General features: G+C 57.7%; 2 protein-coding genes and 1 non-coding gene across 3 annotated transcripts; 2 read left to right on the top strand and 1 right to left on the bottom strand.

The window, feature by feature from the left end:
• The first annotated feature begins 20,740 nt into the window (after window positions 1-20,740).
• Window positions 20,741-30,295, top strand: LOC147413126 (hydroperoxide isomerase ALOXE3-like). Its single transcript, XM_086480646.1, has 13 exons — window positions 20,741-20,878; window positions 21,160-21,358; window positions 21,434-21,515; window positions 21,609-21,731; window positions 21,910-22,013; window positions 22,120-22,442; window positions 22,530-22,733; window positions 22,862-22,948; window positions 27,803-27,972; window positions 28,058-28,179; window positions 28,303-28,403; window positions 29,735-29,905; window positions 30,116-30,295. The coding sequence occupies exons 1-13, from the start codon at window positions 20,741-20,743 to the stop codon at window positions 30,293-30,295; spliced, it is 2,004 nt and encodes a 667-aa protein (XP_086336772.1).
• A 13,831-nt stretch (window positions 30,296-44,126) lies between these two features.
• LOC147413125 (olfactory receptor 14C36-like) lies at window positions 44,127-45,095 on the bottom strand. The gene has a single exon (XM_086480683.1). It carries the CDS (start codon window positions 45,093-45,095, stop codon window positions 44,127-44,129), a length of 969 nt encoding a protein of 322 aa, XP_086336809.1.
• A 5,715-nt stretch (window positions 45,096-50,810) lies between these two features.
• Window positions 50,811-50,883, top strand: TRNAF-GAA (transfer RNA phenylalanine (anticodon GAA)). The gene has a single exon. It is a non-coding gene; the product is annotated as a tRNA-Phe (tRNA).
• Window positions 50,884-53,152: the final 2,269 nt, after the last annotated feature.

The following is a 53,152-nucleotide window of genomic DNA, read 5'->3' as shown; positions in this document are numbered from 1 at the left end:
TCCCCCCTCTCCCCCCAAACCAACCCTCCCCCCACAAACCCACCCTCTCACCCCAGACCCACCCTCCCCCCACAAACCCCCCCTCTCCCCCCAAACCCCCCTCTCACCCCAAACCCACCCTCCCCCCACAAACCCCACCTCTCCCCACAAACCCCCCTCTCACCCCAAACCCACCCTCCCCCCACAAACCCCACCTCTCCCCACAAACCCCCCTCTCACCCCAAACCCCGCCTCTCCCCACAAACCCCCCTCTCACCCCACCCCCCCTCCCCACAAGCCCCCCTCTCCCCCCAACCCCCCCCCACAAATCCCCCCTCTCCACACAAACCCCCCTCTCACCCCAAACCCCCCCTCTCCCCCCAAACCCCCCCTCCCCACAAACCCCCCCTCTCCCCCCAAACCCCCCCTCTCCCCACAAACCCCCCTCTCACCCCAAACCCCCCCTCTCCCCACGAACCCCCCTCTCACCCCAAACCCACCCTCTCCCCACGAACCCCCCTCTCCCCCCAAACCGACCCTCCCCCCACAAACCCACCCTCTCACCCCAACACCCCCCTCTCCCACAACCCTCCCTCTCCCCACAAACCTACCCTCTCCCCCCAACCCCCCCCTCCCCCCAAAACCCCCCTCTCCCCACAAACCCCCCCTCTCCCCACGAACCCCCCCTCTCACCCCAAACCCCTCCTCTCCCCCCAATCCCCCCCTCACCCCACGAACCCCCCTCTCACCCCACCCCCCCTCCCCACAAGCCCCCCTCTCCCCCCAACCCCCCCCACAAATCCCCCCTCTCCACACAAACCCCCCTCTCACCCCAAACCCCCCCTCTCCCCCAAACCCCCCCTCCCCACAAACCCCCCCTCTCCCCCCAAACCCCCCCCTCCCCACAAACCCCCCTCTCACCCCAAACCCCCCCTCTCCCCACGAACCCCCCTCTCACCCCAAACCCACCCTCTCCCCACGAACCCCCCTCTCCCCCCAAACCGACCCTCCCCCCACAAACCCACCCTCTCACCCCAACACCCCCCTCTCCCCAAAACCCCCCCTCTCCCCACAAACCTACCCTCTCCCCCCAACCCCCCCCTCCCCCCAAAACCCCCCTCTCCCCACAAACCCCCCCTCTCCCCACGAACCCCCCCTCTCACCCCAAACCCCTCCTCTCCCCCCAATCCCCCCCTCTCCCCACGAACCCCCCTCTCCCCACGAACCCCAAACCCACCCCCCTTTCCAAGATGTCAGCGAAAGGGAGAATCTCCCGTGGGGCCCGTACGGCGGGTGGGAGGCCGTTCCGCCCTCTCACAGCCGTCACCGCCCCGCCGGACCTCTCGCCGCCGCCGCCGCCGCCGCCGCCCTTCACCTCCTCCCCGCCCAACCCTCCGTCGGCCACCGCGGCACCACGTTCCTCCCACAGCTCCGAAACCCCGCGGGTCACCAGGGAGAGGCAGCCGGAGGTCCCCAGCTCAGGAGACCTCGGGGGCAGCCGGGTCGGGTGGTCCCAGGAGAGCCGTGGGGTTGGGGTGTGTTTCCAACCTCTCCTACGTCCCCTTTCTGGGGGCGGCGGACTCAGCTGAAGGCGGTGGCAGACGCCTGCTGTGCTCCTGTCTCTGGTCCTTGGCTTTTGAAGGAATGCCACGGCTGGAAACCGCTTCCGTGGTCATGAAATAGTGGCCTGAAAGGCAGCGTGAGGACCTACAGCCCCGTCCTTTGTGAAGGAGGAGCCAACCGGGCTTCTTTGAGAGCGAAGGAGAAGCTGGTAGAAGTTCAGACAACTCCAAGGGGCATCTCCACCAACCGGGCTTCTTTGAGAGCGAAGGAGAAGCTGGTAGAAGTTCAGACAACACCAAGGGGCGTCTCCACCAACCGGGCTTCTTTGAGAGCGAAGGAGAAGCTGGTGGAAGTTCAGACAACTCCAAGGGGCATCTCTGCCAACCGGGCTTCTTTGAGAGCAAAGGAGAAGCTGGTAGAAGTTCACAGAACTCCAAGGGGCGTCTCCGCCAACCGGGCTTCTTGGAGAGCGAAGGAGAAGCTGGTGGAAGTTCAGACAACTCCAAGGGGCGTCTCCACCAACCGGGCTTCTTTGAGAGCAAAGGAGAAGCTGGTAGAAGTTCACAGAACTCCAAGGGGCGTCTCCACCAACCGGGCTTCTTTGAGAGCAAAGGAGAAGCTGGTAGAAGTTCAGAGAACTCCAAGGGGCGTCTCCACCAACCGGGATTCTTTGAGAGCAAAGGAGAAGCTGGTAGAAGTTCAGACAACTCCAAGGGGCGTCTCCACCAACCGGGCTTCTTTGAGAGCAAAGGAGAAGCTGGTAGAAGTTCACAGAAATCCAAGGGGAGTCTCCACCAACGGGGCTTCTTTGAGAGCGAAGGAGAAGCTGGTAGAAGTTCAGAGAACTCCAAGGGGCGTCTCCACCAACCGGGCTTCTTTGAGAGCGAAGGAGAAGCTGGTAGAAGTTCAGAGAACTCCAAGGGGCGTCTCCACCAACCGGGCTTCTTTGAGAGCGAAGGAGAAGCTGGTAGAAGTTCAGAGAACTCCAAGGGGCGTCTCCGCCAACCGGGCTTCTTTGAGAGCGAAGGAGAAGCTGGTAGAAGTTCAGAGAACTCCAAGGGGCGTCTCCACCAACCGGGCTTCTTTGAGAGCGAAGGAGAAGCTGGTAGAAGTTCACAGAACTCCAAGGGGCGTCTCCGCCAACCGGGCTTCTTGGAGAGCGAAGGAGAAGCTGGTGGAAGTTCAGACAACTCCAAGGGGCGTCTCTGCCAACCGGGCTTCTTTGAGAGCAAAGGAGAAGCTGGTAGAAGTTCACAGAACTCCAAGGGGTGTCTCCACCAACCGGGCTGCTTTGAGAGCGAAGGAGAAGCTGGTGGAAGTTCAGACAACTCCAAGGGGCGTCTCCACCAACCGGGCTTCTCTGAGAGCGAAGGAGAAGCTGGTAGAAGTTCAGACAACTCCAAGGGGCGTGTCCACCAACCGGGCTTCTTTGAGAGCGAAGGAGAAGCTGGTAGAAGTTCACAGAACTCCAAGGGGCGTGTCCACCAACCGGGCTTCTTTGAGAGCGAAGGAGAAGCTGGTAGAAGTTCACAGAACTCCAAGGGGCGTCTCCACCAACCGGGCTTCTTTGAGAGCGAAGGAGAAGCTGGTAGAAGTTCAGACAACTCCAAGGGGCGTCTCCACCAACCGGGCTTCTTTGAGAGCGAAGGAGAAGCTGGTAGAAGTTCAGACAACACCAAGGGGCGTCTCCACCAACCGGGCTTCTTTGAGAGTGAAGGAGAAGCTGGTAGAAGTTCACAGAACTCCAAGGGGTGTCTCCACCAATCGGGCTTCTTTGAGAGCGAAGGAGAAGCTAGTGGAAGTTCAGACAACTCCAAGGGGCGTCTCTGCCAACCGGGCTTCTTGGAGAGCAAAGGAGAAGCTGGTAGAAGTTCAGACAACTCCAAGGGGCGTCTCCACCAACCGGGCTTCTTTGAGAGCAAAGGAGAAGCTGGTGGAAGTTCGGAGAACTCCAAGGGGCGTCTCCACCAACCGGGCTTCTTTGAGAGCAAAGGAGAAGCTGGTAGAAGTTCAGACAACTCCAAGGGGCGTCTCCGCCAACCGGGCTTCTTTGAGAGCAAAGGAGAAGCTGGTAGAAGTTCACAGAACTCCAAGGGGCGTCTCCACCAACCGGGCTTCTTTGAGAGCGAAGGAGAAGCTGGTAGAAGTTCACAGAACTCCAAGGGGTGTCTCCACCAGCCGGGATTCTTTGAGAGCGAAGGAGAAGCTGGTAGAGGTTCAGACAACTCCAAGGGGCGTCTCCACCAACCGGGCTTCTTGGAGAGCGAAGGAGAAGCTGGTAGAAGTTCACACAACTCCAAGGGGCGTCTCCACCAACCGGGCTTCTTTGAGAGCGAAGGAGAAGCTGGTAGAAGTTCAAAGAACTCCAGGGGCGTCTCCACCAACCGGGCTTCTTTGAGTGCGAAGGAGAAGGTGGTAGAATTTCAGACAACTCCAAGGGTTGTCTCCACCAACCGGGCTTCTTTGAGAGCGAAGGAGAAGCTGGTAGAAGTTCAGACAACTCCAAGGGGCGTCTCCACCAACCAGGCTTCTTTGAGAGCGAAGGAGAAGCTGGTAGAAGTTCACAGAACTCCAAGGGTCGTCTCCGCCAACCGGGCTTCTTTGAGAGCGAAGGAGAAGCTGGTGGAAGTTCACAGAACTCCAAGGGGCGTCTCCGCCAACCGGGCTTCTTTGAGAGCGAAGGAGAAGCTGGTAGAAGTTCAGAGAACTCCAAGGGGTGTCTCCACCAACCGGGCTTCTTGGAGAGCGAAGGAGAAGCTGGTAGAAGTTCACAGAACTCCAAGGGGCGTCTCCACCAACCGGGCTTCTTTGAGAGCAAAGGAGAAGCTGGTAGAAGTTCACAGAACTCCAAGGGGCGTCTCCGCCAACCGGGCTTCTTTGAGAGCAAAGGAGAAGCTGGTAGAAGTTCACAGAACTCCAAGGGGTGTCTCCACCAACCGGGCTTCTTGGAGAGCGAAGGAGAAGCTGGTAGAAGTTCAGAGAACTCCAAGGGGTGTCTCCACCAACCGGGCTTCTTGGAGAGCGAAGGAGAAGCTGGTAGAAGTTCACAGAACTCCAAGGGTCGTCTCCGCCAACCGGGCTTCTTTGAGAGCGAAGGAGAAGCTGGTGGAAGTTCACAGAACTCCAAGGGGCGTCTCCGCCAACCGGGCTGCTTTGAGAGCGAAGGAGAAGCTGGTGGAAGTTCAGACAACTCCAAGGGGCGTCTCCACCAACCGGGCTTCTCTGAGAGCGAAGGAGAAGCTGGTAGAAGTTCAGACAACTCCAAGGGGCGTGTCCACCAACCGGGCTTCTTTGAGAGCGAAGGAGAAGCTGGTAGAAGTTCACAGAACTCCAAGGGGCGTCTCCACCAACCGGGCTTCTTTGAGAGCGAAGGAGAAGCTGGTAGAAGTTCACAGAACTCCAAGGGGCGTCTCCGCCAACCGGGCTTCTTTGAGAGCGAAGGAGAAGCTGGTAGAAGTTCAGACAACTCCAAGGGGCGTCTCCACCAACCGGGCTTCTTTGAGAGCGAAGGAGAAGCTGGTAGAAGTTCAGACAACACCAAGGGGCGTCTCCACCAACCGGGCTTCTTTGAGAGTGAAGGAGAAGCTGGTAGAAGTTCACAGAACTCCAAGGGGTGTCTCCACCAACCAGGCTTCTTTGAGAGCGAAGGAGAAGCTGGTAGAAGTTCACAGAACTCCAAGGGGCGTCTCCGCCAACCGGGCTTCTTTGAGAGCGAAGGAGAAGCTGGTGGAAGTTCAGACAACTCCAAGGGGCGTCTCTGCCAACCGGGCTTCTTGGAGAGCAAAGGAGAAGCTGGTAGAAGTTCAGACAACTCCAAGGGGCGTCTCCACCAACCGGGCTTCTTTGAGAGCAAAGGAGAAGCTGGTAGAAGTTCAGACAACTCCAAGGGGCGTCTCCGCCAACCGGGCTTCTTTGAGAGCAAAGGAGAAGCTGGTAGAAGTTCACAGAACTCCAAGGGGCGTCTCCACCAACCGGGCTTCTTGGAGAGCGAAGGAGAAGCTGGTAGAAGTTCACAGAACTCCAAGGGGCGTCTCCACCAACCGGGCTTCTTTGAGAGCAAAGGAGAAGCTGGTAGAAGTTCACAGAACTCCAAGGGGCGTCTCCACCAACCGGGCTTCTTTGAGAGCGAAGGAGAAGCTGGTAGAAGTTCACAGAACTCCAAGGGTCGTCTCCGCCAACCGGGCTTCTTTGAGAGCGAAGGAGAAGCTGGTAGAAGTTCAGACAACTCCAAGGGGCGTCTCCACCAACCGGGCTTCTTTGAGAGCGAAGGAGAAGCTGGTAGAAGTTCACAGAACTCCAAGGGGTGTCTCCACCAACCGGGCTTCTTTGAGAGCGAAGGAGAAGCTGGTAGAAGTTCACAGAACTCCAAGGGGCGTCTCCGCCAACCGGGCTTCTTTGAGAGCGAAGGAGAAGCTGGTAGAAGTTCAGACAACTCCAAGGGGCGTCTCCACCAACCGGGCTTCTTTGAGAGCGAAGGAGAAGCTGGTAGAAGTTCAGACAACACCAAGGGGCGTCTCCACCAACCGGGCTTCTTTGAGAGTGAAGGAGAAGCTGGTAGAAGTTCACAGAACTCCAAGGGGTGTCTCCACCAACCAGGCTTCTTTGAGAGCGAAGGAGAAGCTGGTAGAAGTTCACAGAACTCCAAGGGGCGTCTCCGCCAACCGGGCTTCTTTGAGAGCGAAGGAGAAGCTGGTGGAAGTTCAGACAACTCCAAGGGGCGTCTCTGCCAACCGGGCTTCTTGGAGAGCAAAGGAGAAGCTGGTAGAAGTTCAGACAACTCCAAGGGGCGTCTCCACCAACCGGGCTTCTTTGAGAGCAAAGGAGAAGCTGGTGGAAGTTCGGAGAACTCCAAGGGGCGTCTCCACCAACCGGGCTTCTTTGAGAGCAAAGGAGAAGCTGGTAGAAGTTCAGACAACTCCAAGGGGCGTCTCCGCCAACCGGGCTTCTTTGAGAGCAAAGGAGAAGCTGGTAGAAGTTCACAGAACTCCAAGGGGCGTCTCCACCAACCGGGCTTCTTTGAGAGCGAAGGAGAAGCTGGTAGAAGTTCACAGAACTCCAAGGGGCGTCTCCACCAACCGGGCTTCTTGGAGAGCGAAGGAGAAGCTGGTAGAGGTTCAGACAACCCAAGGGGCGTCTCCACCAACCGGGCTTCTTTGAGAGCGAAGGAGAAGCTGGTAGAAGTTCACAGAACTCCAAGGGGCATCTCCACCAACCGGGCTTCTTTGAGAGCGAAGGAGAAGCTGGTAGAAGTTCACAGAACTCCAAGGGGCGTCTCCGCCAACCGGGCTTCTTTGAGAGCGAAGGAGAAGCTGGTAGAAGTTCAGACAACTCCAAGGGGCGTCTCCACCAACCAGGCTTCTTTGAGAGCGAAGGAGAAGCTGGTAGAAGTTCAGACAACTCCAAGGGGCGTCTCCGCCAACCGGGCTTCTTTTAGAGCGAAGGAGAAGCTGGTAGAGGTTCAGACAACTCCAAGGGGCGTCTCCACCAACCGGGCTTCTTGGAGAGCGAAGGAGAAGCTGGTAGAAGTTCACACAACTCCAAGGGGCGTCTCCACCAACCGGGCTTCTTTGAGAGCAAAGGAGAAGCTGGTAGAAGTTCACAGAACTCCAAGGGGCGTCTCCACCAACCGGGCTTCTTTGAGAGCGAAGGAGAAGCTGGTAGAAGTTCACAGAACTCCAAGGGGCGTCTCCACCAACCGGGCTTCTTGGAGAGCGAAGGAGAAGCTGGTAGAGGTTCAGACAACCCAAGGGGCGTCTCCACCAACCGGGCTTCTTTGAGAGCGAAGGAGAAGCTGGTAGAAGTTCACAGAACTCCAAGGGGCGTCTCCGCCAACCGGGCTTCTTTGAGAGCGAAGGAGAAGCTGGTAGAAGTTCACAGAACTCCAAGGGGCATCTCCACCAACCGGGCTTCTTTGAGAGCGAAGGAGAAGCTGGTAGAAGTTCACAGAACTCCAAGGGGCGTCTCCGCCAACCGGGCTTCTTTGAGAGCGAAGGAGAAGCTGGTAGAAGTTCAGACAACTCCAAGGGGCGTCTCCACCAACCAGGCTTCTTTGAGAGCGAAGGAGAAGCTGGTAGAAGTTCAGACAACTCCAAGGGGCGTCTCCGCCAACCGGGCTTCTTTTAGAGCGAAGGAGAAGCTGGTAGAGGTTCAGACAACTCCAAGGGGCGTCTCCACCAACCGGGCTTCTTGGAGAGCGAAGGAGAAGCTGGTAGAAGTTCACACAACTCCAAGGGGCGTCTCCACCAACCGGGCTTCTTTGAGAGCGAAGGAGAAGCTGGTAGAAGTTCAAAGAACTCCAGGGGCGTCTCCACCAACCGGGCTTCTTTGAGTGCGAAGGAGAAGGTGGTAGAATTTCAGACAACTCCAAGGGTTGTCTCCACCAACCGGGATTCTTTGAGAGCGAAGGAGAAGCTGGTAGAAGTTCAGACAACTCCAAGGGGCGTCTCCACCAACCAGGCTTCTTTGAGAGCGAAGGAGAAGCTGGTAGAAGTTCACAGAACTCCAAGGGTCGTCTCCGCCAACCGGGCTTCTTTGAGAGCGAAGGAGAAGCTGGTGGAAGTTCACAGAACTCCAAGGGGCGTCTCCGCCAACCGGGCTTCTTTGAGAGCGAAGGAGAAGCTGGTAGAAGTTCAGAGAACTCCAAGGGGTGTCTCCACCAACCGGGCTTCTTGGAGAGCGAAGGAGAAGCTGGTGGAAGTTCAGACAACTCCAAGGGGCGTCTCCACCAACCGGGCTTCTTTGAGAGCAAAGGAGAAGCTGGTAGAAGTTCACAGAACTCCAAGGGGTGTCTCCACCAACCGGGCTGCTTTGAGAGCGAAGGAGAAGCTGGTGGAAGTTCAGACAACTCCAAGGGGCGTCTCCACCAACCGGGCTTCTCTGAGAGCGAAGGAGAAGCTGGTAGAAGTTCAGACAACTCCAAGGGGCGTGTCCACCAACCGGGCTTCTTTGAGAGCGAAGGAGAAGCTGGTAGAAGTTCACAGAACTCCAAGGGGCGTCTCCACCAACCGGGCTTCTTTGAGAGCGAAGGAGAAGCTGGTAGAGGTTCAGACAACCCAAGGGGCGTCTCCACCAACCGGGCTTCTTTGAGAGCGAAGGAGAAGCTGGTAGAAGTTCACAGAACTCCAAGGGGTGTCTCCACCAACCGGGCTTCTTTGAGAGCGAAGGAGAAGCTGGTAGAAGTTCAGACAACTCCAAGGGGCGTCTCCACCAACCGGGCTTCTTTGAGAGCGAAGGAGAAGCTGGTAGAAGTTCACAGAACTCCAAGGGGCGTCTCCGCCAACCGGGCTTCTTTGAGAGCGAAGGAGAAGCTGGTAGAAGTTCAGACAACTCCAAGGGGCGTCTCCACAACCGGGCTTCTTTGAGAGCGAAGGAGAAGCTGGTAGAAGTTCAGACAACACCAAGGGGCGTCTCCACCAACCGGGCTTCTTTGAGAGTGAAGGAGAAGCTGGTAGAAGTTCACAGAACTCCAAGGGGTGTCTCCACCAACCAGGCTTCTTTGAGAGCGAAGGAGAAGCTGGTAGAAGTTCACAGAACTCCAAGGGGCGTCTCCGCCAACCGGGCTTCTTTGAGAGCGAAGGAGAAGCTGGTGGAAGTTCAGACAACTCCAAGGGGCGTCTCTGCCAACCGGGCTTCTTGGAGAGCAAAGGAGAAGCTGGTAGAAGTTCAGACAACTCCAAGGGGCGTCTCCACCAACCGGGCTTCTTTGAGAGCAAAGGAGAAGCTGGTAGAAGTTCAGACAACTCCAAGGGGCGTCTCCGCCAACCGGGCTTCTTTGAGAGCAAAGGAGAAGCTGGTAGAAGTTCACAGAACTCCAAGGGGCGTCTCCACCAACCGGGCTTCTTTGAGAGCGAAGGAGAAGCTGGTAGAAGTTCACAGAACTCCAAGGGGCGTCTCCACCAACCGGGCTTCTTGGAGAGCGAAGGAGAAGCTGGTAGAGGTTCAGACAACCCAAGGGGCGTCTCCACCAACCGGGCTTCTTTGAGAGCGAAGGAGAAGCTGGTAGAAGTTCACAGAACTCCAAGGGGCATCTCCACCAACCGGGCTTCTTTGAGAGCGAAGGAGAAGCTGGTAGAAGTTCACAGAACTCCAAGGGGCGTCTCCGCCAACCGGGCTTCTTTGAGAGCGAAGGAGAAGCTGGTAGAAGTTCAGACAACTCCAAGGGGCGTCTCCGCCAACCGGGCTTCTTTGAGAGCGAAGGAGAAGCTGGTAGAAGTTCAGACAACTCCAAGGGGCGTCTCCACCAACCGGGCTTCTTTGAGAGCGAAGGAGAAGCTGGTAGAAGTTCAGACAACACCAAGGGGCGTCTCCACCAACCGGGCTTCTTTGAGAGCGAAGGAGAAGCTGGTGGAAGTTCACAGAACTCCAAGGGGCGTCTCCGCCAACCGGGCTTCTTTGAGAGCGAAGGAGAAGCTGGTAGAAGTTCAGAGAACTCCAAGGGGCGTCTCCACCAACCGGGCTTCTTTGAGAGCAAAGGAGAAGCTGGTAGAAGTTCACAGAACTCGAAGGGGCGTCTCCACCAACCGGGCTTCTTTGAGAGCGAAGGAGAAGCTGGTAGAAGTTCACAGAACTCCAAGGGTCGTCTCCGCCAACCGGGCTTCTTTGAGAGCGAAGGAGAAGCTGGTAGAAGTTCAGACAACTCCAAGGGGCGTCTCCACCAACCGGGCTTCTTTGAGAGCGAAGGAGAAGCTGGTAGAAGTTCACAGAACTCCAAGGGGCATCTCCACCAACCGGGCTTCTTTGAGAGCAAAGGAGAAGCTGGTAGAAGTTCACAGAACTCCAAGGGGTGTCTCCACCAACCGGGCTGCTTTGAGAGCGAAGGAGAAGCTGGTGGAAGTTCAGACAACTCCAAGGGGCGTCTCCACCAACCGGGCTTCTCTGAGAGCGAAGGAGAAGCTGGTAGAAGTTCAGACAACTCCAAGGGGCGTGTCCACCAACCGGGCTTCTTTGAGAGCGAAGGAGAAGCTGGTAGAAGTTCACAGAACTCCAAGGGGCGTCTCCACCAACCGGGCTTCTTTGAGAGCGAAGGAGAAGCTGGTAGAGGTTCAGACAACCCAAGGGGCGTGTCCGCCAACCGGGCTTCTTTGAGAGCGAAGGAGAAGCTGGTAGAAGTTCAGACAACTCCAAGGGGCGTCTCCACCAACCGGGCTTCTTTGAGAGCGAAGGAGAAGCTGGTAGAAGTTCACAGAACTCCAAGGGGTGTCTCCACCAACCGGGCTTCTTTGAGAGCGAAGGAGAAGCTGGTAGAAGTTCACAGAACTCCAAGGGGCGTCTCCGCCAACCGGGCTTCTTTGAGAGCGAAGGAGAAGCTGGTAGAAGTTCAGAGAACTCCAAGGGGCGTCTCCACCAACCGGGCTTCTTTGAGAGCGAAGGAGAAGCTGGTGGAAGTTCGGAGAACTCCAAGGGGCGTCTCCACCAACCGGGCTTCTTTGAGAGCAAAGGAGAAGCTGGTAGAAGTTCACAGAACTCCAAGGGGCGTCTCCACCAACCGGGCTTCTTTGAGAGCGAAGGAGAAGCTGGTAGAAGTTCACAGAACTCCAAGGGGCGTCTCCACCAACCGGGCTTCTTGGAGAGCGAAGGAGAAGCTGGTAGAGGTTCAGACAACCCAAGGGGCGTCTCCACCAACCGGGCTTCTTTGAGAGCGAAGGAGAAGCTGGTAGAAGTTCACAGAACTCCAAGGGGCATCTCCACCAACCGGGCTTCTTTGAGAGCGAAGGAGAAGCTGGTAGAAGTTCACAGAACTCCAAGGGGCGTCTCCGCCAACCGGGCTTCTTTGAGAGCGAAGGAGAAGCTGGTAGAAGTTCAGACAACTCCAAGGGGCGTCTCCACCAACCAGGCTTCTTTGAGAGCGAAGGAGAAGCTGGTAGAAGTTCAGACAACTCCAAGGGGCGTCTCCGCCAACCGGGCTTCTTTGAGAGTGAAGGAGAAGCTGGTAGAAGTTCACAGAACTCCAAGGGGTGTCTCCACCAGCCGGGATTCTTTGAGAGCGAAGGAGAAGCTGGTAGAGGTTCAGACAACTCCAAGGGGCGTCTCCACCAACCGTGCTTCTTTTAGAGCGAAGGAGAAGCTGGTAGAGGTTCAGACAACTCCAAGGGGCGTCTCCACCAACCGGGCTTCTTGGAGAGCGAAGGAGAAGCTGGTAGAAGTTCACACAACTCCAAGGGGCGTCTCCACCAACCGGGCTTCTTTGAGAGCGAAGGAGAAGCTGGTAGAAGTTCAAAGAACTCCAGGGGCGTCTCCACCAACCGGGCTTCTTTGAGTGCGAAGGAGAAGGTGGTAGAATTTCAGACAACTCCAAGGGTTGTCTCCACCAACCGGGCTTCTTTGAGAGCGAAGGAGAAGCTGGTAGAAGTTCAGACAACTCCAAGGGGCGTCTCCACCAACCAGGCTTCTTTGAGAGCGAAGGAGAAGCTGGTAGAAGTTCACAGAACTCCAAGGGGCGTCTCCGCCAACCGGGCTTCTTTGAGAGCGAAGGAGAAGCTGGTAGAAGTTCAGAGAACTCCAAGGGGTGTCTCCACCAACCGGGCTTCTTGGAGAGCGAAGGAGAAGCTGGTAGAAGTTCACAGAACTCCAAGGGGCGTCTCCACCAACCGGGCTTCTTTGAGAGCAAAGGAGAAGCTGGTAGAAGTTCACAGAACTCCAAGGGGTGTCTCCACCAACCGGGCTGCTTTGAGAGCGAAGGAGAAGCTGGTGGAAGTTCAGACAACTCCAAGGGGCGTCTCCACCAACCGGGCTTCTCTGAGAGCGAAGGAGAAGCTGGTAGAAGTTCAGACAACTCCAAGGGGCGTGTCCACCAACCGGGCTTCTTTGAGAGCGAAGGAGAAGCTGGTAGAAGTTCACAGAACTCCAAGGGGCGTCTCCACCAACCGGGCTTCTTTGAGAGCGAAGGAGAAGCTGGTAGAAGTTCACAGAACTCCAAGGGGCGTCTCCACCAACCGGGCTTCTTGGAGAGCGAAGGAGAAGCTGGTAGAGGTTCAGACAACCCAAGGGGCGTCTCCACCAACCGGGCTTCTTTGAGAGCGAAGGAGAAGCTGGTAGAAGTTCACAGAACTCCAAGGGGCATCTCCACCAACCGGGCTTCTTTGAGAGCGAAGGAGAAGCTGGTAGAAGTTCACAGAACTCCAAGGGGCGTCTCCGCCAACCGGGCTTCTTTGAGAGCGAAGGAGAAGCTGGTAGAAGTTCAGACAACTCCAAGGGGCGTCTCCGCCAACCGGGCTTCTTTGAGAGCGAAGGAGAAGCTGGTAGAAGTTCAGACAACTCCAAGGGGCGTCTCCACCAACCGGGCTTCTTTGAGAGCGAAGGAGAAGCTGGTAGAAGTTCAGACAACACCAAGGGGCGTCTCCACCAACCGGGCTTCTTTGAGAGTGAAGGAGAAGCTGGTAGAAGTTCACAGAACTCCAAGGGGTGTCTCCACCAACCAGGCTTCTTTGAGAGCGAAGGAGAAGCTGGTAGAAGTTCACAGAACTCCAAGGGGCGTCTCCGCCAACCGGGCTTCTTTGAGAGCGAAGGAGAAGCTGGTGGAAGTTCAGACAACTCCAAGGGGCGTCTCTGCCAACCGGGCTTCTTGGAGAGCAAAGGAGAAGCTGGTAGAAGTTCAGACAACTCCAAGGGGCGTCTCCACCAACCGGGCTTCTTTGAGAGCAAAGGAGAAGCTGGTGGAAGTTCGGAGAACTCCAAGGGGCGTCTCCACCAACCGGGCTTCTTTGAGAGCAAAGGAGAAGCTGGTAGAAGTTCAGACAACTCCAAGGGGCGTCTCCGCCAACCGGGCTTCTTTGAGAGCAAAGGAGAAGCTGGTAGAAGTTCACAGAACTCCAAGGGGCGTCTCCACCAACCGGGCTTCTTTGAGAGCGAAGGAGAAGCTGGTAGAAGTTCACAGAACTCCAAGGGGCGTCTCCACCAACCGGGCTTCTTTGAGAGCGAAGGAGAAGCTGGTAGAGGTTCAGACAACCCAAGGGGCGTCTCCGCCAACCGGGCTTCTTTGAGAGCGAAGGAGAAGCTGGTAGAAGTTCACAGAACTCCAAGGGGCATCTCCACCAACCGGGCTTCTTTGAGAGCGAAGGAGAAGCTGGTAGAAGTTCACAGAACTCCAAGGGGCGTCTCCGCCAACCGGGCTTCTTTGAGAGCGAAGGAGAAGCTGGTAGAAGTTCACAGAAATCCAAGGGGCGTCTCCACCAACCGGGCTTCTTTGAGAGTGAAGGAGAAGCTGGTAGAAGTTCACAGAACTCCAAGGGGATTCTCCACCAATGGGGCTTCTTTGAGAGCGAAGGAGAAGCTGGTAGAGGTTCAGACAACTCCAAGGGGCGTCTCCACCAACCGGGCTTCTTTGAGAGCGAAGGAGAAGCTGGTGGAAGTTCAGACAACTCCAAGGGGCGTCTCCACCAACCGGGCTTCTTTGAGAGCGAAGGAGAAGCTGGTAGAAGTTCAAAGAACTCCAGGGGCGTCTCCACCAACCGGGCTTCTTTGAGTGCGAAGGAGAAGGTGGTAGAATTTCAGACAACTCCAAGGGTTGTCTCCACCAACCGGGCTTCTTTGAGAGCAAAGGAGAAGCTGGTGGAAGTTCAGAGAACTCCAAGGGGCGTCTCCGCCAACCGGGCTTCTTTGAGAGCGAAGGAGAAGCTGGTAGAAGTTCAGACAACTCCAAGGGGCGTCTCCACCAACCGGGCTTCTTTGAGAGCGAAAGAGAAGCTGGTAGAAGTTCACAGAACTCCAAGGGGCGTCTCCGCCAACCGGGCTTCTTTGAGAGCGAAGGAGAAGCTGGTAGAAGTTCACAGAACTCCAAGGGGAGTCTCCACCAATGGGGCTTCTTTGAGAGCGAAGGAGAAGCTGGTAGAAGTTCAAAGAACTCCAGGGGCGTCTCCACCAACCGGGCTTCTTTGAGAGCGAAGGAGAAGCTGGTAGAAGTTCAGACAACTCCAAGGGGCGTCTCCACCTACCGGGATTCTTTGAGTGCGAAGGAGAAGGTGGTAGAATTTCAGGCAACTCCAAGGGGTGTCTCCACCAACCGGGCTTCTTTGAGAGCAAAGGAGAAGCTGGTAGAAGTTCACACAACTCCAAGGGGCGTCTCCACCAACCGGGCTTCTTTGAGAGCGAAGGAGAAGCTGGTAGAAGTTCACAGAACTCCAAGGGGCGTCTCCGCCAACGGGGCTTCTTTGAGAGCGAAGGAGAAGCTGGTAGAAGTTCAGACAACTCCAAGGAGCGTCTCCACCAACCGGGCTTCTTTGAGAGCGAAGGAGAAGCTGGTAGAAGTTCACACAACTCCAAGGGGTGTCTCCACCAACCGGGCTTCTTTGAGAGCGAAGGAGAAGCTGGTAGAAGTTCAGAGAACTCCAAGGAGCGTCTCCACCAACCGGGCTTCTTTGAGAGCGAAGGAGAAGCTGGTAGAAGTTCAGACAACTCCAAGGGGCGTCTCCGCCAACCGGGCTTCTTTGAGAGCGAAGGAGAAGCTGGTAGAAGTTCACAGAACTCCAAGGGGCGTCTCCGCCAACCGGGCTTCTTTGAGAGCGAAGGAGAAGCTGGTAGAAGTTCAAAGAACTCCAGGGGCGTCTCCACCAACCGGGCTTCTTTGAGAGCGAAGGAGAAGCTGGTAGAAGTTCACAGAACTCCAAGGGGCGTCTCCACCAACCAGGCTTCTTTGAGAGCGAAGGAGAAGCTGGTAGAAGTTCAGACAACTCCAAGGGGCGTCTCCGCCAACCGGGCTTCTTTGAGAGCGAAGGAGAAGCTGGTAGAAGTTCAGAGAACTCCAAGGGGCGTTTCCACCAACCGGGCTTCTTTGAGAGCGAAGGAGAAGTTGGTAGAAGTTCACAGAACTCCAAGGGGCGTCTCCACCAACCGGGCTTCTTGGAGAGCGAAGGAGAAGCTGGTAGAAGTTCACAGAACTCCAAGGGGCATCTCCACCAACCGGGCTTCTTTGAGAGCGAAGGAGAAGCTGGTAGAAGTTCAAACATCTCCAAGGGGCATCTCCACCAACTGGGCTTCTTTGAGAGCGAAGGAGAAGCTGGTAGAAGTTCACAGAACTCCAAGGGGCGTCTCCGCCAACCGGGCTTCTTTGGGAGCGAAGGAGAAGCTGGTAGAAGTTCAAAGAACTCCAAGGGGCATCTCCCAGGGATATGAGGGGTTCAAAGTGGGGCTCTGAACCACCTTGGAGGAGTCAACGTCTCTGGCTGGGGCTGTTGGTCTCCGTTCTATGAATATGAAGCCGGGAACTGGTGGGAAAAGGGGACTTGGGGGCGCTGGAACGGGGCTGTCCTGTAGCATCTGGGGGGTGTGCGCTCTCCTGAGGGTGGTAGGTCCACGCTGGCTGTTCCCAGGACCCTTTTGGTCCGTGGCAATAGCTCCCAAGAGGCCTTTCTCCATCACCCTGCTGGGGACAGAGGTGAGGGTGATGCTCCTTCCCGGAGGTGCCTCCTTCCAGCCAGCAGGCACCTCCCCTGATCTCCACAACCTGCCAGTGGCCTCAGGAGGCTGTCGACCACCTCCTGCAGAACCCTCGGGGACGTCCCGTGGACTCCCATCAGCCCAGCCGAGCTTCTCCTCGGACTCCCTGCTCTTCTCCTCCATCCAACCCTGGGGTCTCCCTGACGCCATGGGGGCCACGGGGTCCCGGCAGACTGTGCGGGAAGACCCAAGGCCAACCCAAGCAAGGGGTGGGAGGCCTGGCAGGACCCACTTCTCCTGCGCCAGGGGGACGAGCGGGCTGGGAGGGCATCACGTGGTGGTGATCCCAGCCCCCACCGGGTCACTTTCTCACCACCAGGAGCCGCTCAGTGTCAACCGGCAGATGGACATCATGGAAGAGACCCGCTCGGTCAACGCCCTCTCCAAAGCTCTGGCCACCTTGAAGGTGGCTGCTGAGCTCCTGGCCGTGACGGGTGGTGACCCGGAGCGCCTCCTGCCCCAGTAGGTCCAGCAGGAGCTGAGGATGGACGCCGGCGCCAAGCAGTTCCAGGATGTGCTGGTGGGTGGGGAGCTTGGGCTGGGTGGGAAGGGGGACCTCCGTGCCTTCCCTCCTGCCCTTCTGGGCAGGGCTTTGCGTCTCCCATGGCTCCCACCCCCTTCACAAGGTCCCCAAGTCTTGTGTCCCTGGAGGGTTGGGGGTCTCCTGCTCCGAGCGAAGCGGTCCCGGGCACCTGGGTGGGTCTCAAAGCTTGGCTGGGTGGTGCCAGGTCTTCGTGCCGAGGCCACCAACACCTCGGGGACACCTTGAGCCCTTGTGGGCACCACCGTGGGGGGTCGCTGGTGACGGGGGAGCCAAACGTTGGATGGCTGAACCGGGCAGCGGAGGCGCAGCCGTCGGGCGGCGGCGGTGGCCCGACGTGTCCTCCTCCAGGACACGCCGGAGGGGAGCGCGGGCGGGACGTCTCCAAGGAGCTGAACGCCCGTGCCTCTCTGTCCCCCTTCTTCAGGTGGTGCCCAACACCCAGCTGAAGCACACCCTGTGGCTGTGGCGGGTCCTGGCTGCTGGTACAGATGAACCAGATGAGGGAGAAGAGGTCGGGGGATGAGAGAAGGTTTGTCCCCCACCCCGGGAGGAGAAAAGAAACACGTTGCCGCAGCCCGGCGGCAATTTTGACACCCCTGTCTCATCCCTTCCCGGGTAAAATCCAGGACTCCGGCCCATCCTGAAGATAATCCGCTCCCCTCAAGAGTACGCCCACGTCTTGGGAGCTCTCTGGTGGCCCTGATCTGAGGTTCTAGGCCACAAGAGGGTCGTGGTTCTCCTTCCTCCGTCAGGCATCTCCTCCGGACCCATCTGGGTGGGGTGTGCTGGGGTCTCCCTCTTGCTGAAGCTGGTGGTCTTTGCAGGATCCCTCCTGCCTCATCCCCGAGCAGTTCCAAGGGCAGCTGAACGCAAGGGAGGCCAAAGCCCTTGTCCAACACCAACCCCGACCTCTTCCTCACGGAGCTCCACGCGATGATCACGGTGGCGTTGTCCAGATCTCAGCCCGAACACCAGTAAGTGCAGGTCGTGACCCGGGACGGCCACGAGCGGTGGCAGGAGCTGCAGCTCCCCGGGGAGGTTTGGTTGGGGAGAGACCTCTGAAGGTCTCTGGTCCGTGCCCAGCCCCAGACAGGCCACTCAAGGCTTTGTCTGGTTGGGGGATCTTTGTCGTTGGAGATGCTTGTCTTGGGGGCTGTCCCAAGGTGGCATCACCCCTGATGGGAAGAGGTTGTCCTTATGCCCAGGCATCAGCCCCGTGGGCTCCTGGTGCCACTGGAGATAGCCCAGGGCAGCCTCTAGCATGAGCTGGTGGCCATCAATGACCAGCAACCTTGGCCATCATTGAGAGCCACCATCGACCAGCAACCTTGGCCATCATTGAGAGCCACCATCGACCAGCAACCTTGGCCACCATTGAGAGCCACCATCGACCAGCAACCTTGGCCATCATTGAGAGCCACCATCAACCAGCAACCTTGGCCATCATTGAGAGCCACCATCGACCAGCAACCTTGGCCACCATTGAGAGCCACCATCGACCAGCAACCTTGGCCATCATTGAGAGCCACCATCAACCAGCAACCTTGGCCATCATTGAGAGCCATCATCGACCAGCAACCTTGGCCACCACTGAGAGCCACCATCGACCAGCAACCTTGGCCATCATTGAGAGCCACCATCGACCAGCAGCTTTGACCAAGACAGTGCTTATTGTTGACAGCCAACACTGACCATGGCTTGCTGCTGGGGGTGGTGGGACCTCCATCCCACCTCCATCTGCTCACCCCCTCCTCTACTCTGCCTCACCCACAGGCTGAAGTACGCCTTTAAGTTCTTCCTGGAAGACAACCGAGTCCCTGCCGCCTTTGTGGCCACCCTCACGGAAGCCCTGGACCCAGACGTTCCCGTCAAGAACATCCTCTCTGTCTGGAGGACGGCTGCGAAGACCAGCCAGATCAAGGTCCCTGCCTACGGCCAGGAGAGGCCACCCCAAGGCAGCCATTACCCCCCCTTTCTTGCAATGACCCTGCTGGTGGCTTGTCCCCGTGGCCACAGAGGAAACGGCTACCCCGATCCCAGCTCTGGGGGCAAGACGTGAGCTGCGTGTGGGCTCCTGGAGCAGCTTGAGCTGCCAAATCCCTGAAATCCCGCTCCCCCGCTGCCTGAACCTGCTGAGAAGCTCCCACCCGGAGCCACCACTGCTCCCTCGGGGACCCCAAGGGTCCCCATCCCTCCAACCCTGCCGAGCCACAGCAAGAACCTGGGGAGCATCCCCATGGACACATCCCCAGCGCTGCTACCCTTGTCCTCGGGTGGCCACCTCTACCCCCCACCCCCCAGCAGCCCCCAAGGGGGGGTCTGAAGACCTGGAGCCCCTCTACCGCCCCGGTGTTGGCCAAGGGATGCTTCTGTGTGTCCCTGTACCTGTCCTCAGTGGCCTCTGTCCTGCCTTGTCCCTCCTCTCCCTTCCTGCACCATTAAACACTCAAGGACCCATCTTGGTTCCATGCTGCTCCCGAAACGGTGGGGGAGGGGACCCCACGGGTGGTCACGGGTTCAACCAGACCTTCTCGGGGGGCTACGGTGGGGCTCAAGGGGCCTCTGGAGGGATAGTGGTGGAGGAGCTTCCCTACACCGGCCTCCAGGGGTGGCCAGGGGCAGGAAGGACTACAGCCGCCCCGCACAGAGCTGCCCCCCAGGGTCTGACCCATGTGGTGAGCTCCTTCCCTCCATCTTCTGGGGGGGGGGAGGAGGTCCTCTGTGCTCTCCACACCCTGCAGGTATTTATAGACATGGATAAGACCCCCCCTAGTGCCTTCTCCAGGCTGGACCATCCCAGCTCCCTCAGCCTCTTCTCCTTGGGGAGATGCTCCACTCACTTCTTCATCTGGGGGGCCCTACCCCGAGTCTGGTTCCAGGCTCTCCATAGAAACCTGGCCAGCTTGTTGGTGAAGACCCACTCAGGCAGGTGACCAAGCTCCCACCAGACCCCGTTTCTCAAAGGTGGAACCATCACGATGGAAGCCCAAACCCTGAGGACGGCACCAGCCATGCAGCCAGATGCTGTGGTCGCTTTACTGTCTTCCCTGGACTCTCTCCAGTATGGCCTGGTCTCCCTTGTACTGGGAAGCTCAGCACTGGACCAGCCCTCCAGGCGCGGCCTCACCAGCACGGAGGTGGAGGACCACCTCTCTCCACTGTGACCTGCCTTTGTGGCAAAGGCTCCTGGTTCGTCGTCAACTTGGTGTCCACCAGGACTTTTTCTACCAAGCTGCTTTCCAGCCAGGTGTCCCCATCGTGTCCTGGTGCCGGGGGTTGTCCCTCCCCGGAGGCAGGACTTTGCACATCCCCTGGTAGCACCTCATGAGGTTCCTCTCAGCCCATCTCTCTAGCCAGCTGAGGGTCCTGTGGGTGGCAGCAGGACCCTTTGGCATCTCAGCTGCTCCTCCTAGGTTGGGGTAACCTGCAGCTTGCCGACCTTCAGCCTTCAGCTGACCCACCTGCCTGCTCATCCAGCCCATACATCAACAGCATCTCTAGGAGGATCTCATGGGAGACAGCGTTGAAAGTCTTCCTGAAGTCCAGGTGGACAATGTCCGATGTTCTCCCCTCATCTACCAGGCCAGTCATTGCATCGTAGATGCTTATCAAGTTGGTCAAGCATGACTTCTCCTTGGTCAAGCATGACTTCTCCTTGGTCAAGCATGACTTCTCCTTGGTGAAGCCACACTGACAACTCTAGATCCTTATCATCTCACCCTTCCTGTGCCTGGAAATGGTTTCCAGGATTAGCTGCTCCACCTCCTTCTTTTGGGAAGTCCCTGCTGGCCCCACAACTGCTGCTCCACAGCATCCCTTCGGCAGCCGGTAGACCGGGGGCAGCGGGGTGGGCAGGGGGGCAGCGGGAGACAGAGGAGACCCTGGGGAGGTGGGAGGAGCTTCTGGACCACAGCAAATGTCCCCTCCCCTGGGCCCACGGCCGCCCCGGGGGCCGTCGCTTGGGTAATGTCCCCATGGCCACATCTGTTGAGATTAGATGTGCCGGATGCCAGTTGGTAACAACCATCTGATAACATCTCCCCTCGAGGAGGAAGGACCTCCCACCCGGCTTGTGCAACGACCACGGGGCTTGCGACACGCAAACCACCCAAAACGGCAGGTTTCCACCCCAAAACCCCTCACTCCTACGAGGCGGGGGGTGGGGGCTGTTGCTTCTTGAAGGCATCTCTCGGACGTCGCTGCGTGCCCTCGGTACGGCTTGCCATGGCCGTCTACAAGGTGAAGGTGGCCACAGGGGACATCCTCAAAGCTGGGACCAACAACTCCATCTCCATCACCTTGGTGGGCAGCCGCGGCGAGAGCCAACAGGCGACCTTCAAGCACTGGTTCTTGCCGGGGACGGTGAGTGTGGGGACGGGGACACGAGCGGTGGCATGGGCTGTGCCAGGGGTCTTGGCAGAGGGGGGGAAAGGGGCTGGGTCACCTCCAAGGTTTGGGGGGGAAAAGGTGGGAAGGGGGCTTGAGGGGATGGAGGAAAGTGATCTGGGAGGGATGGAGGAAGAGTATCCTTGGGTGACACTCAGCCCCCACTCTGCCGGTGGGACACCTGTGTCCCCCGGTGGCACACTGGGGCGGCTGCCCTCCCCCCCTCCCCCGCTGCAAGCCGTTCTCCCCCTGCCCAGGAGAAGGATCTGACCGTGCGCTGCGAGCAGGACTTGGGTCCCATCGTCCTCATCCGCCTGCACAAGTGGCGGATCTTCTTGGAGGACGCCTGGTTCTGCAACGACGTCCGTGTGACGGCCCCTGATGGCACCCTCTACCGCTTCCCCTGCTACCAGTGGCTGGAGGGGGTGACCACGGTGGAGGTGCGGGAGGGCTCAGGTAGGACCCATCCCACCCCCATCCTCCTCTGCTGGCTGGGGGGTTTGACCTTGACCCCGCTCTCCTCCTTTCCAGCGAAGAAGTTGGTGGACGATGAGCTGGAGATCCTCAGGGATCATCGGCGGCAGGAGCTGAAGGCACGGCAGGAGGCTTTCCAGTGAGAGCCGGGACATAGGGATGGAGGCCCACCACGGCCAGGGCGGCCTGGCCAGCGGCGACGCTGACATCCATCCCCACGTCCCACCTGCAGGTGGAAGATCTTCGCCGAGGGCTGGCCCCGTTGCCTCCGTGTGGACTCCGTCCAAGAGCTGGACTCCAACGTCCAGTTCTCCGCCATGAGGGCCAGCAGCTTCAATGGTGTCGCCATCTTCCAGTAAGCCATGCCCCAAGGTCGGGGAGGACCTGGGTGGTGGAAATGAGGAGCATCGCCAGTGCCATCCTGTGTGTGTGTGTGCGGGGGGGGGGGGGGGGGGTCAGGGAAGGGATGGTGGGTGCTGAGGTCCACTTCTGGTCCACTTCTGGTCCACTCCTGGTCCACCTCTGTCCCATAGCGCGGCCTCCCAGCTTCTCTCAGGGTTCCTGTTGAGGCGCAGCTCCTGGAACAGCCTGGATGAGATGCGCAGCATCTTCTCCCGGACGCGGGGCAGGGACATCGGTGGGTGCCTTGTGTGTCCTCCCCCACCGCCCAGGGCTTCCCAAGAAGTCCTTGGCTTGACGTGGAGGATGGGCAGTTGGGTGCTGACGTCCGGCCGCCCCCTCAGTCCCCGAGTACGTGGCCAAGCACTGGCGAGAAGACGACTTCTTCGGTTACCAGTTCCTCAACGGCAACAACCCCATCGTCATCCGGCGGTGCACGACGCTGCCGGCCAAATTCCCGGTGACGCCGGAGATGGTGGCCAGCTCTTTGGGTGGCGGCACCAACCTGGGCAAGGAGATGCGGGAGGGTCGGATCTTCATCGTGGACTACGACGTGCTGGAGGACATCCCGGCGGGCACCATCCACGGGCGCCAGCAGTACGTGGCGGCCCCGCTCTGCCTGCTCCACCAGGGCGCCGACGAGCTCCTGCGCCCCATCGCCATCCAGGTAGGGACCTCTCACCCCCCAAACCAGTGGACAACCCCGCTACGGTGGTGGGGGAGATGGTCCCACCCGCGTGGTTGTGCCGCACAGCTCAGCCAAACGCCGGGACCCGCCAGCCCCATCTTCTTACCGAGCGACGCCGAGTGGGACTGGCTGTTGGCCAAGACCTGGGTGCGCAACGCCGACGTCTACAGCCACCAGCTCATCACCCACCTCTTGAGGACCCACCTCTTGGCGGAGGTCTTCGCCGTCGCCACCCTACGCCACCTGCCCTCCTGCCACCCCCTCTTCAAGGTAAGGTCCCACCCGCTGCCCCCCACCCCATCTGACCTCCGTGACCCGCCCGCCCCCTCCCCCCAACACCCCTCCCAGCTCCTTGGGAGGTCCCTGGTCATCTCCAAGGTCTTGGTTTCCACCACCAGCTCCTCTTCCCCCACTTCCGCTTCACGTTGCACATCAACACGTTGGCCCGGACCGACCTCATCAACCCCGGTGGCACCGTTGACAAGGTGAGCCCTGGGGACTGGGAGCACTGGGGCCTTACTGGGAGCAGTGGGGCGGGGCGCTGGGGCGTGATGGAAGCACTGGTGGGCGCCGTAGTATACTGAGGGCGTGGGGGGGGGGGGTGGGGGGGTGGGGTAATGGGAGTACTGGTGCCCTGGGAGCACGTGGGAGCGCTGGAGCGTACTGGGAGCACTGGGGCCTTACTGGGAGCAGTGGGGCAGGGCGCTGGGACGTAATGGAAGCACTGGTGGGCGCCGTAGTATACTGAGGGCGTGGGGGGGGGGGGTGGGGGGGGGGGGTAATGGGAGTACTGGTGCCCTGGGAGCACGTGGGAGCGCTGGAGCGTACTGGGAGCACTGGGGCCTTACTGGGAGCAGTGGGGCAGGGCGCTGGGGCGTAATGGAAGCACTGGTGGGCGCCGTAGTATACTGAGGGCACTGGGGGAGGGGGGTGGGTAATGGGAGTACTGGTGCCCTGGGAGCATGTGGGAGCGCTGGAGCGTACTGGGAGCACTGGGGCCTTACTGGGAGCAGTGGGGCGGGGCGCTGGGGCGTAATGGAAGCACTGGTGGGCGCTGTAGTATACTGAGGGCGCTGGGGGGGGGGGGTGGGGGGGTGGGGGGGTAATGGGAGTACTGGTGCCCTGGGAGCACGTGGGAGCGCTGGAGCGTACTGGGAGCACTGGGGTCTTACTGGGAGCAGTGGGGCAGGGCGCTGGGGCGTAATGGAAGCACTGGTGGGCGCTGTAGTATACTGAGGGCGCTGGGGGAGGGGGGTGGGTAATGGGAGTACTGGTGCCCTGGGAGCACGTGGGAGCGCTGGAGCGTACTGGGAGCACTGGGGTCTTACTGGGAGCAGTGGGGCAGGGCGCTGGGGCGTAATGGAAGCACTGGTGGGCGCTGTAGTATACTGAGGGCGCTGGGGGAGGGGGGTGGGTAATGGGAGTACTGGTGCCCTGGGAGCACGTAGGAGCGCTGGAGCGTACTGGGAGCACTGGGGGCTTACTGGGAGCAGTGGGGCAGGGCGCTGGGGCGTAATGGAAGCACTGGTGGGCGCTGTAGTATACTGAGGGCGCTGGGGGAGGGGGGTGGGTAATGGGAGTACTGGTGCCCTGGGAGCACGTGGGAGCGCTGGAGCGTACTGGGAGCACTGGGGGCTTACTGGGAGCAGTGGGGCAGGGCGCTGGAGCGTAATGGAAGCACTGGTGGGCGCCGTAGTATACTGAGGGCGCTGGGGGGGGGGGGTGGGTAATGGGAGTACTGGTGCCCTGGGAGCACGTGGGAGCGCTGGAGCGTACTGGGAGCACTGGGGGCTTACTGGGAGCAGTGGGGCAGGGCGCTGGAGTGTAATGGAAGCACTGGTGGGCGCTGTAGTATACTGAGGGCGCTGGGGGAGGGGGGTGGGTAATGGGAGTACTGGTGCCCTGGGAGCACGTGGGAGCGCTGGAGCGTACTGGGAGCACTGGGGGCTTACTGGGAGCAGTGGGGCAGGGCGCTGGGGCGTAATGGAAGCACTGGTGGGCGCCGTAGTATATTGAGGGCGCTGGGGGGGGGGTGGGGGGGTGGGGGGGTAATGGGAGTACTGGTGCCCTGGGAGCACGTGGGAGCGCTGGAGCGTACTGGGAGCACTGGGGGCTTACTGGGAGCAGTGGGGCAGGGCGCTGGGGCGTAATGGAAGCACTGGTGGGCGCCGTAGTATACTGAGGGCGCTGGGGGGGGGGGTGGGGGTGGGGGGGGTAATGGGAGTACTGGTGCCCTGGGAGCACGTGGGAGCGCTGGAGCGCACTGGGAGCACTGTGGGGCGCAGCGGCAGTACTTGGGGGCACTGGGGTATACTGGGCACACTGGGGGATACTGGGGGGATAGTAGGAGTAATTGTGATCTTGGAGCACATGAGGGCACTGGTGGTATACTGGGAACACTGGAGGAGGGGGGGGGGGGCGTAGGGAGCACAGAGGGCCCTGGGAGACACTAGAGAGCACGGGCAGGACCTGGAGAGCGCTGGGGTATACTGGGAGCACTGGGAGGCACTGAAGATCCTGAGGGACACTAGAGAGCCTGGAGGAGGGCACTGTGGGCACTGGGGTATACTGGGAGCTCTGGGAGGCACTGAAGACCCTGAGGGACACCAGAGAGCCTGGAGGAGGGCACTGCAGGCACTGGGGTATACTGGGAGCACTGGGAGGCACTGAAGACCCTGAGGGACACCAGAGAGCCTGGAGGGGGGCACTGCAGGCACTGGAGTATACTGGGAGCACTGGGAGGCACTGAAGACCCTGAGGGACACCAGAGAGCGTGGAGGGGGGCACTGCGGACACCGGGGTATACTGGGAGCACTGGGAGGCACTGAAGACCCTGATGGACACCAGAGAGCCTGGAGGTGGCACCGCCGTCACTGGGGTATACTGGGAGCACTGGGAGGCACTGAAGACCCTGAGGGACACCAGAGGGCCTGGAGGAGGGCACTGCGGGCACTGAGGTATACTGGGAGCACTGGGAGGCACTGAAGACCTGGAGGGACACCAGAGAGCCTGGAGGGGGGCACTGCAGGCACTGGGGTATACTGGGAGCACTGGGAGGCACTGAAGACCTGGAGGGACACCAGAGGACCTGGAGGGGGGCACTGCAGGCACTGGGGTATACTGGGAGCACTGGGAGGCACTGAAGACCCTGAGGGACACCAGAGAGCCTGGAGGGGGGCACTGCAGGCACTGGGGTATACTGGGAGCACTGGGAGGCACTGAAGACCCTGAGGGACACCAGAGAGCCTGGAGGGGAGCACTGCAGGTACTGGGGTATACTGGGAGCACTGGGAGGCACTGAAGACCCTGAGGGACACCAGAGAGCCTGGAGGGGAGCACTGCAGGTACTGGGGTATACTGGGAGCACTGGGAGGCACTGAAGACCCTGAGGGAGAGAGCCTGGAGGAGGGCACTGCAGGCACTGGGGTATACTGGGAGCTCTGGGAGGCACTGGGACCCTGAGGGACACCAGAGAGCCTGGAGGAGGGCACTGCGGGCACTGGGGTATACTGGGAGCACTGGGAGGCACTGAAGACCCTGAGGGACACCAGAGGGCCTGGAGGAGGGCACTGCGGGCACTGGGGTATACTGGGAGCTCTGGGAGGCACTGAAGACCCTGAGGGACACCAGAGGGCCTGGAGGAGGGCACTGCGGGCACTGGGGTATACTGGGAGCACTGGGAGGCACTGAAGACCCTGAGAGACATTAGAGAGCCTGGAGGAGGGCACTGCAGGCACTGGGGTATACTGGGAGCTCTGGGAGGCACTGAAGACCCTGAGAGACATTAGAGAGCCTGGAGGGGGGCACTGCAGGCGCTGGGGTATACTGGGAGCACTGGGAGGCACTGAAGACCCTGAGGGACACCAGAGGGCCTGGAGGAGGGCACTGCGGGCACTGGGGTATACTGGGAGCACTGGGAGGCACTGAAGACCCTGATGGACACCAGAGAGCCTGGAGGGGGGCACCGCAGGCACTGGGGTATACTGGGAGCTCTGGGAGGCACTGAAGACCCTGAGGGACACCAGAGAGCCTGGAGGGGGGCACTGCGGGCACTGGGGTATACTGGGAGCACTGGGAGGCACTGAAGACCCTGAGGGACACCAGAGGGCCTGGAGGGGGGCACCGCAGGCACTGGGGTATACTGGGAGCTCTGGGAGGCACTGAAGACCCTGAGGGACACCAGAGAGCCTGGAGGGGGGCACTGCGGGCACTGGGGTATACTGGGAGCACTGGGAGGCACTGAAGACCCTGAGGGACACCAGAGGGCCTGGAGGAGGGCACTGCGGGCACTGAGGTATACTGGGAGCACTGGGAAGCACTGAAGACCTGGAGGGACACCAGAGAGCCTGGAGGGGGGCACTGCAGGCACTGGGGTATACTGGGAGCACTGGGAGGCACTGAAGACCCGGAGGGACACCAGAGGACCTGGAGGGGGGCACTGCAGGCACTGGGGTATACTGGGAGCACTGGGAGGCACTGAAGACCCTGAGGGACACCAGAGAGCCTGGAGGGGGGCACTGCAGGCACTGGGGTATACTGGGAGCACTGGGAGGCACTGAAGACCCTGAGAGACATTAGAGAGCCTGGAGGGGGGCACTGCAGGCGCTGGGGTATACTGGGAGCACTGGGAGGCACTGAAGACCCTGAGGGACACCAGAGGGCCTGGAGGAGGGCACTGCGGGCACTGGGGTATACTGGGAGCACTGGGAGGCACTGAAGACCCTGATGGACACCAGAGAGCCTGGAGGGGGGCACCGCAGGCACTGGGGTATACTGGGAGCACTGGGAGGCACTGAAGACCCTGAGGGACACCAGAGAGCCTGGAGGAGGGCACTGCGGGCACTGGAGTATACTGGGAGCACTGGGAGGCACTGAAGATCCTGAGGGACACCAGAGGACCTGGAGGAGGGCACTGCGGGCACTGGGGTATACTGGGAGCACTGGGAGGCACTGAAGACCCTGAGGGACACCAGAGGGCCTGGAGGGGGGCACCGCGGGCACTGGGGTATACTGGGAGCTCTGGGAGGCACTGAAGACCCTGAGGGACACCAGAGAGCCTGGAGGAGGGCACTGCGGGCACTGGGGGATACTGGGAGCACTGGGAGGCACTGAAGACCCTGAGGGACACCAGAGGGCCTGGAGGAGGGCACTGCAGGCACTGGGGTATACTGGGAGCACTGGGAGGCACTGAAGACCCTGAGGGACACCAGAGAGCCTGGAGGAGGGCACCGCAGGCACTGGGGGATACTGGGAGCACTGGGGCAGCCGGGGGCTGGGGGCAGGGGGGATGGCATGGCGCCTCCTGCCCTGAGCACCCATGGGTGCCCCCTCCCCGCCAGGGCTCGGGAATGGCCTACGAGGGGCTGGTGATGGTCGGCCAGCGGGGCTTGGAGAAGGTCACCTACACGTCCCTCTGCCTCCCCGACGACATCGAGCACCGCGGCATGGCCCACCTCCCCAACTACCACTACCGGGACGATGGGATGAGCCTCTGGGAAGCCACCAAGAGGTGGGACCAGCAAGGGGTTGGGGTGACAGCTGGCGGTGGTCCCATGGGTGCTCCATGACCTCACGGTCCCCTCACCCCACGGTAGCTTCGTCTCCGGCATCGCGGCTTTCTACTACGGGGAGGACGCGGCGGTGAGCGGCGACGCCGAGCTGCAGGCGTGGGTGATGGACATCTTCACCAACGGCTTCTTGGGCAGGACCTCCTCCGGTACCGTGTCCCCGCACCCGTCGGGTGCCACGGGACATCCTCAGGGGCGTTGGGCGCCGAGGACGGGTCCCTGATGCTCTTCGGGGACCTTCTTGCATCTCCCCTCCCCCCCCCCCCCCCCAGGTATCCCCTCCTCGCTGCAGACGGTGGCGGAGCTCAGCAAGTTCCTCACCATGGTGGTGTTCACCTGCTCGACGCAGCACGCGGCCGTCAACAACGGGCAGGTGGGACAGGGGACCTCTGACCTCTCTGCACCCAAAAGATGTCCTTAACTGTCCCCGAACCCCCCCCCCCCCCCCCCCCCGGAGAGATTGTCCCCCTCTAACCCCTCTGTGCGGAGGAGGGATGTCCCCATCCTGAGCCGGGGTAGATGTCCGTGTCCCACCTCTCTTCACGCCGGAGGGATGTCCTCATCCATCCCTTCTCCGTGCTGGAGGGACACCCCCACCTCAGGAGAATGTCTCCATCCAACCTGTCCCCATGGCAGAGGGATGTCCCCATCCATCCCCTCTCCATGTTGGAAGGATGTCCAGGCTGTCCCCACCCCACCTCAGGAGAACGTCCCCATACATCCCATACCCACGCCAGAGGGACATCCCCACCCCACCTCAGGAGAACGTCCCCATCCAACCCATCCCCACGCCGGAGGGACATCCCCACCCCACCTCAGGAGAATGTCCCCATCCAACCCATCCCCATGCTGGAGGGACATCCCCACCCCACCTCAGGAGAACGTCCCCATCCAACCCATCCCCACACCAGAGGGACGTCCCCACCCCACCTCAGGAGAACTTCCCCATCCAACCCATCCCCACGCCGGAGGGACATCCCCACCCCACCTCAGGAGAACGTCCCCATCCAACCCATCCCCATTCTGGAGGGACATCCCCACCCCACCTCAGGAGAACATCCCCATCCAACCCATCCCCACACCAGAGGGACGTCCCCACCCCACCTCAGGAGAACATCCCCATCCAACCCATCCCCACGCCGGAGGGACATCCCCACCCCACCTCAGGAGAACGTCCCCATCCAACCCATCCCCATGCTGGAGGGACATCCCCACCCCACCTCAGGAGAACATCCCCATCCAACCCATCCCCACACCAGAGGGACGTCCCCACCCCACCTCAGGAGAACGTCCCCATCCAACCCATCCCCACGCCGGAGGGACGTCCCCACCCCACCTCAGGAGAATGTCCCCATCCAACCCATCCCCACGCCGGAGGGACATCCCCACCCCACCTCAGGAGAACGTCCCCATCCAACCCATCCCCACACCAGAGGGACGTCCCCACCCCACCTCAGGAGAACGTCCCCATCCAACCCATCCCCACGCTGGAGGGACATCCCCACCCCACCTCAGGAGAACGTCCCCATCCAACCCATCCCCACACCAGAGGGACGTCCCCACCCCACCTCAGGAGAACATCCCCATCCAACCCATCCCCACGCCGGAGGGACATCCCCACCCCACCTCAGGAGAACGTCCCCATCCAACCCATCCCCATGCCGGAGGAATGTCCTCTGCTGACGGTGACCTCTCCCCCCGCAGTATGACCTGGGAGCCTACCTGCCCAACGCTCCGTCCTCCATGCGCCACCCACCGCCGTCGGAGAAGGGCAAGGCCTTCCTCCAGCACTTCCTCGACACCGTCCCCGAGGTGGCCACCACCGCCCAAAACCTGGTGGCCCTCACACTCCTCAGCACCCGCCTCAGCGACGTGGTGAGTCTGGGCCCGCCGTCACCACGACCTCCCCAAAATGGGGAGCTCTGTGGGGCTGATGAACCCCCAAGAGGTGCCTCACAAGGGCGTGGGTGCACCTTGGGCGTCCCCAAGGCCAGGGTGGTGGCCCCCATCGCTTGACAGCTACCAGGGAGCTTAGACACCTCCGGGTGGTTGAACCTGATGGGTCCCCATCCCCGTGTCCCCCAGAGGTTCCTGGGACACTACCCGGAGGAGCGGTTCACGGAGGCGGAGCCCCAGCGGCTCATCAGGGCCTTCCAAGCGCAGCTGAAGGAGATCCAGGAGCGCATCGAGGAGAGGAACTACCGCGCCGAGCTGAGATACAGCTACATGAACCCCAAGGAGACGGAGAACAGCATCTCCATCTGACCCCCTCCCCCGCACCCCACCCGCACCCCCCCCCGGCTCCCCCAGCACCCAGACACCCCCGGCACCCGTCACCTGGACACCCCCAGCACCCAGCACCTCAGCATCCCCAGTACCCAGCACCCCCAGCACCCAGCACCTCAGCATCCCCAGCACCCCCAGCACCCCCCGCACCCATCACCTGGACACCCCCAGCACCCAGCACCCCCAACACCCCCAGCACCCACCACCCAGCACCCCCAGCACCCCCAGCTCCCATCGTCTCAGCACCCCCAGCACTCAGCATCCCCAGCACCCCCAGCATCCCCAGTACCCATCACCTGGACACCCCCAGCACCCAGACACCCCCAGCACCCAGCACCCAGACACCCCCAGCACCCCCAACACCCCCAGCACCCAGCACCCGGACCCCCCCAGCACCCAGCACCCCCAGCACGCATCACCTGGACCCCCCCAGCAACCATCACCTGGAGCTCCCCCACACCCATCACTTCAGCACCCCCAGCACCCCCAGCACCCCCAGCACCCCCAGCACCCCCAGCACCCCCAGCACCCATCACCTGGACACACCCAGCACCCAGCACCCCCAGCACCCCCAGCACCCCCAGTACCCATCACCTGGACACACCCAGCACCCAGCACCCAGCACCCCCAGCACCCCCAGCACCCAGCACCCCAGCACCCCCAGCACCCAGCACCCCCAGCACCCCCAGCACCCAGCACCCCCAACACCCCCAGCACCCACCACCCAGCACCCCCAGCACCCCCAGCTCCCATCGTCTCAGCACCCCCAGCACTCAGCATCCCCAGCACCCCCAGCATCCCCAGTACCCATCACCTGGACACCCCCAGCACCCAGACACCCCCAGCACCCAGCACCCAGACACCCCCAGCACCCCCAACACCCCCAGCACCCAGCACCCGGACCCCCCCAGCACCCAGCACCCCCAGCACGCATCACCTGGACCCCCCCAGCAACCATCACCTGGAGCTCCCCCACACCCATCACTTCAGCACCCCCAGCACCCCCAGCACCCCCAGCACCCATCACCTGGACACACCCAGCACCCAGCACCCCCAGCACCCCCAGCACCCCCAGTACCCATCACCTGGACACACCCAGCACCCAGCACCCAGCACCCCCAGCACCCCCAGCACCCAGCACCCCAGCACCCCCAGTACCCAGCCCCCCAGCACCCCAGCACCCCAGCACCCAGCACCCCCAGTACCCAGCACCCCCAGCACCCCCAGCACCCAGCACCCAGCACCCCCAGTACCCAGCCCCCCAGCACCCCAGCACCCCAGCACCCAGCACCCCCAGTACCCAGCCCCCCAGCACCCCCAGCACCCAGCACCCAGCACCCCCAGTACCCAGCCCCCCAGCACCCCAGCACCCCAGCACCCAGCACCCCCAGTACCCAGCCCCCCAGCACCCCCAGCACCCAGCACCCAGCACCCCCAGTACCCAGCCCCCCAGCACCCCAGCACCCAGCACCCAGCACCCCAGCACCCAGCACCGCAGCACCCCAGCACCCAGCACCCCAGCACGCAGCACCCCCAGCACCCCAGCACCTCCAGTACCCAGCACCCCAGCACCCAGCACCTCCAGTACCCCCAGCACCCAGCACCCAGCCCACCCCCTGCTTCTCACCCCCCTCCCCCTCAATAAATGCCGCCTGTCAATCAAGCCCTCTCTGCTGGGGGAGGGGGGCGCCCTAAAAACCCGGGGACACCCCAACACCTCCCCGGAGCTCCCACCCACAGAGGGCGCTGGGGGGCAACTGGGAGACATGGTGGGGTGCCCAGTAATCCCAGGGCCGTCTCCCAGTGTTCCCAGTGCCCCCCAGTGCTCCCCAGTCACCCCAGTGCCACCCCAGTGCTCCCTGTGCCCCCCAGTCTCCCCAGTGCTCCCCAGTGCTCCCCACTCTCCCCAGTGCTCCCAGTGCCCCTCAGTTCTTCCCTCCCCAGTGCTCCCAGTGCCCTCCAGTGCTCCCAGTGCCCCCCAGTGCTCCCCACCCTCCCCAGTGTTCCCAGTGCCCCCCAGTGCTCCCCACTCTCCCCAGTGCTCCCAGTGCCCCTCAGTTCTTCCCTCCCCAGTGCACCCAGTGCCCCCCAGTGCTCCCCATTCTCCCCAGTGCTCCCAGTGCCCCTCAGTTCTTCCCTCCCCAGTGCTCCCAGTGCCCTCCAGTGCTCCCCACTCTCCCCAGTGCTCCCAGTGCCCCTCAGTTCTTCCCTCCCCAGTGCTCCCAGTGCCCTCCAGTGCTCCCCACTCTCCCCAGTGCTCCCAGTGCCCCTCAGTTCTTCCCTCCCCAGTGCTCCCAGTGCCCCCAGTGCTCCCCACTCTCCCCAGTGCTCCCAGTGCCCCCCAGTGCTCCCCACTCTCCCCAGTGCTCCCCGTGCCCCTCAGTTCTTTTCTCCCCAGTGCACCCAGTGCCCCCCAGTGCTCTCCACTCTCCCCAGTGCTCCCAGTGCCCCTCAGTTCTTCCCTCCCCAGTGCTCCCCACTCTCCCCAGTGCTCCCAGTGCCCCTCAGTTCTTCCCTCCCCAGTGCTCCCAGTGCTCCCCACTCTCCTCAGTGCTCCCCGTGCCCCTCAGTTCTTCCCTCCCCAGTGCTCCCACTGCCCCCCAGTGCTCCCCACTCTCCCCAGTGCTCCCAGTGCCCCTCAGTTCTTCCCTCCCCAGTGCTCCCCACTCTCCCCAGTGCTCCCCATGCCCCTCAGTTCTTCCCTCCCCAGTGCTCCCAGTGCCCCCCAGTGCTCCCCACTCTCCCCAATGCTCCCAGTCCCCCCCAGTGCTCCCCACTCTCCCCAGTGCTTCCCATGCCCCTCAGTTCCTCCCTCCCCAGTGCTCCCAGTGCCCCCCAGTGCTCCCCACTCCCCATAAACTTTATGGCTATTTTTGGCGGTTTTGAGGGCAAATCCTCCAAATCCTTCCCCCAAAATTACCTTAATCATTATTTTTGGTGGTTTTGGTGGACAAGTCCTCCAAATTTTACTCAGAGAATAAAGTTTATGGAAGTTTTTGTCGGTTTTGAGGGCAAATCCTCGAAATTCTGCTCTGAGAAAGAACTTTATAATTATTTTCGGTGGTTTTGAGCATGAATCCTCCAAATTCTGCTCTGAGAATAAACTTTATGGATATTTTTGGTGGTTTTGGTGGACAAGTCCTCCAAATTCTGCTCTGAGAATAATCTTTATCATTATTTTTCATGGTTTTGAGGGCAAATCCTCCAAATCCTTCCCCCAAAATAACCTTAATCATTATTTTTGGTGGTTTTGGTGGACAAGTGCTCCAGATTTTACTCGGAGAACAAATTTTATGAAAATTTTTGTTAGTTTTGAGGGCAAATCCTCCAAATTCTGCTCTGAGAATAACCTTTATGGCTATTTTTGGTGGTTTTGAGGGTGAGTCCTCCAAATTCTCCTCTGACAATAAACTTCATGGATATTTTTGTCGGTTTTGGGGTCAAGTCCTCCAAATCCCTCCCCCAAAATAACCTTAATCATTATTTTTGATGGTTTTGGTGGACAAGTCCTCCAAATTTTTCTCAGAGAATAAACTTTATGGAAAATTTTGTTGGTTTTGAGGGCAAATACTCAACATTCTGCTCTGGGAATAACCTTTATGGCTATTTTTGGTGGTTTTGAGGGCGAGTCCTCCAAATTCTCCTCTGAGAATAAACTTTGTGGATATTTTTGGTGTTTTTGGTGGACAAGTCCTCCAAATTCTGCTCTGAGAATGAACTTTATCATTATTTTTGGTGGTTTTGAGGGCAAATCCTCCAAAGCCTTCCCCAAGAACAAACTTTATCATGAGTTGGACCCAGCCTAACGATTCCATGGCTCCACAGGAGTTCTCCAAAAACCCCCAGAATGCTCGTGTCGCCTCTTTGCGAGTCGGTGGAGACATGGCTGCCACCGCGTTGATCCCATCCATCGGGATCTGGCCACTTGATACCTAAAACTGGATCTCCTGCGCAGGTCCTTTGCCCTTCCTTTATTTTATGGCAAAAAAACAGCTTTCCATAGAATCTACGTTATTCCTCTCCCCTTCTCCAGCACTCCCTCTGCTCTCTTGCCCTGTCGCAAACCCGCCGGGGTAAGAAAAACTCCTCCACACGCAGTGAGATCAGCAGAGACGTCCTTTAATAGCGATGCGCCCCGGGGACACGGGATCCTTCCCAAAGAATTCCGCCTGCACATTGCAATCCACAGAGATTTATACAGTAAATTCATACATTGCTAATTTATAAAATACAGATTTAATTTCATCCTCTCGATGATTGGTTCTTCTTCTCTCGCTTCTGATGCAAATTAGTGTGCAGCCTCAGTCGTAGTGTTCTATTGTTCTCTTTTGAGTAGGTGGTGTAGTTTGGGTGGGTGGACCGTGAGTCGGAGGTCTCGACCACTCCTCGAATTGACCATGTTTGGTCAAGGAACATGTCCTTGGTCAAGGAACACGTCCTTGGCTCGCAGGCTCTTGGCTTGTACCTGCTTTGGTCATGATTCAAAGATTATACGCAGTGGGTACCATCACAAATCCTGTCTTGCAGACATCTGGGACTACAACAGCCTGTCCTTGTTTCTAACCACTAAGAGGTTATTGGTTAATGAATACCTTAGGTCTGGAATTTTACAGAGGCATGCTAGCAGCATAAGCAATACAGATTTTACTTTATATTTGATCATTTATTCTCTTTAAGATTAATCTACCTAAAATCTAGATCACCAGTCATCCTTATTAATATCTACTAATTAGAATTCTTGATATTTAAATTAGAATAAAAGGAATAAGAGTTTTTCTAGCAGCATCACTGGTCCATAACAGGTTTGAAGTTTCTCTAGTTTCTAAACCACAATCACCTGGTGAGGTTTCTCTCCTTACAGATTCCAAAACATGCACAGGTCTGACATTTTAAATCTGATGATTTCATGCAACACCACTGGGTGCACATGCTCTGTTATCCTTTGAACAGTTCCTTTGTGTCCCCTGGTCTCGTGCTTTCCCTGGGTGATATTCCAAGTTGCTCTGTATCTTCCAGACACCACAGATCACACAATCTTCTTCCTGGACACAGACACATGATCAAATTCCCTGTGTCTTAACTAGTAAAAATATTATTCTCCAACAAACAATGTAACTACAGAGAGAGTGTACAAGATCAAATGGCTCTAAAAGACTAAACTACATAGTTTAAAACAACCAGGCTTAACATGGTAAATACAGGAAAATCTTAGCCCTATCATCAGGGCAAGAGAAAGGAGAAATATTTCATGTCGAAACAGCTGACCCAAGACAGCTGCTTTAACGCAAAAAACCCAGCAAGATGCATGATTTTACCTAGGTTTCAATTTCAGCCCTATCAACGGGATAAAACAGGAAGGGCATAAGAATGGTCCCATTTTCCTCTGTGGGCCGTTGGGAGTTTGATCTCATTAGGGTTTCATGGGCTTGCCCAAGAGTCACACTGCTCTCTGTTCACACAGGGTTCCTGAAGAGCAATACCACGACTCCAGAAGTGGCTGATAGGTCTTGCCGCTCTCTCCTGCTTGCAACACAGTGTAGGCCTTGGCAGGTAACTCACTGTTCTCTCACGTGTCAGCTCTGGTCACGCAGAAAATGCCTGTAATCGGGGTGTTCGAAAAGATTGGGATCCAAAGTTCCTGGTGGTTGGATACTAAGGTTCTCATACCCCCAGCAGACTCAGAGATACCACAACAGATATTTAATGTGGATTTTTTGTGCCTCATTTGAGCTGTCGGTTCATCAAGTCTAAATTAAGGTCAAAGTCTTAGTTCTGAACTTCGTCTATGATAAGATCGAACCTCTAAATCTGGCATCTGCTCTGAGGCCCTTCTCTGTGGTCAGGGGAGACAGATCTGTTCAGGGGGGAGCATATAGTCACCCACTTTAGGGTGTGATGAATCACGTACGGGAAATGTTTCTCCTCCCATAAGTAGCAGGAGGAACCAAGAGGAAGGGCTCAGAGCAGGTGATTTGGGAGGGATTCCTCTCAGCTAGTTGTAACTGTCTCCACAGAAGCCACGTACAAAGAGTCAGTCTCAGAAATCCAAAGCAAGTTGGACTTTAAGGTGAAACTCATCTGAGCTGACTGAGATTGGACTGACTCTCCAGCAGCCGCATCAGCGAACAAGTGTGATGAGGAGCAGCTGAGGGACCTGGAGTTGTTTAGCCTGGAGAAAAGGAGGCTGAGGGCAGACCTTATCGCTCTCCACAACTACCGGAGAGGAGGTTGTATGAGGTGGGGGTCGGTCTCTTCTCCCAGGTAACAAGTGACAGGACAAGAGAAAACGACCTCAAGTTGCAGCAGGGGAGGTTTAGATTGGACACTGGGAGAAATTTCTTCACTGAGAGGGTTGTCAAGCACTGGAACAGGCTGTCCAGGGAAGTGGTGGAGTCCCCATCCCTGGGGGAATTTAAAAGTCCTGTAGATGTGGTGCCTAGATCCATGGCTCAGTGGTGGACTTGGCAGTGTTTCTCTTCAGGAACCCTGGTACCAAGTGCCCAAGTCCTGGAGTGCACAAAGGCTTTGCTTCAGAGCAGAGACATGCCGCAGTGTTGGGCAGATGGAAACATAAAGATGACCGGAGACACCAAGAGAGCAAGCGGACCCTGCTGTCCCCCCAGACAGAGAGAAGCAGGGCTGGCAAGTGCAGCCCTGGCCAAAACCCCTTTTCCTGTCAGTGCTGTCCCTGCTGCCCTCGAGGGCCTTTGGTGGAGGTGAAGCTGATCTGCAGGAAGGACAAGGTGCTGCTGACAGGCACACGGTGAAAACTGTTGGTCTGGTCCTTGACTGAGCCATCAAGGAGGTGATTAAAGGTTGGGGAAGAGAGAAAACCCAGCAGTTGGAGTGTGCAGACACACGAGTGGAAAGCACAGCGGGATGTGCCTTGTGTTCCTGGGCTGCCCCGCATGCACCGGAGAGAGAAGGGGCAGACCTTGTGGCACTGCAGGGGTGGCAATCGGTGGCTTGCCCAAAGGCAAGACCCCTGCCTGCAGGGCTGTCTGGGGTGTCTGTCACACGCTGGCTCGCAATGGGGACGGCTTTGCGCTCGAAGAGCAGGGCTGTCCCTGCCAGCCCCACGCAGCTGTGTGGGAGAGCCTCGGCATCTCACGCAGCCTTTCAGGCCTGTCTTTGGCCGTTCAGTCGAGTATCTGCCCTGGACTGAATCAGGCAGCGTGGGGATTCCCCCCTATGTCCTGCTCCATTAGAGCTTGCTCCTACTTTTGTGTCTGTAATGGGTCTGCGTGGCCAGGTTTCGGTAGCGGAGGATTTAATGGGGTGGCTTCGGTGAGAAGTTGCTAGAAGTTTCTCCTATGTCCAACATAGCCAATGCCAGCCAGCTCTAAGATGGACCTGCTGCTGGGCAAGGCTGAGCCCATCTGCAGTGGTGGTTGCACTTGTGTTCTAACATATTTAGGAGAGGTAAAAAAGTTACTGCACAGCGGTAATTGCAGTGAGAGAGAGTGTGTGAGAGGAACATTTGTGCAGCCAGCAAGGTCAGTGAAGAAGGAGGGGGAGGAGGTGCTCCAGGCACCGGAGCAGCAATTCCCCTGCTGCCCAGTGGCAGTGCAGCAGGTATTTGCCTACACCACATGGAAGACCCCACGCTGGAGCAGGTTTGCTGCTAGTGACCCCATGGGGGGCCCACGCTGGAGCAGTCGGTTCCTGAAGGACTGCACCCCATGGAGGAAACCCATGCTGGAGCAGTTCATGGAGAACTGCAGCCCCTGGGAAGGACTCGCAGTGGAGAAGCCATGGAGGACTGTCTGCCGTGAGAGGGACCCCACACTGGTGCAAGGGAAGCGTGTGAGGAGCCCTCCCCCTGAGGAGGAAGGAGTGGTAGGAGCAAGTGTGATGAACTGACCCTGTCCTAGGTTGTTATAAAATGTGCCCCCCCACCCCCCCACCCCAAAGTGTGTTCATGGACACACAACTGTACAACTGTACAACCCCAGGCACCAACAGATGCTGGGGAGGACAAGGAGACATTCGTAAAGCCTGGGAGATGGCAGGGTCAGAGTGAGGCGGGGAAGCAGGGGGTGGCCCAAGCCTGCCGGAGTATTGGTGCAGGCGTGGGATGGTGTGAGAGAGCCTGTGGTGGGGATGCCTGAGGGCCTTGGTGGGGCTTGGACTTGGTGGCACCAGTTACCTGCTCATTGCCTTTGTCACCTGGAACCAGTGCTCTCTTCTTTCCAGCTGAAGGAGCCACAAGGAAGGAGTACCTCCACCCATGCTTCCCTTCATGTCTGTAACTGGGTTGGTCCTCAGGGGGCCCACTGACACCCTCAGAATCTGGGACACTTTCCTCAGATTTTCAAGACTTCCCAGCAGCTTGTTCAAACTTCTTTCAGCACCTGCAGTTCAGGAACGTGGCACCAGAGGGCTCACTGAAATGCAAATCACCTCACAGGCCATGGCTCTGCAGTTTTCTGCCATTCCTCCCTTCCTGTGTGGCTCATTAGAGATATTTCAGCAGTATACTCTCAATGAGAAGATTTCAACAGGAAATCACGATTTTAAAAGATTTCTTCTTCTTCCAGTTTTCTTTAGTTTCCTCCTTACAGAACAAACAGCACCAACAATCTCCAATCCCTAGTGATAGAGCGTGTCTCATGATGAAGTCTGAACACAGAGGAAAAGCAAGACCCTCTCTGTCAGACGCTCTAGAGACATATAGAAATGCAGATGTCTCTCCAGACTTTCTGAGTGTGAATCCAAGTGCAGAAAACACAAACAGACTTTTTCTTTCTGACAATGAAGCTATCCATCTCCGTATCGTATATTCTTTTAGTCCTAATATCCCAGCTGCCCAGCACTTCAGCCAGGTAATTTTATTCTGCTTCCACAGCTTTATAGCCGACAGCAAAAATAAATCCTTCCAGGGAAAGGATCGCCAAGAAGATGATTTTGTTCACTCAAAGTGGCCATTTGTTTCAGGAATGTACAGAGGGATTAGTCTGAGTGAGAAATCTGATTTTTAAAGGCATCTTCCAGTGCTCATGTCCTGGAGAGGCCTTCCAGAGGCCTTCCAGTTTTTCAAGGGTCTTTATAAGAAAGATGGAGAGAGACTTTTTACCAAGGCCTACAGTGACAGGACACGGGACAACAGTTTTACACTGAAAGAGGCTACAACAGCCATAAGGAAGACATTTTTCACAATGAGGGTGGGGAGACACTGGCACAGGTTGCCCAGAGAAGTTGTGGATATACCATCCCTGGAAATGTTCCAGCTTTTGGTTGGACGGGGCTTTGAGTAACCTGACCCAGTAGAAGACATCCCTGCCCGTGGCAGAAATGTTGGAACTAGATGACCTTTTGAGGTAACTTTCAACCCAAACAGGTCTGTGTTTCTATGATCCTATGAATCAGCCCTCACCATATATTTTGCTTCACCTTTCATGTCCTTTTCCCCTCTCTTCCCTCTCTCAAGTTCTTCTCTTGCACCACCCTCATCCCCTCCCAACAGCCAACCCCTTTTCACCACTTCCTCATTCCCCATTCATTCCCTTCCTTTGTCCTTGCCTTGGTGCTTCTGGAATTGTTACAGCAGCATCTTCATCATGACTTCCATTAAACGAGTATTGCTTTGTCTTACCTGGACTGTCCTACATCTACTCAGCCTGTTGCCTTGTCAGAGGGTGCCTGACTCAGCCTGAGCCATCCGCACACATACCCTAAACGCTGACGTGCCGGAGCTTCAGCGCACAGCGACCTTGTGACACTTTGGGGCTTTGGCCAACAGAAACCTCCTCAAGTTTTACAAGGAGAAGGGGCAAAGTGGGTCAGGACCGGCTGGGGAGCGACCCTGAGGAGAAGGCCCTGGGCGTTTGGAGGGATGTCACAGGAGCCACTGGTAAAGGCTCGCATGAAGAGAGCCAGCTGCACACAGGACTGGGTTAGAAAGAGTGTGGCCACCCAGAGAAGAAGACATTACCCACCTCAACTCAGCAAAGGTATGGCCCCACCTGGAACAGTCTGTGGGGTTTCCCATCCTGAGGAGTGGGAAGGAACAAGAGAGCATCCAGAGGAAGGTTGTGAAGGTGGAGTCAGGGGGCCTGAAGTACATGACTTGTGTGGAGATGTTGAGGGGCCTGGGTTTCGTTGGTACGTGGAGGCTCGTGACAGTCAAGAGGAGCCTTAAATGAGAAGTTTCAGGTGTTTTCAGTATTGATGGAGCTTTTCTTTCTAGTGGGGAACCACAGGAGAAAGGAAAATCATCACAGAATGCAGCTTGGGAGGCTGAGACTGGACATGAGGAGAAAGAAATGTCCCTCAAAGGGTGGTGCTGTGGTGCCAGAGGTCACCCAGAGGGAGCCTGGATCAGCGCAATGCTTTGTGTTTCCAGGAACAGGCAGGGAGAAAGAAGAGATATCAGGTGCCACAGTGGCGGCAAGGTGAGGAAACAGGTTTGGTGTGCACAGCCTGCAGGTCATTGTCCCCTTGGTTATGGCAGTGGTCTCTGCTCCCGAGGCCTGAAAGGAGACACGTTAATCTCCTGGAACTGGGGCTTCATGGCTTCCCTGCCCCCGCCAGGGATGCTGGGAGGTGTGGGACTGTTGTCCTTCCCTCGGCATGGCATACCCCACATCCCACTGCCCCAGCAAGAGCCCTGAGCCAGGAGGAGGGACAGGCTCTCCTTTGTTGGGGCTGACTGCTTGGCGTGATGAAGTACATCAGGGCTTGACTCAGCACCCGAATCCCCTGCGCAGTGCCTTTGCCTGCCTGTAATCACAGCCTCCAATTTTCTGCTCAAACAAATCCATGGGGAGGCCTGGTCTGACATGGCCCTCAGAGGGGACAGTTAATGCTCCAAGACACTTTGTCATTTCTTTCTGACTTTAACTCCTTGGAAGTTGGGTTTAATCTCACCTCAGTGTCTGAGGTTCCCAGATGCAGCACCCAATACACCACGGGGCTCCTTAAAGTGCACAAAGGCCTAACGAGCCACATCTCTTCCAGAGTTTTCCCGAGGGCTTCCAGAGACGTACAGCTAATTGGAGAGGTCTCAGGAGTCTCGTTAAAATGGAAGATTTCAATGAGCACTTAAAAAAAAGTGGATTTTCATTTTCACTTTTTTTTTAATTTTTTGTGGTTGTTCATGTACAGAGAAGGAGCGATAGCAGCTTTCTGCAGCTGCATTAAACCAGAGGGTCTCCTAAGGACGTCTGGGAAGGCAGCAACAGCCGCTCTGGCACGTCATCCACTCCTCCCAGTTTAGTATCGTCAGCAAACTTGCTGAGGGTGCACTGTGTCCCTTCATCCAGGATAATGATGAATATGTGGCATAGGACCGGACCCGGTACTGACCCCTGGGGAACACCACTAGTCACAGGCCTCCAACTAGACTCAGCACCACTGATCACAACTCTCCAAGCTCTGTCCTTCAGCCAGTTGTCGATTCACTACACTGTCCACTCATCTAGCCCACACTTCCTAAGCGTACCTATGAGGCTGGGATGGGAGACAGTGTCAAAAGCCTTGCTGAAGTTGAGGGAGACAACATCCACTGCTTTCCTCTCATCCACCCAGCCGGTCATGCCTTCACAGAAGACCATCAGATTGGTCAGGCATGATTTCCCCTTGGTGAATCCACTCTGACTGCTCCTGATCATCTTCTTTTGCACCACCTGTTTAGAGACAACAGCCAGGATGAGCTGTTCCATCACCTTTCCAGGGAAGGAGGGGAGGCTGTCTGGCCTGTAGTTCCCCACGTTCTCCTTCCTGTCCTTTTTGAAGACTGGAGTGACACTGGTTTCCTCCAGTCCTCAGGCACCTCTCCTGTCCTCCACGACCTTTCAAAGATGGTGGAGAGCAGCTCAGCCATAACATCTCCCAGTTCCCCCAGCATTTGCAGGTGAATCCCATCAGGGCCCATGCATTTGTGAGTGTCCATTTTCCCAAAAAGATCCCTAATCCAATCCTTCTGGACCAAGGGGCAGTCTTCCTTTCTCCAGATTTTTCCCCCACCCCCAGGGTCTGGGATACCTGAGACCAGCCTTAGCAGCGATGACTGAGGCAAAGAAGGCATTCAGTAACTCTGCCTTCTCCGTGTCCTCCATCACCAGGGCACCTGCCTCGTTCAGCAGGGGGCCTGCATTTTCCCCAGTCATTCCATTGCCACACTGGGACCGCAAAGGGAACCTGATCTCATCACACTGAGCTCTTCGAGAAACGAGCGGAGCAACAGTCATCTTTAGAGTCTGTTCCTTGGGCCTGTTCTTGAGAGCAGCTCTGGAAAAAGACCTAAGCCTTCAGGCACGGTGCTGACGAGATCCCCTTTCAGGATGGGAACGCTGTCATGGAGGCCAGCTCTGTCACAGAAGCGCCCATTGCCTGTCTGTGCCTGCGGTCACGGGAGTGCCACCCTGCAGGACTGTGGCCAGGCTGCCAGAGCACTCGCACCTTGCACCAGTGTGAGGGCTCAGAGGGAGAGCGTGGATCTAGCGGAGTCCCTCAGGGGTCGGGACTGGTCGACCAGTACTAACTCTTCAATGTATTCCTCAGCGATCTGGACAAGGGAACAGAGTGCACTGTCAGCAAGTTTGCTGACGACACAGAACTGGGAGGAGTGGCTGATAGCCCAGCAGGCTGTGCTGCCATTCAGAGAGACCTGGAGAGGCTGGAGAGCTGGGCAGGGAGACATTTAGTGAACTACAACAAGGGCAAGTGTCGAGTCTTGCACTTGGGAAAGAATAACCCCATGTCCCAGTTTAGGCTGGGGACTGAGCTGCTGGAGAGCAGCATAGGGGAAAGGGACCTAGGGGTCCTGGTGGGCAGCAGGATGCCCATGAGCCAGCAACGTGCCCTCGTGGCCAAGAAGGCCAATGGTCTCCTGGGGTGTATTGGGAGGGGTGTGGTCTGTAGGTCAAGAAAGGTTCTCCTCCCCCTCTGCTCTGCCCTGGTGAGACCCCATCTGGAATAGTGTGTCCAGTTCTGGGCCCCTCAATTCAAGAAGGACGGGGAACTGCTGGAAAGAGTCCAGCGCAGAGCCACAAAGGTGGTTGAGGGGCTGGAACATCTCCCTCACGATGAAAGGCTGAGGGAGCTGGGTCCCTTGAGCTTGGAGAAGAAGAGACTGAGGGGTGACCTCATCAAGGTTTATGAATCCGTAAAGGATGAGTGTCAGGAGGATGGAGCCAGGCTCTTCTCAGTGATTGCCAATGACAGGACAAGGGGCAATGGGTGCAAGTGGGAGCACAGGAGCTTCCACGTTGACATAAGGGGCAAGTTCTTCACTGTGAGGGTGGCAGAGCCCTGGAACAGGCTGCCCAGAGAGGTGGTGGAGTCTACTTCTCTGGAGACCTTCAAAACCTGCCTGGACGCGTTCCTGTGTGACCTACTCCAGGTGGTCCTGCTCTGGCAGGGGGGTTGGACTACGTGATCTTTTGAGGTCCTTTCCAATCCCTGACATTCTGTGATTCTGAGCTGTGGAAAGAGCAGCTCAGGAAAGACCAAGTGCTGGTGCTCCCTGGCAGTGCTGCTGGGCCGGGACTCTTCTCCCATCCACCTCTGCACACAGGCACTGCCTCTGCCGCTGCAGAAGTGGAATCAGAGGAAGGATCTCAGACAAACAAGTCACTGCAGGGCCCTTTTCATTGTTCAATGCACAGGGGGTGCGGTGTCTCATTATACCACCTCTGGGTCACAAAAAAAAAGGGTAGATGCTGAATTAGAAATTACAGGAATAATGACATTTCTTTGTGGACAATATTAGCACAAGTCAAAACCCAAAAAACAACGGAAAAAACTCGAACAACATCAACAACTACAAAACCTACATAAAGACAGGTCGGGCCTGTGATGAGTTAAATTACAAGTGATGTGTAGAAGATGAGCAGTTTGTTGTTGTTGTGAAAGATCCTGTGACCCGTTTCCGCACTGTGTCCTTGAGCTGCTGGTTCCTCATGCTGTAGATGAGAGGGTTGACTGCTGGAGGCAGCACCGAGTACAGAACTGCCAGCACCAGGTCCAGGGATGGGGAGGAGATGGAGGGAGGATTCAGGTAGGCAAGAAATGAAGTGCTGAGGAACAGGGAGACCACAGCCAGGTGAGGGAGGCAGGTGGAAAAGGCTTTGTGCCATCCCTGCTCCGAGGGAATCCTCAGAACAGCCCTGAAGATCTGCACGTAGGACAGCAGGATGAAAACAAAATACCCCAAAACTAAGCATGCACTACCCACAAGGACCCCAACTTCCCTGAGATAGTCTGAGTGTGAGCAGGAGAGCTTGAGGATCTGGGGGATTTCACAGAAGAACTGGTCCACAGCATTGCCCTGGCAGAGGGGTATGGAAAATGTCCTGGCCGTGTGCAGGGCAGCAGTGAGAAAGCCACTGCCCCAGGCAGCTGCTGCCATGTGGACACAAGCTCTGCTGCCCAGGAGGGTCCCGTAGTGCAGGGGCTTGCAGATGGCCACGTAGCGGTCATAGGCCATGACTGTGAGGAGATAAAATTCTGCTCCAAGGAAGAAGACAAACAGAAAGACCTGAGCAGCACATCCTGCGTAGGAGATGGCCCTGGTGTCCCAGAGGGAATTGGCCATGGCTTTGGGCACAGTGGTGGAGATACAGCCCAGGTCGAGGAGGGAGAGGTTGAGAAGGAAGAAGTCCATGGGAGTGTGCAGGCGGTGGTCGCAGGCTATGGTGGTGATGATGAGGCCGTTGGCCAGGAGGGCAGCCAGGTAGATGCCCAGGAAGAGCCAGAAGTGCAAGAGCTGCAGCTCCCGCGTGTCGGCGAATGCCAGGAGGAGGAACTGGGTGATGGAGCTGCTGCTGTTGGGCATTTGCTCTTTCTGGCAAGGGGGCCTGTTCAAAAAAGGAAAGAACAGGGAAAAATTAGGACAGACTCCTCTGAGCAAAGCACTCCACTTTTCACAGCAATACCCCCCAACTGAAATGCATTTCCTTTCTCTGGTTTGTGCTGCCTGAGTGTGCTGTGAGGAGCTGAGCAGTCGGCTTTGCTCTGCTGCCGTGGGGCCATGGAGCTGGTTTGTGACACTGATGAGAGCAGGGGAGTCCTGTTTCAAAGGGCAGATCTGCAAACAGTTCTTCCCAGCCCAGAGGCGGATTTGTGATTGAGGACACAAGCCCTCACAGACAGAAGCAGAGGGCTCGGAGAGGAGAGTACTGAGCCCCAAGGGAAAGCTCAGCGCTCCCTGGGATCCTCCGGGAGATCTGTGCTGTTCTGGGGGCAGCTCGCAAGCCCAGCAGGACGGGCAAAGCAGACAGTGCAGTGTCCTGCAGATGGGAGGACCTAAGGGGAGAGTCAGGTCATTGCTCAGCAGACAACCCCCAGCAGGCACCTCCAGGGAGGGAGCAGAAGAGAGCTGCCTGCAGGCAGCCGACCCCAGGGTTGTTTGCAGCTTCCTCCCACTCCCTGCCCTTCTCTCTGCTCCCTGCAGCTGCCCCTGCTGCCAGCTGCTTCTCTGTCCCTCCATCTCCTCCCTGTCAGGCCTCACAGAGCCCATCCCACCCGCTGGGTGCTCAGCTCTGCCCCACACACACCTCCTGGCAGCAGGGCACTGCCCAGGGGCATCTCTCTCTTGGCAATGCCTAAAGAGAAGATCAGATAAACCCTGAAGACAAAAAAGGTGAAGTTACTTCCTCAGGAGCCTTCAAAAGCCTCTTCATCACTGCCTGATATGCTGGAGGAATCTCTGACTCTTGTGCAAACCTGACAGCCCCATGACCATTTCCACCTACCAACAGAGCTGGAAAGGGAAAGGACCAGCCCTGGAGAGCACCTTTCTTTCCATGTAGCCCCTGCCTTGATGTGCTGCTTGAGAAGTGCCCTGGGAAATGTCCTGGGGGTGGTCTGGAGCCATGAACAGCCCTGACCCTCCCAGAACCCTCTGGACAGCAGGAGGACCCTGCCCTGCCCTGCCCTCCCAGGGAGTCTCTCCTTCCATCCCAGCTTCTCCCCCCAGCGCCGTGGGGAGCTCCGCGGGCAGGTTGAGTGCTGCCCCTGCCCCGGCACACAGCCCCTGGGGGGCAGGGACCCTGCTCTGACCCACAGCCCTGGGCACCCCTGCCTGCGCCCCTGCAGTCCCAGCTGATCCAACTTGCCTTACAAGAGCCTCTGGGCAGGGAGTCCTCCTTCCAGATCCCGGGAGCTGTGGGCTGTGCCAGCTTCAGGAGATGCCTCCAGCAACGGCACCCGCATGGCCCTGCGCCCAGAGCCTCACCGTGTCCAGGGCTCGCAAGATTTCTCCTGCAGTGAGCTCCCAGCCCTCCTCCCACTGCCCACTGCCTTGGAGCTCTCTCTGCCTCCCTCCTCTGCCCTCGGGGCCTGCAGGCAGTGCCCTCAGCCCTGCTGCGCTTGGCAGAGGAGCTGCTCCTGGGCAGAGCTGTCTCTCGGCAGCGCTGCCCGCTTGCCAGCAGCTCCCTGCGGCCCAGCAGCTCAGCCCAGCTCAGCAGCAGAGGAGCAGCCCAAGGCATTTTCAGGAGCCCTCTGGGGACTTTGGGGCCAGCTCCAGGAACCTCAGGTGCTGAGGGGAAGCTGAAGAAACCTCTCCACAAGTCCAAGGCAGATGCAAACTCCAGTGTTTCTGGGAGCAGTCAGGGCTCCCAGGGAGGGACATGAATGACAAAGCCTCCCTGGGGGCTGCTGAGAGCACAAAGCTGGAGGCGCTGGTGACAGGGAGGCCGAGGGAAGGAAAAGATGGCTGCGCTGCTGAGGAAAGGGGGATGTGTTAGAGTCAGTCCAAGGGCCAAGGCCTGAGCCCCAGCCCCTGAGGGGGGACACCCTGTCCCTCCCACCTTGCTCAGGGCTCTTCCTGGAGCAGTGTGATGGGGGGATGTGCCATGCCCAGAGCAGGACTGCCACACAATCTTCCTCAGGCTCACAAGGTGGGACAAGGAGGCCATGCAATGGTGGTGCTGGGATGAGAAGGTGTCTCCTCATAGGCATCAGTAGCAGAGGAACAGCCACAGCCCAGGAGACAAAGGCCTTGGCTGTGCTGGGGGCTTTCAGCCTTGCCAGTGCCCCCAGCTCTCTCCACCACAGGCTGTCCTACACTCTCCCACACCTGCACCTCTTTCCCTGCAGGCACTTGACATCCCCCCTGCTTCCCAGCCTTGCTCTCACCTCAGCACCTCCCTGCCCTGACTGACATCTCTCCATCCTCACCGCTCTGTGTTGAAATACAAAGCTTTGGCTAATCCACACTCTTGCTGGGTGGCCCATTGTACCACAGCGCTGCACCTGAAGGGACATTTCCTTCTCCTCTTGTCCAATCTCAGCCTCCCAAACTGCACCTTTGGTGGGGGGGTTACTTCATCCTCATGTTTCCAAAATGTGTGAATATCTGCACCATCTCTGAAACCACCTTTCCTGCACTCTCAGGCTACTCCTACCCTGCCCTCAGCCTCTCCAGCCCTGGGCAACGGGGCCAAAGCAGCCCAGGTCTCTCAGCCCCTCCACACAGGGCACCTGCTTAAGGCCCCAAACTCCACCCTGACACATCTCCTCTGGCCACTCTCCAGCTCCTTCCAACTCCATCAAAACTGGAAGCCAATAACTGGCACAAACCTGTGGGGGGTTCCCTACCGGGGCTGTTTCAAGGGCAATAACAGCTCCCCCGTCTGGGTGGCCGTGCTCATCCTAATGCAGCCCCGCATGCAACTGGCCTTGTTCCCAGGGAGCAGAAGCCACTGGCTGCTCTGGTGTCCCTCTAGTGCCCAGGCCCTGCTCCTCAGTGTCGCCCCTCAGCACATCAGGTCCCTCCTGGCCTCGATGTGAGGGTTTGTTATTCTCCCGGAGGCCGCACTGGCCAAGTCTGCTTGGAACGTCCAGAGGTTTCTGTTGGCCAAATCCTTGAGCTGCTCAGGGTCCCTCTGGATGCATCCTCCATTTGGTCAGCAGGTCATGTTTGAGGGCAGGTGGCTCACCCTGATGGTGGGGTCGTCTCACAAGATAACAGCCTGAGGAGCTACAGATCTCTGCAGACCCAGCGAGGAACTGCCATGAACTCAACCTCCAAAGCCCCAAAGAGGGGACACAGCAACCAAACCAGGGTGAGCGGAGAAAGGCTAAATCAGAGTGTGGCTGTTTCCATGCAAGGTCAGCCCTTATTCTGCAGCTGGACTAGATGATAGTTGTAAGGCACATCCACATGGAACTATTCTATGCGGATTTGTCTAGTTAGAGGTATCCTCCCTGTTTCAAACCTTTAACTTTTTCATCATGTCCCTAGATTTTCTGTTACACTCCCTCTGTATGCACGCTCCCACTGCACAAAACAGGAATCAAAGTTAAAATTCTCACAGTTATCTCTACCTGTCGAGGAACTAACTGCTGCTGTCACACTGAATGAAACCGAGCTTGTTGTATCTTAGGAGCAGCAGAACTTACTTTTTGAATTGATGAAGGAAAACAATGACATTTTAGTGAAATTCGGAACTATGAATGACTTGCAGTTCCTGACAGATTGCTACTCCCCTTTTGCTGGTCTTACCGTTCTTGTCAACTTTGCCAACTTTCTGTCAGTTGTGGAGATCATTTGATGCTCCATACCACACACCCTGCTGTTAGGGGGAGGCCAAATCCAGCAGCCCAACAGAGGTGAGGCTGGTGCAGCTCCATGATCTCCCATCCCACACACACCTCTGCACACACCAATACAAGCATGCGTGTGTTCACGGGAACACCCCCCCAGAATCAGGTCCCTCAGTCAACTCCCAGGCTCGACGGCCTTTCCAGCAGCTGGCACGCAACTCCCCTGCTCCTTCAGAGCCAGCTCTTCCTCGGTCTCCCCCTCAGAGATGCTCACTCTGCCTTGGCTCCCAGCCCACTTCCCCATGTCCCAGCTGGTCCAGCTTGATCTTCCCCAGCCATCGCACACTGACGCGGGTCACCTCACTGGCTCCACAGCCGGCAGCACAGGCACACGGGCTGGTGTGACATCTGCTCTGACTCCTCTTGCTGGCGGGTAGACCTGCCCCTTGCACACGCACGCACACAGCACAGAGAGCCCAGGACAGGAGCCAGAAGGGGAGCTGAACGAGGAGACACACCAGGCGGCTGAGCTGAGGCGCACGGCATGTCCAGACAAGGACGTTGACCAGACACAGGCTGATATGTGACAGGCCCCTTGTAGCCCCTTTGCCCTCTCTTTCCTGACATCTCTTCCTCCCTAAATTACCTTGACCCACCTCATTCCCTGCCTTTGACTGCACCACTAGACTCTCCAGAATAAGTCTTGGACAATCCCCAAATGCTCTTCCCCTGCACCCCACAATGTGTCCCATAACCCTAGGGAGAAACCATGCGACCTGTGAGGAGAAGATGCATGATTCTGCTTGTTACACAAAGTACAATACACCAGGGCATGGGTTGGAGAATGAACCTCTTCGTTGGCAGGATCTCCATGGCAAGTCCTGGGGAAATCCTCTTAGAATCGTTTTGATTCTGCACGAAGGCGGGGCTCCCAGTGTCTGAAGAGTTGTGAGATGTACTTGTTATTCATATTCCACTTTTTCAGCCTGTCTCATTAAAACAGCTCTTTTATTCAGCCATTTTTTGGTCAGGTCTTTCTTTCTGAGAGCCAAGAGAGCCCTGCAGTTTCTCTCTCTTTCACACACACCCAGCGCAGGGAGCCATCCTGCTTTTCCTGAACCATCAGGCTTTTAGAAAACTAGCTTTTAGAAAACAATTGCTGACCTGCCTGTACATATAGGGAGGGAGAGTGATTTGTACTAGCTGTTATGCATATATCCGTTGCCGACTAACTAACACTTTAAAGATAAGAATGAAGCAGAAGCCACCGAGCGAAGGACAGCAGGTAAAATCCTTCAATCAGACTGTGGAGCTCAAGGAACACAAAAGATTAAGCAGGAGAGACAGGGAGGGCTGCGAGCAAGAGCTGGTTCTGCAAATTGGGAAAGACCCAGGATGGTACAGGGCACGCGCCACAGGACAAGTTCAAAAGTTCAACCCTGAGCAAGATTTGGACCTTCATCCCCAAAGACCACCAAGGACCTCAGATGGAGGCGTAACTTGGGCAGACTGAGGTGGGACTACACGAGGAACTTTTGTTAATAAATTCCTGGAAAGAATTAGAATAACCCAACCTTTTCTTAGAAACATAATGAATAAATATGAAAGCTGTAAATATAAGGCAAGAATCCTAACGCTTGGATGCGCACGTATGGAAGGAGCCATCCCCCGTGCTGCCTGGCACCGCAATAAAGAATACCTGCTTAATAGCACTGAGTTGTTCTTGAGTTTCTCGGATTCAAGAGCATGGTGTCTCCTTTTTCATAAATTATATTTTTTCCTCAAGTCTGGTTAACTTTGCCTGTGACGGTAAATGTTGAGTGATCTCCCTGTCCTTATCTTGACCCATGAGGCTGTTCTATTTGTTTCTCCCCTGTCTAGCTGAGGAGGGGGAGTGACAGCGCAGCTTTTGTGGGCACCCAGCATCCAGACAGGGTCAACCCACCACAGTCAGCCTGTGGCCTGGCACGGGTGGCCCAGGGACAAGGGCTGCTGGGACAGGGCTGAAGTAGCTCAGCTGGGAGAGCGTTAGACTGAAGATCTAAAGGTCCCTGGTTCGACCCCGGGCTTCAGCAATGGTTTTCTCCCTTTGAGTTTTGCAGAGCTCATCTGCCTTCCCCCAGCCCTGCTTGCTCCTTCACCTCTTCCCACAGCGCTGTCCCTGCTCTGGAGCTGCACACCTGCAGCTTCCAAGGAGCTTCCTCCAGCACCACCAGTCCCCAGCCTGGCCCTGGGCAGGCCTCTCCATTCCGTGCTGCTTTGGGCTGGGCTCCAGCTGTCCCTCCTTCCCTGCTCCACAGGCAACGGCACTCCCTGGGCTGGGCTCCCACAGCAATGGGCACGTCCCAGCACCTGCAGGATCTGCTGCCTCAGCTGGTTCCCCACGGACGCTCCTCCAGACATGTTTGGGGTTTTGATGTGACTGAGCTCAAGGGAGTGGGAACGGAGAGACCATCTGTCCAAGCAAGGTTACTGTCTTGCCAGCTTTGAGAATGAGCTTGAAAATGCTGGGCCACAGGGCCTGCAGGACTCTCACTGCTCCAAAAGAGCCCTTCTAGGTCGTTCTTGAGCAAGAACAGGAGAGTCACGGATAAGGACGGGCCTTGGGGCCACGTGTGCAAAGCAGAAGAGATGAGCAGTCCATGCCCTTAACCCCACTCCACCACTCCCCAAGTTCACAGGGACCGTGGTCTGGTTTTCATTCCCCCAAACCTCACTGCAGCTTTTCAATACTTACAAGTGCCCTTAAAAGAAAGACGGGGGCAATGTTTTTCGCAGGACCTGTTCTGATAGGGCAAGGAGGTAATGGTTTTGAACTAGAAGAGGGTAGATATAGACTAGATAGAAGGAAGATATTTCTTACAATGAGGCTGATGAGACAGTGGAAAATGTTGCCCATAGAGGTGGTAGAAGCCCCAGCCCTGGAAACATTCAAGGTCAGGCTGGACAGGGCTCTGAGCACCTGATCTGTCTGAAGATTGCAGGGGAGTTTGGACTAGGTGACCTTTAAAGATCCCTTCCAACACAAACCCTTCTATGATTCTTTGATGCTACGATTCTACGATCTATGAATAAAGTTCTATACAAGCTGACGTGACCCCAGAATTCACCCTGTTGCGAGCAGAAGGTTGGACTAGAGACCTCCTGAGGTCCCTTCCTGGCCAAAGGATTCTCTGTTTCCCTCCACTGCAGAGAGGTGATGGTAAGGCAAAGTACTCAGGTTCTCTGTGACCATGGAAACAAGTCAGACCTCAGTATAGTTGGGTCAAGTGCAGCTTTCTTGTCCCACCGTAGCCAGCCTTTCTCAGGTAAGGGCCATCTGGCAGGTACCCCTGAACGGCCCTGATCATGTCCTTGGCTTCACCTTGTATTTACTTTTTGCCCGCTTTGCCCCTCCAAGGTTCTGCCCTTTGACCATCCTCATGCCCTCCCATACGAACAGCCCCCCTCTGGCTGTTCTTTCCTCGTCGGCCCTGGCTGTGCTTGCTTTGTACCTTCGCTTGACGTTTCTGGGATGGTTCCCATGGTAATACCTCCCTTGGCTTGCAATTTCCTGTAACTAGAGTGTCCTCATCAAGGCAGGCCTGTACCTGGCTGGGCAGAAGCAACCTCGAGGAGAATAACCAGGGCATTCTGAGGGGTGCCATACCAGTCTGTGGTGGTAAGCGTGACTATGACCTTGTGCATATTGGGCTGCACTGGGAGGAGAGTGGCCATCCAGACAAGAGCAGTTCCCTCCTGCCTTGACTTAGCACTGGTGTGGGATAGTGTGTCCCAGTGTGGGGCTCCCTGTTCTGGAGAAGTAGGGAGGAACTGGAGAGGGTGCAGAGGAGGTCTGGCAAGAGGGGGTTAGGGGCTGCTTGTGGGAAGGCTGAGAGACATGAGGGTTTTGTTCTGGTGAAGTGAAGGCTCACAGAAATACAGCTATAGCTGGAGAGATCTTGAAAGTTGGTTTCAGAGACGATTGCATGTTTTTTGGTTGTGAGAAAGAGCATGAGAAAGCAAAAGCACAAATAAATACCCTTTTGGAGGTCCCGAGTTGACACGAGGATGAAGAAAAGTCACTTGAAGCTTAGTGCTGTTGTGCAATATGTCACTCAGTCTGGAATAGCTCCGGGTTCTGTTTTTCCAGGAAGAGCCAGTGAGGATGGAAAGACACGAGGAAAGGAAGGGACATGCTGGAGTGAGAAACAGGTGGGAAAATGAACCTGCAAGGAAAGAGGGGCAGGTGTGGGACAGTGTAGGACAGCCTGTGGTGGAGGTGGCCAAGGGGGCTGGCAAGGCTGAAAGGCCCCAAAAGAGCTGAGGTCTTTGTCCCCTTGGCTGTGGCTGAGGTCTCTGCCC

Source organism: Leptosomus discolor, unplaced genomic scaffold (genome assembly GCF_034619465.1).
Source record: "Leptosomus discolor isolate bLepDis1 unplaced genomic scaffold, bLepDis1.hap2 HAP2_SCAFFOLD_40, whole genome shotgun sequence".
Lineage (NCBI taxonomy): Eukaryota > Metazoa > Chordata > Aves > Leptosomiformes > Leptosomidae > Leptosomus > Leptosomus discolor.
This window is presented reverse-complemented; position numbering and strand designations above follow the sequence as displayed.

What these genes read in the sequence shown, in the direction of transcription:
- LOC147413126 (XM_086480646.1), top strand. Translation starts at nt 20,741, where the DNA reads ATGGCCGTCTACAAGGTGAAGGTGGCCACAGGGGACATCCTCAAAGCT. An exon ending in CTCTGGGAAGCCACCAAGAG is followed by an intron (nt 27,973 to 28,057) that starts GTGGGACCAGCA and finishes ACCCCACGGTAG; the next exon opens with CTTCGTCTCCGGCATCGCGG. An exon ending in CTTGGGCAGGACCTCCTCCG is followed by an intron (nt 28,180 to 28,302) that starts GTACCGTGTCCC and finishes CCCCCCCCCCAG; the next exon opens with GTATCCCCTCCTCGCTGCAG.
- LOC147413125 (XM_086480683.1), bottom strand. Translation starts at nt 45,095, where the DNA reads ATGCCCAACAGCAGCAGCTCCATCACCCAGTTCCTCCTCCTGGCATTC.